General features: G+C 35.3%; 2 protein-coding genes across 4 annotated transcripts; one reads left to right on the forward strand and one right to left on the reverse strand.

The window, feature by feature from the left end:
• Positions 1 to 10,869: 10,869 nt before the first annotated feature.
• On the reverse strand, positions 10,870 to 35,414 carry LOC149550757 (uncharacterized). 3 transcript variants are annotated; one of them, XM_089786310.1, is made up of 5 exons: positions 35,066 to 35,414; positions 34,934 to 34,962; positions 34,570 to 34,839; positions 30,158 to 31,257; positions 10,870 to 13,190 (listed from the first exon to the last, which is right to left on the reverse strand). In XM_089786310.1, exons 3-5 carry the CDS (start codon positions 34,794 to 34,796, stop codon positions 11,614 to 11,616), a joined length of 2,904 nt encoding a protein of 967 aa, XP_089642436.1. In that variant the 5' UTR covers positions 34,797 to 34,839; positions 34,934 to 34,962; positions 35,066 to 35,414; the 3' UTR covers positions 10,870 to 11,613. The 3 variants fall into 3 exon arrangements, with proteins under 3 accessions (XP_089642436.1, XP_089642435.1, XP_089642434.1); XM_089786309.1 differs by having other exon boundaries at positions 34,917 to 34,962; XM_089786308.1 differs by lacking the exon at positions 34,934 to 34,962.
• Positions 19,633 to 21,167, forward strand: LOC149550758 (uncharacterized). Its single transcript, XM_089786311.1, has 4 exons — positions 19,633 to 19,975; positions 20,087 to 20,211; positions 20,306 to 20,582; positions 20,690 to 21,167. The coding sequence occupies exons 1-4, from the start codon at positions 19,754 to 19,756 to the stop codon at positions 21,074 to 21,076; spliced, it is 1,011 nt and encodes a 336-aa protein (XP_089642437.1). The 5' UTR covers positions 19,633 to 19,753; the 3' UTR covers positions 21,077 to 21,167.
• Positions 35,415 to 72,089: the final 36,675 nt, after the last annotated feature.

A 72,089-nucleotide genomic window follows, 5' to 3' on the forward strand; every position in this document is an offset into this window, starting at 1 on the left:
TGGTGGTCTATTTTGGCTATCAAAGTCAGAAGTTCTTTTTTGCACTCCGAGAGACATATTTTGAGACATTTTATTTTCCAAATTCTGCTCCAGGCACATCGCATTCAGTTCTTTTCTTTTCTTTATTCTGATGGATACGTTGGTTGTTTTAGGTCTAGGGATCAATTTTGTTGTTTCATATTTTTTTCATGGGTTGTACTATCTATTGTACCAGCCTTACGTCTCTTATGATCTTTGTTGACATCCTTTTGTAGTATTTTTGCAAACGCACTGAGATAAAGTGTCACTCTATTGCATTTCAAAATCTTGGACATTTTTTTGTTTTGTTGTACTCACACTACATTATAAAGTGCCTTGCGAGGTTTTATGTTGGCCATATTCGCCATCTTCCTTTGTCAAGTGAGTGTTCCTTCCACGAAATTAGCCTCATGATGTGTCAATGACATGTGCCTATATAGGTGTTTGTACTTCTTTTGCACTCTCGATGCTCCTAGTTCTTCTTTCTGCATGAGATATTGCATTTAGTTTGAGTGTTTATGTCTTACCTCTCAGCATTAGAGAGGGGTTATGTTGGTTCTATTGCTTTCTTGATTTGATGGAGTGAGTTGTGTATTCAATATTTGATCCTATGTACTAGGCGATTGTAGTGGTTGGATACCTATGCATTTCGGTGAGATAGATCATTTACCATATAAACATTCTTTCATTCCTATTTTTGGAAGCTATGAAGATACCTTCCATCTTCGATTGATTAGCTCTTCAGACTTAGTCTTCTCTACCTAGTCATGTTCTATACAGTGGAGGTTCTTTAGATCAACAGTTTGGTAGTGTTTGCAGCTTCATGCTTCAATGGTGTTCTTCACAATCATCTTTTGTTCCTATCTTCTGGAACATTTTTTTTCCATCTCTTTTTGGAGTAGGGTTTTTCCCATCTGATTTTCTCTATTTCTCCTCTTTTCAGAGATTTAGTTGTGCTTGGGTACCTCATTAGGCCTTGTTGTCAGGACCCAATTTGCTTTCAACAGTAGTTTCTAGGTTTTTATCTACTCCCTAAGTTTATCTTAAGGGGGGGTGTTAGAGCAATAAGATTTTGCCTTATTAATTAAATCATTTTGATTTAATTATTAAGTCACTTATTATCTCTAGTTTACTTAAGCTAAACTTTAGGTATATAATAATTAATTATTATCATGCAATCTAGGTTTTACTTGTTAGGGTTTTGATCTCCTTTTATAAGGATTGATCTCTTTGTAATTTATTTTTCATTCACTTTTGATAATAGCAATTTCTCTTTTTTCTCATCAAGAATGTGTCATCTATGGATCTGGCAATTCCAGCCTCCATAGCTTTTCCTTCTCTATTTCTATGACAGGTAATTCTTGGGAGCTGTGGGGTTGATCTTTCATCAACTTCAACACATATAACGTTTAGGGTTAGGTTTTGGATTAGGTTAAGGATTTAGGATTATGCATTAGTCAGTTTTTAGTTAGAGTGTACATATTATGATTAGAGTTATTGTGACTCTAGTTCTAAGATTTGATTATGGTTAGGGTTCAAACTAGGATACACTTATATAGTTCAATGTTGTTATGGTTGAAGCACAATTTGTGGTAGACCTAAGGATGGAATAGGGCTACTTACAACTAAAGGAAAATATTATTTTTAGATATAGGGTCAAGAAGTGAATTATCGTTACGATGCAAGATTATGGTTAGAGTTTGGTTATTAAATTGAAGTGTTAATTTATACATACAATTTGCATTGTAGCTGAATTAAGGATAGAATATTCATGCTAATGATTTAATATATTAGGGTTAAAGAAACATTGAATCATAAACACGTACATAACTATAAAGTGTAGGTTTAAGTATATGATTTAAGTAAATTCTAACCCTTAACTTTGGTTAGTGTTTAATATGTACTACATAAAATTAAATTACAATGAAACAAAATAAAATAAAATACTTGGATGAGTGAAAAATCAAGTGGGCTCCCATTTCCAAGCTCAAATCAGGCTCCCATCTCCAAAGTTACTATTAGCAACAACAATGCCAACAAAATGGGTTTTATGTTTTTTTTTTAAATCGAGCACCTAATTTTTGAAATATGATTTGGGTGCTCGATCCATATTCAAAAATTGGGAGCTCGATTTTTCAATACGGATCAGGACCTGAACTCTAATGGGTACTCTGTTCTTAAATATCGGGTGCCTGTTTCTGAAGAAGTCTCATTCCGCAAAATGGACTTTCGCAGAATCGAGACTCATCTTTTTTCACTTACCCCTAAGTTAAGTCTCAAAAGGCAAAAACACATGCGTCCATACTATATTGCCTAGGTGCAAGATGACTACAAGGTCATGGTCAATAAGCAACATCTAGTGAAGTTCAAGATTGGAAGCTACTAGGATGGGGTACTATGTGATATCATACCTATGGACATATGTCATATGTCATTGGGCATGCTATGGCACTCTAATAGGCATGTTGTACAAGATGGTCATGCAAATGTCTATAGTCTAAAAAAAGATGGAGTGAAATATGTGTTGAATCCATTGAAGGATAAAGATAAAAAGGTATGTAGTTCTTCCAGAGTTTGTTTTGTTGATGGAAAGAAGTTCATAGAGGGTATGAGGCATGTGCATATGGGTTTTTCTATAATTTCAAAAGATGGTAAAGAAGAAGTAGAAGAGGTGCTTGTAGAAGTGATTGATTTATTGAAGGAGTTTCCAAATATTGTATCTGATAATGTGTCTAATGGATTACCACCTGTGAGGAAGATCAGTCTCTAGATGGACTTGATTCCAGGAGCTAGTTTACCAAATAAGGCAGTGCATGGAATGACACCAACAGAAAGTGAATAATTGAACACACAAGTACATGAGTTGTTGCAGAAGGGGTTTATTCGAGAGAGTCTGAGTCCATTTGTTTTACCAGCACTATTTGCACCAAAGAATATTTGAGAATGGAGGATGTGTACAAATTCTCGAGCTATCAATAAGATCACAATCAAGTATAGATTTGCATTGCCTAGGATGGATGATATTATTAGATTGTTTAAGCGGAGTTGCGTATTTCATACAGATAGATTTGAAGAGTGGATACCATTATATTCAGATTTAAAACTTAGGAGATGAATGGAAGATTGCCTTCAAGATAAGGGAAGGATTGTATGAGTTGTTATTCATGCCTTTTAGGCTAACCAATGCATCGAGCACTTTCGTGTGGCTCATGAATGACATAGTGAAAGAGTTTCTAGGTAAGTTTCTCACCCTCTACCTAAATAATATTTTAATTTTTAGTAAGATATTGGAGGAGAAAATGATGCACATTCATAAGGTGTTTGAGAAGTTGAAGAAAAGTTGTTGATTAATATGGAGAAGTGTAGTTTTGTGAAGAAAGAAATAGTGTATCTAGGACTTGTAGTTTCAATAGAAGGTCTAAAGATGGACCCTAAGAATGTGAAGGCTATCCTTGAATGGCCTACTCTAAGGAGTGCTACTAAAGTAAGATCTTTTCATGGACTAGCTAGCTTTTACAAAAATAATTATCAGAAGTTTTAACAGTATTTGTGGACCCTTCATTGAAACAATGAGAAGGGATAGGAAAGAATTTAAGTGGATTGTACGAGCATGAGAGTTTTTATCTTTCGAAATAGAAAGTTATAGAATATCTTATTTTAGCATTTTTCATATTTTAACAGGGTTTTTCAAGTAGATATGATGCTAGTGGTATTGCAATAGGAGTTATTTTGAGCCAAGAAGGTAGACTTCTTGCTTATTTCAACGAGAAGTTGAATGATGCCAAAAGAAAGTATTTTGTCTATGATCAAGAATTTTATGCTATAGTTTCAACATTGAAGAAGTGGATACACTATCTTCTTCCTAAAGAATTTGTTTCATATAGCAATCATCAAGCTTTGCAATATTTGAATAGTCAAAAAAAATGAACCAGAGTCGTTCGAAATAGATTGAGTTTTTGCAAAGTTAAACATTTATTTTGAAATACAGGACTGGGAAGTTGAATAGGGTTGTAGATGCTCTTAAGAAGAGACAGCTTTTGTTGATAGAGATGCAGGTTGAGGTGGTTGGGTTTAAGGAACTCACAAGTTTGTATCCAAGAGATCTTGATTTTGGTGAAGCTTGGAAAGATTGTCCAAAACATGATACACGTGACAAGACAAGGTGGTTGGATTTCATAATTCAGGAATGTATGTTATTCAAAGGATGTTTGTTGTGCATGCCAAAAACTATGAGATAGAATTTCATCAAGTAGAAACATAGTGGTGGATTAGTTACATATTCTGGTAGAGATAAAAACATTACTTTGGTTAATGAGAATTATTACTGACCACAGTTGTAGCAAGTTGTCAAAAAGTTTGTTCAGATTTGCAGAGTATGCCAGATGGAAAAATGAGTGAATCATAATACAGGGTTGTATCAATCATTACTTGTACCATAGAAGTTGTGGGAGGATGTCAGTGTGGATTTCATTCTTGGCTTACTGAGGACTCAATGCGGCCATGATTCTAATTTCGCAGTGGTTGACAGGTTTTTAAAGATGGCATATTTCATTCCCTCCACAAAGATTAGTGATGTTCAAGTGCAAGAGTGATTTTTTAGGGAAATGGTGAGACTACATGGTTTGTCGAAGAGCATAGTTTTTTTTATCAAGATGTCAAGATTCTTGGTTATTTCTAGTGCACATTGAGGAAGAAGTTGAAGATGGATTTGAAGTTCAGCTCATCATATCATCCACAGACTGATGGGCAGACAAAGGTGTTGAATCGGGGTTTGGGGAACCTAATGCAACGCTTGGTTGGAGATAAGCTAAAAGAATGGAATTTGATTTTACCACAAGCAAAATTTGCATATAATAATTATGACAATAGAAGTATGGGTAAACCACCATTTCAAATTGTATATCGGAGCAATCCTAGAAATGCTTCTGAATTGAAGAAGTTGGGTAAAGGAGAGATAAGTAATGTTGTAACTGAGGATTTTGTAGAACATTTAAAGAACATACATGAGGATGTGAGGGAGCATATTACCAAGATGAATACACAATACAAGGCTAAGGTAGATGAGAAAAGGAGATATAAGGAGTTTCATATTGGAGGTAAAGTCATGGTTCATTTGAAGGAGGAGAGATTTCCAATAGGTAGATATAATAAGCTGAAAATAAAGAAGTTTGAACCATGCAAGATACTGAAAAAGCATGATTTTGGAAATGCCTATGAAGTAGAGTTGCCTATTGAACTGAATATTTTGCCAATATTCAACTCTAACAAATTATTATGTAGGATGTATTGAAGATGAGATCACAAAATCTTAGTGGAGTATTCTGGCAATGACTTCATCTAGAAAGGAGATTGAGGACATAGTGAATAGTTGTGTTAGCAGAAGTACATGGAACAGAACATATGAAGAGTATTTGGTCAAATGAAAAGGGAGGCTAGAAGATTCATCATGGATGGCAAGGGAAGAGGTTAACCGTCTTGATTTTCCTCCATCTATCTAAGACGTGATAAGGTCACTTCTCAATTTATTGTTGGTGTCTAATGCAAGAGCATCTGGGTGCAAGGGCATTCTTACATCACCCAAAAATATTTATGTTTCCATTTTTGTGTTATCAATAAGGGCTATTCTAGTGCAAAGTTGCTATTTGTGGAAGCTTGCTAATTTTAGTAAGTTGGTCATGTGAGCTCAGATTGCTCTAACTTCATATGTGGAGGTTCATCTTAGATATATTAGCCTGTCAAACGACCTTCATTCTCATATCATATGTATTAGAGAAGTTATTTCAAATTTTTTATATGAATTTTAGTTATCCAAACTTCAGGCTCAGCAATGAAGGCCTAAATGGCTCTAAAACAAGGTCAAACCTTGGCTATTGGATGCTTGAACCATTTGCCAATGTAAAATAGAAGTTGTCATTTTCGAAAAGGGGTTATAATAACCAATCTGGTAAATGGTTTATTAGTTGCGGTCTCTAGAAGTTGGGTCATCCGAAAATGTAATTTATAAATTGCCTTCAATTGAATCTATGTAATAAAGTGTAATGAAATAATATAATATGAGATTGGTCTGCCTCAAGAGTTAGGGTTGAGTGTCTAGAACCTTTTGGGTAGTGGAAAATTCCTATATAAGGAAGACCCGTAGGTTATCTGAGGCAATTATGGGTGATAGTCGCAACTCTGTCTTGGAGATTGTTGAAAGGAAGGTGCCCATATGGGCCTGCATATTATAACTCTAAATTTTGTAATTCACACTAGTGGAGATAACAAGAAGCTCATATTTTGTTCTCTCAAATTGTTGTTGTTTATGTATTTATGTTGTGTGTTTGTGGTATTAAGGGGAGCACCCTTCATTGGTTATCTTATGCAAGTTATTAATTGTGTCACCTTAATGCGCAATTGCCATTTTGTGAAAAGTTTATTTTTTCCTTCTTGGTAATTGTATTGTCTGACCAGTTAATGAAATATTTAAGCATAGATGATTTTCAATGAATTGAGTATTTTAAATTCTGTCTTTGAACCAAGTATCAACCATAGTTGTTCATCTTCTCACTTAAGTTGGTAAATCACATTATTGTGACTTTTAAATTTCTAGTTAAGGTTTAGTTTCATTATCAAAAAAATCCCATTCAATTTCCTTCACCCTTTTTTTGAGAAACTAGTATTTTTAGTGTGATAACCAACTAAGAGTCAACCTTCCAAATTTTAAGTTACCCACAACTTGGAGTGTTTCAATGTGTCCTTGAGCTATCAAGTTTTTTTAAACTTGATAAGAGTACAATTTCAAGATCTAAGAATTACAATGGAGGAAATGTGACCATACAAAAGGAGAACTAGGTTTCATTGAGAGCCAATTTTACAAAATACATTCAAAGACCTCCAACTAGATAAACTAATGGAAATATCTAATTACAAGTTTCTAATTATAGAAATGCAAAGTGTGGATGACAAAGAATTTTCAATCCGAGTTTGCAAAATCTTGGCCAAGGATGGTATAATCACCAAGGGCGACAACATGGTGCACAAATGTCTAAGTGACACATTGTAGTCATGTGCAATTGGTGAACAAAGTCATGCAAAGATCTTGAAAACCCAACTCAAGCTTCCTAGTAACTTGTGAAATCCAAATGTAATAACAAAGGTAAAATAATGAGACAAGAAGATCTAAATGATTAAATGAGAAATACAATAGCTAACCACAAGAAAAGAGATATGTGATTGAATATCCAATGAATCTTCACACACATAAACATGGAAAACATGGGGGGTTATTAAAGAACGAACTTCAATCAATTTTCAACTTCAATGTTTCCACATTGATAGTAGCTAAAAGAAAATTAAAAGACAAATATACATAAAAATTATTTATTTAATAGACAAGGGATGTGATGAATCCCAAAATGCTCAAAGACATATTACAAATACTATTATTATAGCTTGAGATAGTTGTAGGAAATTGTACAGAGATCTGCATGCTAGCCAAAGAGAGTTGTCAAGATTGTAGTGAGAGACGAGAACCCAAGAGAACCCAAGAGATTTCAATTGAACCTTAAAGAGTGAAAACCCAAAGTTTTATGTAGTGAAAGATATATTCTTATAAATTGAGAAGAGGGAAAGAAAAGGATGTCCACTCATTTTAGAATATTTTGAGTTGTTTCAACTAAACTAGGATGTTCACAAGTGGCAAAATCTTCAAAAATAACTTTTGAACGACAAAATTTTATGTCTCCAATATGTTAAATGATGATGGATAACATAGTGTGATCCGAAACATTGATGCGAAAAAAAGTTAACACAATTGAATCTAGAAACAATGGAAAATGATCTCATGAATTGTGGAAATCTACTTGCTCACAACTTCCTAGCTCTCAAGACCAATTTTTCACGCATCTCATATGCCCGATCAAATTTAATTTAAAAAAATGTTAGTGTTAATAATACCAAATCTTTAAAATTCCTTTTTGTATGTAAATAGTTTTTATTTTTATTTTGAAAAGCAAAACATAAAAAAGACATTTCAATTATACATCATTGATGAAACATAAAAATAGAACAATTATTAAAATGAGAACAAATAATTAGGAATCATTGGGATTTATATATAAATTAGAGAGTCTATTTGACAAGAAGGACGTATCAATCCACCACTAATGAAAGATGAGGGTGATAGTTTATGTGTCGATTACAGTGTGTTTGACAAAAGATGCGAAGTCGAAGACTATAACCACTCATAGTTAAGCATATAAAAAGGCTATAGATAAGTACAATCAATTTTAAAGGAACATCTCACGTGCAAGAATAGGAATCATTCGCAGCTAAACTATACTATTACTTTAATATTGTTTATTTGTTTGTAAATATCTACCAACAAACTCTCTACGATGTACCAATGCATTTAGCTCAAGGTCACATTCAATGCATTTGGACATATTATTGGTGAAATGGCTTCTAGTGATCATTAGTTTCTCTTTTGGCCAAAGGATTTTTTTGATTTTGTCGCCGGGATGCGTCAAATCGTATGCCTTATCCTCCAAGGCTAAGCATCTCTTTCCAAATAAATATTTATGAATAAGTTTGTTTGTACCATTAATCAATTATAATCAACCATATTCACGAAAGGGACACAAGGTAACTCCTCAAGTCACTCAGACAATGCCCCAAAGCATAAGAGCAATCACAAGTAGAGTCTTAAAAGCAAATTACCGATCACACAGGCAGAGCCCAGGAAGAAAATAAACAAAAAATTAAACCACGTTAAGTGGAAAAGCAACACTCAATGGCAGTGGAGGGATGTCCTCGTCATCCTTCTTTCCCATATATCAGCAGAGTCTAGGGTGTCATCCAAGAGAAACCACACCTTATTAACAAGGGCCTCATCTTTATCTTCAAGAATAGGTGAAATTATCAAAGCCAACCTGGAAAACCACTTGGAAGAGTAAAATCAACCACCAAATTGGCAGCAGGTGTCCTGGGATATTGGGATCTGAGGAGTGCCGAGCAAAACTTCGGCCACACCAGTGGACACAAGGTGGGCTAGCCACAAGAGAGGAAATGGTCCAAAGGGACTCTGGCAACTGTACAAGAGGCATTTGATTATTACAAATATACAGTAAAACACAAATATCAATAGAGCTTTAGATCAATGGATATTTGGATATTTAACCTAATCAAAAGACTGGACTTGGCATGTCTCAAATATGACTTGTAGTCCATATAATTTAAACTAGGCAAATTTTTAAAACCTTAAATATATATGGAAAGAATCATAAAGCATGCAAGAAGTAGATTCTCTTTCATTTATGAATCAAAAAACAAATTCCATTCACATAATTCTGTCATGTGATTGTAAATTATATATCAATATTGATATTTTACAAATTTCGGTGGTAAGAAACATAGCCACAAAATATTTTTTGTTTTACTCTTTTTTGACAAGAGCAAGTATTCAGGGCAATGCTCCCATCACAAGGGTCTACGAATAGAGCCCCCAGCAGATTGAAGGGACAGCACCCTCCATGACATCCAAATGCAATGTCCCAAGCTAGTAATAATACAAGGCAGGGCGCACAGCAGGTCAAGGGGCAGAAGCCCCATAATCAATCCTAAATAGAGGCCTACAAACCCTTCATGTTGCATTCCATTTTTAACATGTTTATCACTTATAAAGCATATACAACCATTATTTAACTAGGCCAGGTGAGTTTTCGTGACAAAACCACCAATTTTTGGCAAGTTTATGGGAAAAATTACCCCAATATATGGGTGGGGGTCTAGGAATAGAGCCCCCAGCAGATTGAAGGGGCAGCACCCTCCACGACATCCAAATGCAATGTCCCAAGCTTGTAATAATACAAGGCAGGGTGCACAGCAAGTTTAGGGGCAGAAGCTCCATAATCAATCCTATATTGAGGCCTACAAACCCTTCATGTTGCATTCCATTTTTTACATGTTTATCACTTATAAAGCATAAACAACAATTATTTAAATAGGCCAGGTGAGTTTTCGTGACAAAACCACCAATTTTGGCAAGTTTATGGGCACAATTACCCCAACATATGGGTGGCGAGTCACTGGTCTAGTAACTCGGCAAGGTCAATTTGCTTGCAAGTACTCACTTCCAAATATTCCTGGTGGATGGTCTACAAGAACCCAAAGACACTGAAGATAACCAACTGGCCATATTTGTGTCCAGATGTTTCACTTAAATAATCCTAAGAAAATCTCAAAAGCATTAACAGATATATTTTGTTGGCTCCAAACATTTCAATATTATAAAATGCAATTATTGTTCAGGAATTTTATCATCTGGCTCTCAGTTGACATTACTGTATGGCAGCAAACAATGCATCCTACTCGTTGCAAGTTGGATGCTTATTCTGAATCCATAGAGTGGGCATAATATATACCATCACACAATTGTTCATGTTTGTGGCTGATAATAATCCAGTGTGTTTGATATATTACATATACTTTTACACCATTGCTAATAATAACCCATAGCTATGATATTCATTATGGATATTTTTACACCATTGTTCATGGTTGTGGCTGATAATAATCTGTAGGCATGTGTATGGCACACATTAGCTACTACTACATGAGTGATCTTGGTTGTGGTTGATGATATCAAAATCCACAGCTGCATATAACGCATCTTTATATGCTGTTTAACATGGAGCTCCTTCAGATTTCCACAAGTGAAGCAATCTTGCATTGAAAATCTCATGAGTTTTGATATGTATGTACAAAAACATTAGCATCCTCCGAAGAGGAACTTGAGGCAGAGTGAGAAACACGAAGCACAAAACTTGCATATTTACAAAAAAAATCAATCAACATTTTTTTCGTCATCAGCTCTAAAGCAATGTGAATCTTCCATCATCAAATATATTTAACTATTTTGCGAGCCATATCTACATGTGTACAAAGATGAATTTCTTCAGCATAAAAAGTTTGTGTTAATCTCCTTTACATATCAAAATATTACATGTTAGTAAATTAGCCTGCATATCTTGCACAAAGTTAGGCAGCCAATGCCCAACTAGTCATTTCGAATGCTGCTCATATAGTTGGAACTTGGAATGAGTTGAATAAAGTAACATATGGCTCCAATTAGATCACTTTGAAGGTAATAGATGGATATAAATGCTTAAGTCTGCCACGAAATCAAATATATCAATAAATAACAGAGGAACAGAAGCAGAGACCTGTATACAAAGTAGACAATGAATACCACCCTCATCATTTTAATTTTTGAGTTTTTTCATCTTCAACCATGCAGAAACACTTTCAAGGCAATCTCCATTGTGTTATCACCATTATCATTCATATTTGTTTGTGTCTATCCAAAAGTCCAAACTGCCCTCTGGAAATAAGACGGTAGCCCTGAATGCATCACTCAGCACCTTCAAAGCCTTTGAAGCCTCTCCATATGTAGGTAATTTGCTGCCAATTTTATGCTGGCAGTATAATGCAAAAGCACATGCATACTAGAAGTACAAAAGGAACAAATGTATTTCACCAAGTTCCTTCTATTGGAGTTGAAATGCAGACCACAAGCAGTATTTCAATTGGGAAGTGCTGTATCTTGACTTAATCTTATCATCTTGAACCACTGGATGATAAACCGCAGTTTCCAGCTTTCAGAGAAATCCCAACTGCTTCTTTTATCCTGCTAAATACAAGTTTCAATGGAATGCAAGTGACTGGGGGTGCTTCTGCCAATTTTAATGGCTGTGACTCACCATGCAGGTATTTCAATTCATGTTCCACATCTATTGAAGACAATGTCCTTGTCTTTTTAGATGATAGACCAATTCGTTTCAGAAACTTCTTGGATGACTTCTTGTCTAATGATGGTAAGCGCCTGTGCAAAGAATTCTTCCTTATATACCGACTTTTATCATTAATACCTGCATAACCTGCCTTCACAGAAAGCAGTACATTTTGGTTTTCTGAAGGTTGGCATAAACTATAGTTCACATTACACTGCTTCCTTGAGGGGCAACCTCGAGGTATGCGTTGCATTTCAGTTCTCCTCCCAGTTCTCCATGGTGGTTGGACTGTTCTTTTCCCTAGTCCCCCATCACCGTAGGTTAGAGAATCAACAATTGCCTCATTGAGAAGACTATCATTCGCAATATAAGCATCACTGTAACCATAATCCAAGCTCTCAACAGTGACAGGATGTCCCACGATTGCTTTCCCATTTAATCTGCTCATTAAAGAAACCAAAGGCACATGTTCCCCTTGGTAAGTTGCTTTTGCTTCCACAGGCACGTCAAATAGCATTCTTCTACTCAAATCTGATGCACGCATTCCTACTTTAGTAATTCTCACTGCATCAGACACTGTGAATTGTGTTTCTCCAACAGACTTGAGTGTCTCAAATATCATCCCTGAAGATGTCCCAGAATCTAAACCTTCTAAATGCATCCTCTGCTGCACCCTTTCTTGGCTCCCTGTTTGTGCCAACCACTTAGATTTGAATATTTTCTCATCTGAGAGTGAGGATTCTATTCTAGTACTCATTTCCTCTGATGGTGACATGCCCTGAGAGTTACCATTTGAAAAGGAACCAGCCGTCCCTTCAGGAATATATTGGTCAATCTCTGCTTGACAGTGTAAATCATCTTCTTCATCCTTGACTTTTGATACTGGATTCCCCAGACTGATGTGCCTTTGATTGTCAGGAAACGTTTTTTTTCTTTGTCTACAAACATCATGAAGAAGGTCGTCTGAAAAAAAATGGTTATTCAACTCTTCCTCCTGTTTTACTGATGACACAAGTTTACCATAGCTGCCCCCAATACCTTTCTTGGTTCCAAGTTCCTTATTCAAAATAAACTTATCTTCAAATGGGATTCCATACATAGGTGCGGAACATGTATCCCCTGTCTCAACTGCACTTCCCCAATTTGAGCTTTCACAGTGTTTCTTATTTAATGGCCTTGCATTACGCTTCCCTTTTGACTGCCATTTAGACACACGTTGATCAGGGATACCATGCATGTTCTGCTCAACAGAATCAGACTGACACAAATAGCTGGAAAAGCCAGTCTCGTCAAGTCCTTCGTTGCTTGTTACACTTAATTGACCTTCAATAGGTAGACCAGGTTGCCTGCCCACCATAGCAGAACAGAACCTCCTTGATGTTGAGCTTGAAAGTACGGTAACATCTGCAATTCAAGAAATGAAGAAATCAGCAAGTATGCCTTACTTGAACTTTGATGAAAATTCAAAACAACATTGTGAATTTATGGAAATAAAAAATCAGACATCTAATATGAAAAAACACAATCTTTGAAAACAGTTAGCCACTGATGCATAAAACTCGAAGCAACAACAGTGGCAACCTATGTTACGTAAAAGTTTTAACACAAAATGTTTGGATTCAACCATTCCTGATTTTTAGGGCTAGCTTCAAGTCTAAAACCACTGTCACAAGTAAATTTTTAAGCATAAAAAGGAATTTTCCAACATTTTCGGGCTACAAAATCACATTAGTTTCCAGAGTAAACTCCAAAACTTTTGGCTAAAAATGTCCTCATGTTGATTATGAGGGATCATCTTTACATATAAGTTTAATCAGGTTACTCACATAAATAAAGTTTCCTGTTTAATGATCCTACTCTTACCTGTATGGGGAGCACATAAAATTCCAAGACTTGACACTATTTACTTATCACTACTTATTATTTGCACTCAGTAGGTGATCTGCATTTTGTGTCTGTTTGTGCATTGCATGACTGGCAACTTAGCATATTGGCCAAACCCGTGTAGTCTGCTTTAAAGCTGCCATTTCAAGTTTTTTTCATTTGGTAAGACTTTTGTCTTACTCTTCACAGTTCATAGCATGATCTTTTTCACCATCTAGCACTCTGTTAGACTAATATATATCCTGGTACATTGACTTCTATAATTAAAGCTGTACACCAGACTGATAAAAGCAAGGAAGAAGATTTTAATAAAATAGAGACCAAATATATGTTTAACTTTTTCTTCTGCTGCATGAAAGAAGATGTCAGGGTTTTTGCTTTATTCGAACTGGAGAAATCAAAAGCCAAGAATGGCTTGATGATCGACTGATATGGTAATGACAAACAAATATGCAATTGGTAGGCAAGGATCTTCATCAGGAGGTCCATTTGATGTTGTATAGACGACAAAATCCTTCTCCAGAGATTTATAATCTTTTATGTTAAATTATGTCAAATGGAGGAACAAGCCCTTGTTCTTGTTTTGCAGGTGTTGTATAGGGTGCGTCCCTTAAATAAGCAGTATCACCCAGTCTTAATAATGCATCCTAAACATTATAAGGGGGCAAAGGTGGGAAAACAATTTCAATCTCCTGTCTCCATATGATTTGGGGAAGTAACCTTTGAGGCCTAACTACCACCACACTCTATTCCATAGATAAGTTGTCTTAAGTTAGAAATAATGTTGAACTAGTATTCAGGTGTTAAAATAGGAAAGTCTATATTTCTTGAAGTGGTCTTTCAGCTGAAGCAAGTGTAAATTTAAATTTAATTTGAGAAATAAGAAAACTTGTGACCAGAGTCACATTTGTATTTGTACCACAACTGACTATGATGAATGTGAATACACATCTATTGATCGTAGTATCATACAGATCTGCTAGGTATTTATAAGCCTATTATGCAAATTGGATAAATCACTAGTCTGACCTCTTAAGAGTTAGCCTTTTGCAATAGATTTTAGCGAAAAAAAAGTTACAGTCAAATCTTCAAATAAAACATAATTTATAAGATCTTAGTTATTACTGCCATATGCTTCCTTATTCTTAATACAAATACCAAAGGACAGTTATCATTGGGATAGGTGGTTTTGTGCTTATTACCCTAATTGGATCAATAACCAGTCTTCCCTCTTTGAGTTGACCCTTTTGCAAAGGGTTTTCGTGAGATATAATTTGACAATCCAATCTTCAAAGAACACAAAAGTGTATGGATATTGCTAGCCATATGTTGCCTTGCATCTTCATACAAATACCAAAGGGCAGGTAACACTGGGAACTAAAAGGATGATACTATAGATCGTAGTATCATCCCCATATCCAGAACTGTTTATTGTAGCTACCTATTCTGTGCAGTCAATACACCTAGCTAACTCCATTCTAAACACTGATTTCCATGAATCCATTACGTTCCACTCATACGCAGAAGTGTCAAGGTATTCTAATTTCTGAAGACACATAATCTTCCATAGGAGATGTTGTTGCAAGAAATTATGAGTTGTTTAATTGCATTCTCAACAATAAGTTGTCTTGAGCTTGATCGTAATTCTTCAGTGTAACACGGGGACTCGCACCCACCTCCCAAACCTTGAAGTACCCGTCCCCAAGACATCCCCTCACCGGGTACTTGCGCACCCAAGTACCCCCACCTCCGCCATTCCACAACCATGCTTCCACTGGAATGGAAACTTGGATTTTTATTTGAATTTTGTTTTTTGAATGTTACTATTGGGTATGTAATATGTTACTATGTTGAATGTTCAATTGTTCTAGTGCATGTTGCAATTTTGATATGTTCAAGTATTTTAATTTGGTATGTTCTACTAAAACATCATTTCATAACAAGCATTTCAAGTTCTATATGTATACTTTTCAACACCCGTCCCTGCTCCATCCTCCCCTTGCCACCATCCCCTGGCCATCCCCCCACTGTCCCGAGAATGAGGCCCATTTTCTCCCCATCCCGGAAACTCGTCCCGACGTCCCCCTGTCCCAACGTGTTGTTCTTGACACAATGAACCCAAGCCATCGAGTGCTTCCCACAAAATTTGTCATATAGATGGAAAAACAAATCAAATTATGTATCAAGTTTGACAAGCATTTTACTCTTGATTGTAGGAGCTGAAGAATAGTTCATACCCTAGAATTACCTGCAAAACAAAAAAGATAACATTCCACAAAAAACCATGGCAAGAAATGTGCTTGCTTGATATTAGGATCTATCTAATAATCTTCTGATATATGATACGAAGTGTAATGGAAGCCTTACTTATAATAGGCAAGGAAAGGGGATAGGATTAGACAAGATCATGACGTGTCTTACTAACTATAGCATGAGATGGATAGGACCTACTAAGTGCATTAGTTAGTAAAGACACCTAATTCACATCAACACCCCCCATAAGTGCAACTTAGGGAAGAAAAAATCAATACAAATGATGCAAAGATGGGTCCCAAGTCCAACTATATGGCCATATTCCGTACCCATATATAACTGATCTCTCACAAACAGAGCCAAGGAGAAAAAACACATCGTCTAGGAATGTGACTAACTATCAATATCTCCATTCATCTTCCCAGATTTTAGTCCAAAAAATATGAGAACATTCAAAATGAAGTTAAGAATTCAAGATGTCATCATCTGTTAAATTATATGTAGCAGTCAAAGATCTTCGCTTTGCATTTTCCGAGTCCAGCTCTCTGCACTTTCTGATCGTGTTCAATCATGTTTCTGTTCGTGGTCATTACTTACTACTTGAGCAGCTTCGGCGGATATTTGTGGTTGTTCTAAATGGCATCAGCAGTTTATCCTTCTTCAGCTGTATCTCCACGTGTGATGTCTCTTTTACTGGGATTCCACATCACTTATATTATTTTCCTATGTTCATAACCGTCGGCTATGTTCTCTCACCTGCTTCGTCGAACGGCTCTATATTTTTATTCTTCCCGTCAGCCATAGAGTAACGGTTCAGCTTTGATGAATAACATATTCAATTATGTAAGGCATCTTCATATTCTATTGTCACGTGCACTTAAAACACCTGCCTGCAACTGTTTTTCTTAACGTCTTTCATCTTCTCATGGCAAGTGTGATTTGGTAGCAGGCTCTTTTCAGTTGCAGCGTCTGTTTATCAAAATGGACAAATGAGTATTTAAGAGCATCGTATGAGTTGTTTCCTTCACCTGTTCATGCTTGAGGAGTTTCAGTTTTTGTCTGATCATCATCATATTTCTGTGTGTGGTAACCTGCAAGGATTGTTCTATCATCTGTCTGCGTCTTATGTCTCACTGTCTTCTGATTATAATTATCTCCAGTTTTCTGTGTTGGTTCAGGCATGAATCATCTATAGCAATTTTTGTAAAGAACAGAATCAGTAGTATTCTGAGATGAATTGTGTTGATATAATCCTTTATTCAGACTGTGTAATGAGAAGATCATCTATCCTCAGTTTGTGAGAAGATAATTATTTCTTAAGTCTTGTATTCATTCTATTCAAAATAAATAAAATGCACATTTTGGAGGACTGGGTTGTTTCCCTCGTAGAGGAGGGTTTTTTCCAGGGTAATCTTTCTTGTTGTCTCATTAAAGTTTTATTTTTCTTTCTCCTTCTGGCTCAAAATTTAACAACATCAACATGCACACAGCATAGCAATAAGTTCTAGGACATAATTCATTTATCATTTCCAAGCAAATTTCCTATTAGAGGTACATGGAGCGTATAACAAGACCATACAAGTGCAGCAACAGATGAAGTCAACATAGACGTTCAATAATGCCTTCTCTCTATTGTTTATAGTTTCCCCCGTTCAAGATTAATAGAGAATGATGGAATAGAAAACACATGATGACTAAGACAATTCTCCAAACTTACAATAACAGCAACCTTCAATAGCAAATAGAAACTCCCATAAATGAAATATTTCCAAAAAAACAGAACCTCTATAGGGGTTAGGATGTCCAAATAATACATGCATTATAGGGCCTCGGTGCCATGTCATCATTGCATCCAAAAGGCCCAAAACCCATATTTAGTATTTTCATACAAAATTTGCTTAGTTACCGGATTCGCCTGGAAAAGGCCGGATCCAGGCTCGGGTCCGATTCGGATCCGGATCCACGTATGGATCCGTGAGGATCCGGGCAGGATTCGTAATCCTGCCTGTGGATCCGTAAGGATCCGCGGGCTGCGGATCCTTACGGATCCACAGGCAGGATTACGAATCCTGCCCGGATCCTCGAGGATCCACGCGCGGATCCGCGGCAATGACAGGAGGAGTATGCAAAAACGTGGGCCCATTATGATTTTTTAATGTTTTTTTTTTGCCCTAAAGGCCCTAAACCCTAAAAACGACCCTCTAAATCACAATGCAAGTTCATTTGCTCTCTATTTTGCTCTCTATTTTGCTCTCTCATTTTGCTCTCTCATACTTGCTAGTTTGAAATGAAGTGCTTGGATTCGAAGGAGATCGGTTGTGGAGCTTCAAATACCTTGCAAGAAGTGTTTAAGGTATGCATTTCAACCATATTTTTGAATTCTTTCATAGATTATTGATTTATTTTTAGTTTTCCAAATTTTCAAGTTTTTGTGCGAGTGTGAAGCATGGTTTTCTTTCACTTTTTCTAGATTGCAAGAATAGAACAATGAGTAGTCAAGGCTCAGTGGGTGGGGGTTGGGCTGCATCACCAAGCTTCAAAATTGATAAGGGGTCTCCTTTATGGAGACACACAACAAGAGTTGCACAATGTCCTGGGGGTGGGGCATACATATGGAAATGTAATTTTTGCAACATACAACATAGAAGCTCCTATTCCCGAGTGAAACTACATTTTTTGGGCCCTGCGGGTGAAGGAATTCACATGTGTCAAGGTAGTGATAAGAAGGGATTACCAGCTGCACAAATAGCAGCATTAGCAAAAGAGCAAGATGATGCTGATAGAGCAGTTGCAAAAGCAAAACCTGGTGCTTCCCAAAAAACAAATATACCAACACCATCATTTGATCAAACAAACACAAGAACACATCCTTTTTTGCCTATGCCAACTACAAATGATGAAGATGAAGACCCATCTCCACTCACCCGCAAGAGAGGCCCACTAGATAGGGCATTCCAAATTGAAAAGAGAGACATTGCTGATCACAAAATTGGACGTTGTTTAATTGCAAATGGTGTTTCATTTAATTTTGCTAGATCACCTTATTTTAGGGAGATGGTGGAAGCAATAAATGATGCACCCCATGGTTACAAACCGCCTGGTTATGAGAAGTTGCGCACTACCATATTACATGATGAGAGGAAAAATGTAGAGGCTCAACTTCAACCAATAAGAGATTTTTGGGTTCAATCGGGTGTGTCTATTATTTCGGATGGTTGGAAAGATTGTAGAAACCGTCCATTGATCAATGTTATTGCTGTATGCCCTAAGGGGGCAATGTTCTTGAAGGCAGTTGATTGTGAAGGGCAAGTGAAAGATGCAGAATTTATTTCACGCATTCTCATTGATGCCATAGAGTCAGTGGGTCCTGATAATGTTGTTCAAGTGGTCACGGACAATGCAAAAGTTTGCAGGGCTGCAGGGATAATTGTAGAGTCTAGATATGATCATATCTTTTGGACACCATGCACCATCCACTCTCTCAATTTAGTGATGAAAGCAATTGGCACCGAAATAGATTGGGTGAAAAGGATATATGAGGAAGCTGAAGAGATTCAAATGTTTGTGACAAATCACCACATGTCACAAGCAATTTTTAGGAGTTTCTTGGACTTGGAGTTATTGAAGGTAAATTTTTATATTTAATATATAATTGAATATTATTGGATTCCACAATTATTTATTTTTGTTGTTGTTTACATTAACATGTTTTAATTTTTAAATGTTTTACTAACTTGAGTTTAACATGTTCTTAGGTTGCTGAAACCCGCTTTGCCTCTCACACAATCGTCTTGAGACGACTTGTGAAGGTAAAAGAAGCATTGAAGCATATGGTCATTAGCCCCCAATGGGGCATTTGGAAGAATTCCAATACAGCAAGGGCTTTAAATGTGAGAAGAATGATACTAGATGAGGATTGGTGGGGTCTTGTGAGTTATGTGTTGGAAATCACCGATCCAATAATGGCAATGCTTCGCTTCACAGATAGTGATGAGCCATGCCTTGGGGATATTTATGATTCCATGGATAGTATGCTGGAAAAAATTAAAATGGTAAGTTTTACGCTCTTTTACAACAATTTTTTATTTGAGAGATATCTAGATTCTAAAGTTTAAATTGACATATTCACTAATTATAATTATTATTCATATTTCATATCTTAGGTCATACAGAGGAGGGAGAATGATCCTGAGGACACCCTTTACAAGAAGGTGGAAAAAATTGTTCATCATCGATGGAACAAGATGACCACACCTTTGCACCTCCTTGCATATGCTCTATCCCCGAGGTACTGTAGTTCTTATCAAATGTTTGTGCTTATTTTATCCAATGTTTGTGCTATTGATATTTGATAGTGTTCAATTGTCTTTTGTTATCCCCAGGTACTATAGTGCAGATGTACTTCGCCTTCCAGGTAGAGTGCCACCATTTAGAGATGCAGAGGTTGCAGATGGGTATAAGAGGGCACTAGCTAAGATATTCCAAGATCCAGAGATTGGGGCAATTGTGAGGAGTGAATTTGCTGCTTTCAACTCAGGTGAGGATTTTGACCCTATTGCCATAGCAGACCAAAGCAGGATGGGTGCCATCAAATGGTGGTACCTTCATGGGCAAGCCTTCACGTACCTCCAACCTCTTGCCATAAAGGTCCTATCCCAAGTAAGTTTGTAAAATTAAGCTTAAGGTTAACATTCTCAATTCCTTGAATTTATTATTTAATTTATTTATCTTGATTGTTGTATTGATAATTTTTAATTTCTCTTTAGGTTGCCAGCTCTTCTGCCGCTGAGCGGAATTGGAGTACTTACTCCTTTATCCACTCAATCAAACGCAACCGGTTGGCTCCAAAAAAATCAGAAGACCTTGTGTTCATTCACAACAATTTGCGCTTGTTGTCACGGAAGGATCCTAAGTACAAGAAGGGGCCCGAAAAGCTTTGGGATGTAGCACCCGAGACTCCTGATTTAGATATGACCATCCGAGATCTTGCTAGATCCACTTTGATTGATGTGGATGATGAGGAGGAGGATTATGAGTTAACAATCCCCTCTACTACTAGTGGTTTGGGTTCCTCTACTAATACAGATGCAGCACTTGCCGCTCACCAGTACCCCTCTGATGCGGATTTTCTTGAAAATCCATTTGATGATTAAATTAAAAACTTTAGTGTTGACTCTTGACTCTTTTATGAGTAAATCATGTTATAAACTTTAAGTTTAATGATCTATATTTTGAATGTTACAAGCTTTCACTTTCAGTAATTCAATGTGAATGTGTTGATTTTCTTTATAATCGTGAAAATAGATTAATTATCAATGTCATTGATCAAGTATACTAGATTCATACTATGAAATGATTTAGTTTTAGAATTATGTATATTTCTCTTATTTTTTAGTATATATATATATATATATATATATATATATATATATATATATATATATATATATATATATATATATATGCACGAATCCTCCACGAATCATAATTGGGAAAAAAAAAAATCCCGAATCCACGGATCCGATTCACGTGCCCGAATCGGATTCGTGTCACGAATCGGCAACTAAGAAAATTTGTCAATTTATTATTTAGATGTGGGGCATTTCTATGGCAAAAAAAAGGTTCCTAGAGAAAGCTTTAAGGCCCCATATACAGTGTAGTCAATTTTTCAAGGCAAAATTTTCAGGAAACATAAAAAGAAAAGAATTAACGTCAGGCCACTATTACTAGCCTCTTGCAGCTAGTACTGACCAACTATCGTAGTGGCTAGTAACTTACCTGATAAGTGACCAATGGCCAACACAACACCACCCAAGTGGCTGACACCTTACTATCCTTGGTCCACTACCAAAGGACCAGCCAGTGGTCATCGAGGCCCTATGCCCCTCTCTGTTGAACTTTTGAAATCTATATGCCAACTTCAAAAAGCTCAATCTTGACCATATGGAAGTTTTTTCATTAAAAAATAGTATTTTAGTATGCTCTTCACAATGGTGATATTAGATTTCTAATTTAAGACACTAGGTTAGTATGCTCTCTAGTTCATTTTATATTGAACCCGAGTTGTAGAATTTGAGCCCTATAAAAGTCCCATATTTTGGTGTATTTCCATTGTAAAGTACATGAATATTAAACGGCCCCTCATTGTACTCAGTGCGTGGTTATGTCCAAGTTGTAGCAGGTGAGTGTACTTGTGCAGTCTTCTTTTCAGCACACTTCTTTCTACATTTCTGGGTTTTTAGCATCATGGATAAAAGTTCAGTTCCTTTTTCACACCATAAAAATATATTATGTGGAAATCACAAACGGTAATCTGCTTAAAAATAGTTGCTTTGCACAGAATAATAATGGGATTAGAACTTGAACTAGCTCTGCTTGCCAGAAAAATGTATAGCAAATGTGATGGACCCTATGGAACAATGTGTTTGAATGTATAATTTGAACTCCTCTTTCATATTGATTCTGCGAATTCACCAAGTGAAATCTAGAGTAAATTGGGAATCAAGATTCTATAAGAAGTCATTAATTGAAAAATGAGCTCATTAATCTGAGCCCACACTATTGTAATCAAGACTGCTTAACTGAATTAAAAATCACTAAGATCACAGTTAAATCGGTGTAAAATTGAAAGGAAAAATGAACAATTGATCCTCAGTATTCTATCAAACTTGCTAGAAGTTATTCAGTATTTGTTTCAACTGTTCATACCACCTTCAGAAGAGTTCGCATCTCTCAAGACAAAGAATATGATAAGCTAATCCAAATGGACACAAAAATCTCAAGTCACAAGCCCTACTGCCAACCAAGGCACAAAGGAAAAAAAAGGAATAAGTAATAAGAAAAAGAAACAGAAAAAGAAAAATAACAATGACAAAGAAGATTAAAAACCAGCTGTCTTGTAAAAAAGTTATAACCATTGATGATTCTTCTTCAAAAAGCTCTAAGAAAGAGAAGTCTGCTTATTTAAAACACCTGGTCAAAACAGAAAAAAATAATATTTGAAGGAAAAGATGGTCACTTGACACACATTCTTAAAAAAATAGTACCAATATTTGAAAGTTCTAAGTCAGAAAAGAAAAGATTACAGGGAGTTTACGAAAAGAAAAGATTACAGGGGGTTTACCAAGCCAAAAGATAAAAGCAAAGAGAAAGAAAAGGCCATAGCTCCCATAAAAGTTGTCACACGACCATCTACTGGGGTTCTTAATTCAAGTACTTCCCACCACATGGTTCATCTCAAGATCAGTTTGCATCTTTGAAGCGTTGTTCTATGCTTAAATTGTGATGGGTGATGACACTCTTGTTGAATAGGTTCTATTGATGTGGGTATGGCACATTTTAAGATGTTTTTCTGTGCCCTTCATTGTCAACTTATCTTGCATAAGGCTATCAAAATCACAAACACAGGTTGAAGAAAGCCGGTTACAACTTATCTTAGCTACCACTATTTGCAACAGCTCAACCAACAAAGCATCACTAAAGGGTTGTATCCTTCAATTCGTTTTCCAAATCATGCTTTCCAAGGTTCCATTTTTGGTAAGCAAAAACTAAAGAAGATAGGCAAAGGGAAGAGCGTGGAAAGTTTCACAAATGTTGGAGTTGGTTTGTGCAGGTTTGGCTAGTCCATTTAAACTCCTAACCTTCAACAAGGGCAGCTATGTTTTGACATTCATTTAAGAATATATAATTTGGCATATTTTCTTAGACAAAAGTCAAGGTTCAAAATTTTATAGAAAAAACACCATCAATGTTTTGTGTGGTGATAGTCATGATGAATATGTCAACCAATTTTTGAGCAATTTAGCTCTTCAAGACGAATTGATTTGCAACATTCAATTCTCTAGAATCCTCAAAAGAATGGTGTTGCAACATGAAAAAAAAGTGTTTGTGAACGAAATGGAAACTTGTATGCATCACCCCAAATTTCTTGCACCACAATACTGGGCAAAGGCCATTTATTATACCTGTTATATCCAAATTCCTTGTACCACAATAATGGGCAAAAGCCATTAATTATACTTGTTATATTCAAAATTTTATAGAAAAACAACATCAATGTTTTGCGTGGTGATGGTCATGATGAATATGTCAACCAATTTTGAGCAATTTAGCACTTCAAGAGGAATTGATTTGCAACATTAAATTCTCTAGAATCATCAAAAGAATGGTGTTGCAACACGAAAAAAAGTATCTGTGAATGAAATGGAAAATTGTATGGATTACCCCCAAATTTCTTGCACCACAATATTGGACAAAGGCCATTAATTATACTTGCTATATCCTAAATTGCATCCCTCATCAACCTTTGATAGGAATCACTCCTTTTGAAGCTTGAAGAAGTCAAAAAGCATCAATTAAACAGTTCAAACTTTTTGGTCCTCCCAAATGGGCATATTCATACAAAGAAGCGTGCAAGAAGCACTTGCATATTTGGGCAACGTCTATACAGCCACGAAAATGCACTTCCATACGAAGGAGAGGACTGGACTTAATTTTTTAAGAAGTTAGAAAAAGCGATGTAAAGGAAGTGCATTTTCGTGGCTATATAGCCACGGGCGCATATTTGTAGGGTGTTCAATTTGTGTTATCGATTGATTTACCCTACTACACAAAATCTATTCATTGGGAAAAGTGTTAATTTTGAAAAGGGCTCTTTGAGTTCCAATCTAGTCACTTCTCCGCAATTTGCTTTGACATTGGAATCACTTGGGTTATGTGACAAATTTTTTGAAGATTCAAATCTACCTAGCCAGATTATTGATAGTGAGGAGTCTTCTTTTTCCAGATTAACTGTTGAAAGTGATGTTAAGGATTCACTTGTTTCCTTTCCTTGTCATCATTTAAAGGTTAACAATTCTTCTCCAGATTCTCCACAAGTTGAGTCCACTTTGAGCTCAAGAAATACTGCAAGTTGGATCAGGTTGGGAATCCATCAAACATGAAGTGAATATTTTCATTATTTCAAGTTTCTCTACATCTACATTGATAAAGCCTTTGATGAACCATTTCAAGCGGCTTTTGGTATCCTTGAGTAGGAAACGCCTCTGTAGGAGTGTGGTTCCTTAATTAGGAACCAATTTGGGGTCTTGTCCAAATGGGTTATTGTGCAAAATTTGACAGAAATTTGGTTTTCTGTACAATTAGTTGTGATGGGTTTTTTCTGTACAATTTGTGAAGGTTTTTTCCTAGGTTCATGGTGTTGTTTACTTTGAGACATTTGCACCTATAGCCAAGATGACCTCCATCCAGCTCACACTTCCTATCGCAATAGCACATCAATAGGAGTATCGCCAAATGGAAGAAAACTTGTTATATACAAATTCAACAAAAAATGGGTTTTTCTACACAATTAGTTGCAAAAGGCTTTTCCTAGGTTCCTAATGTTGTTTACTTAGAGATCTTTGCACCTATAGGTTTTTCCTAGGTTCCTAATTTGTTTACTTTGAGACCTTTGCACCTATAGCCAAGATGAACTCCATCAAGCTCACACTTTCTATCACAATAGCACATCAATGGGAGGTTCACCAAATGAACATGAAAAAGAATTGACAGAGATCTGAAAGAGGAGATATACATGGAGCGGCCACAAAGTTTTATGGACACTTATTTAATGGATTCCTTCTTTCTCAGACTAGGGTTCTCTTATTGCCATTCAGGTCTTATACATATTGCAGCAGGACAATTCACTCTGAGTTCTCTATGTTGATGAACCGTTGCAGCAATATAGCAACTATATGTGACAACTTTTTTATGATTGACTTGAGCATATTCCACTCTTTTATTGAGATTGAGACATCTTAGTTTACTTTTCAGATCACCACCACATATTCCAAGTATTTTCTAGATCTACTCTCAAGGTTTCACATGACTGAATGCAAGCATGCTTCAACTCCTTTTCTTTCTAGAGTCAAACTTAAGACTCAATGTTCTTCACCCTTCATTGATAATCTGCACCAATAGCTTGTTGGGAGCCTCAGCACATGAGACTCAACATTCCGTGCTATAAGCATGGTCTCTCAATTCATGCAAGAGCCCAATGAGTTGCACTATAACTAGCCAAGCATGTTCTCTACTATGATCAAGGTACAAATAGTTTTAAGACTCGCTACACAACAGATAATGCTATCAACCTAGTTGGCTACACAGATTCAAATTGGTTAGGGAATTCTCAAGATCACAAGTCCAGTTCGATTACAACTTTTCTCTTGGTTTAGGTCTTATGATTGTTGCTACTAATAGCTTCTCATGATCAGAAGTCATATTTTGTGACAGGCAAAAGTAATATTTAGATCTAAGAAAACCCAAGCCATCATTAGAAACCAAGCATATTAAGGTCCACAAAACCCAATTCAAGGACAGATGATCCATCTCCACCATTGTCTAATTGTCAAGCACGTAGCCAATATTTTGTACAAACCCTTCACAAAAAACAAGTATCTTCATTTGCAAGCTTTGTTAGGGGTGCAAGAGGGGCTTCACCTTTTAAGGGAGCTACCTAGTCCATCCTTACTCTAAGGGCCTAATCTCACTGTAAGGAGGACTATAATCTCTCCTCTTACAGGAGCTTCTTCTCTTTGATGAGGATTTTTGTATACAGGTACCTCATTAGGCTTCATCTGTTGAGACCCATCTAATCATCCACATAATCAGGGTGGACTTGCTTTACTTGTGGAAACTTCTTTTCCTTTCATCTAAGTGCCTCCCCCACAATAAACCTATGCATAGCTAATAGAGAAATCCCTAGTGATGAGTTTTTTTCTTATCAAGCATTTCTAAATGATAACATTTCTAAACAATTTCCATTGTGTTCAAATGAATAAAATTATTCTAGTTATCTACCAGTACTCGAATCAGACTATTACAGGTAAATATTTTTCTTGCCTTACCAAATGAGAAAAAACTCGTTGACATGCCCAGGCTCTTCTAAGCATCTTTGACTATGCATTGGCCATTTAGATACTACTCAACTTGTGACATGATTAAAGTCAATGTTTAGATTGCCTCAGACTCTAAATTACAACCAAACAGATGCTGTCCCCTGTGATGTTTAGATTGCTTCAGACTCTAAATTACAACCAAACAGATGCTGTCCCCTGTGATGAGAGAACCTTTCCCAGAAGCCAATATGGCAGCAAAACATCCCTGTACTGTTCCACCATCACTGCTGGACATCTCCCTCAAGGAGCAGACATTTCTACTGCATTCCTCAAATGGGAACTAGGACATCCCAAAGACACTCGGGAAAGTCAACTGTATCCATGAATGTCCAAGAAATTTGCAGCCCCATATCCAGCATTTTTAAATAAAAAATAAAAAGGGATTTTTGTAAAAACTTGAACCACTAACCCTAATCCTAATACTCTAGTGAACCCCACCCACACCTTAAACACTCACAAATAGCTACAAAAATTGCATAGCCCTTGTAATTCAGACTGGCCAGATTCTTCAGCTTCACTCTTAATTCAGTAGAGAATGAAAGATTTGCCTAGACATACTGAAATGTAGCACTCGGTATCAGAGAAAGCATCATTACAAATTATGAAAATGGGATGTTCCATGAAGGTTCATGTTGTGCCAAAGACTATTATTTGAGCCCAGTGGCAAGGGCTCTGTCCCTTGTCCCCAACCTGTACCACAACCCAGGGTGCTGCTCCCAGAACCTGAAAGGTACACTGTCCCTAAACTTCACCCCTACCCAGCCATCATTCCTCCACCATTCCCAAATCAAGGTCCTTGATCCCCCCATCCCAAAACTCGTTTTCCCATATTAAGACAGGATCATAGGTTTTCTTATTAATAAATATGAGAAAATAAATAAATAAAATTGTACATGTATTATAGTAGTTTCCATGAAATAAATTGTTCAGCATGAAGTTGATTACAGTTTACACATTGCACCAAACTGTTTGCACAGCTTCCAGTTAATGGTTTATAATCCCCCCCCCCCACACCAACAAACATGTGCTCAATTGGCTAAAGATTATATGTTGATTCAAAGAGCTTACATTCTAATTATCTTTAAACGAGAATAATGAGGCAAATAATAGAATACCTAATTATTTTTAAGTTGCTTACAGTTTACACATCGCACCAAACTGTTTGCACGGCTTCCAGGTAAGGTTTATAATTACCCTCCACCAACAAACATGTGCTCCATTGGCTAAAGATTATATGTTGATTCAAAAACCTTAAATTCTAATTATCTTTAAAAGAGAATAATGAGGAAAATAATAGAATAAAAAGCTCCGAAAAAATGCATTTATCATCTACATAGCATCTTTAATTAGCATATTAGATGAGGCTTCCCGATGAAGGCTTGGAAACTATCTTAGATCAACTAACCTACAAGGATAGCATAGAATACACACAAAATGCTTGGCCACAGCTTTGGTCTTTAGACTGCCACAGAGGAAAGACTCCAGAAGATATAACTTCAGACATGATATTGGTGGGAACAAATCTTTTACAGAAAATTTACATTGAAATAGCCATTTTTCTCATCCTACCAAATCCTTCCAAACTTTCCAGATATAATGAATCTCAAGAGCCATAACTGGATTGGTGAACCCAACAAGCGGTACTCCCAATTTTAGAAAGATGGATTACAGCCCACTAGGCAAGGGTGACAAACTAACCCCAATAGTTATGTGGCCGTTTACAAAAAGATGAACTGGAGAGACTACCCTCCAGTGTCGCTACTATAGAAATTCCTAAAGAGGTCATATAAGCAAATGGAAAATGCAAAGTGAGATGACATACAAAAAATAACACAAGATGTAGAAATTACAACCGACTTGGCAAAATCTTGGACTGGCAAAAAATTTAGAAACTCTGACAAAACTTGGCAAATCAAAAAATATAAAACATATTTTTTAATAAAATATATGGTTGCTGTCATTCCTAAATCCAATTCAAGTGTGTAAAAATCATTGTTTCTGCAGCCACTCTAATGCAGGTTTATATCTGTAAAAAATAATCAGACAGTATTCACACTAATTCATGTACTAAACAATCAGTACCAGCAAGAAAACAACAGTACTCAGCATAAACTAGAATTTGACATTCATCCACAGATAAAGAAGGGAGGTAAGTAATCTGCCATGGAATGAATGCTCCAACAATGAACTAGAACGATCAACATTTGTCCACACATAAAGAAGCGAAGAAAGTACTCAATATATAATGAACATTAGCAGGTATATGGATTTAACTTTCAATTGGAATACAATCACCAAGGTCCAAAAAAGAGCAAGCAAGAATAAATTAGGGTCAAACCAAGGTTAATCTCGCAAACAGGTAACATGCACCAATAGACTTGGGAAGTGACGAGTACGAACATAAAACACCCATGCATTAAAATTACAACCAAGATACCCTAGTGAATATCCATTAGGCCCACGAATATTCCTGCGCATACAGATTTACAAGTGTCCCTCCAAATCAATTATGTCCCAAAATACCCTGTGAAATGTGAAGCAAAAATATAAAGTACATCTGTACTCCAGTTCCTCAATTTTATCAATATACTTTTAAGACTCATATATATGCACATTAACATATTGATATAATGGGCCATAAATCCTAAGGCCTCTCAACACTTGCCTTATTCTCACCATGGCTTCATCTCCCTGTGAAATATGAAGTACCAATTTAAAGTACATCTGTATTCCATTTCCTCAAATGTATCAACAAGCTTATAAAACTCATAGATATGTACATTAATATATGATGGGCAATATATCCTAACACCTGTCAACACTTTGCCTCATTCTCACCATGGTTTCATCTCCAAGAAAATTTAATGTGATCAATTAGTCAATAGGCTTGAAGAATTCTAGAAAAATAGTATCTTGCCAAATAATGTGGCAAACTTGGGCAGAATTGATCAATGGTCTGAAAACCTTTCTAAAAATGGATGCATATCTCACATATTTGTCTTTTAATGTAAAACATTTTGTCTAATGCTTAAGCAACTTGCTCTTAAGTAGAAATCATTTCCAGCAAACTGGCATTCGTATAGTGGAAGCTTTGGTCAATTCACTGCCAGTATCAAATCAAGAGAAGTGCAAGTAACGTAACATATTATTAAAAGACAGTTATATGAACTCCATTTTTAGACCACTATCAAGTGCAAATCTGTTATTTACATCATAACAAAATTCTGCTACGAATATGGGAAAAAGAAATGAACTGGTCAAAATAGCCTAAAATAAAGGAATTTACAAAAGCTCTACCTGTAAGGCCATTTTCCTCCATAGGATAGCCAGGATGCAAATAGCTTTTGTCAAAATAATTAACATCCATATGCTCTGATAAATTAGAGCATGCATTTTCAGTGACCAAAGAAACAGAATGAATGCCTTCATTTATGGCTTCATAGACATGTGGATAAGTCTGCAATGAGGTATCTTTCTCCAAAGAGGTTCCTGTATACTCTGAACTATTTCGGGGCAGTGTTGATAAGCTTGATTTAACTGGCTTTGACTGCAAAAGACCAGTTTCACTCTCCGTGGTTCCTTTATGAGCTGATTCAATTACACTGTAATTGTAATCAGAAAAACTGGGAACTGGTAATTTTGCACTGCTCTCTAGAACCTTTGTAAGAGGACGACGCCGATCACGTCTTTTTGCAAAGCTCTCTTGCACAGGTCCCACTTCAACTTTTTTCTTTTTTAATGTTAAAGAAGAACCTTTACTACTGTCCACAGGGCTCCCATAACCTATGCTATGACCAATATAAGATGGACTACGAACAACATTCTCAGAAAGGATTGCTCTTGGAATACCTTCACATGTTGCAGGCAAATAAGGCTGCTTTTTCTTGGGAACAATCTTCAATCCAAAGTCTTGTAGACCTCTCATTCGAGTTGTTCCCTGGATACCATCATCTTCGGTGTCTGCCTCACTTGTTCGTTTCACCTCCTGAACATCAACTGGTCCTGGAGCACTTACTGAATCTGTTTGCTGAAATGATACAGCTGAATGTGAGGCATCCAAAGGTGAATCACGATCCAAAATGACACTGTAATCACCAAGTTTCTGCTCATTTTTACCTATGGGTGAGTCAGGAACACAGACTTGTGCCTGTTTTGCCTTACTACTGTGCTTCTTTTCATCAGAGCACGGCTCTTCCAGACAAGTGGATTGTTGTTTTTGCATTAGCTGTTTTTTTTCAAGCTCAAGAGCATGAAGAATAGCATCTTCTCGACGGGCATACTTCACTACCTTTTTTGCCGGAAGGTTTGCATAAGCTTTTGCTCTCTCTATACAATCATCATACTCACCACATCGGAAGGCTTTAACACGTTTGGATTTTTCAATGTTGTACCAGTCCCTGAAATACAAAGTTATAAAAAGTTATAAGCTGAGAGAACTACAAATTATAATGTGGTTCATCTGGTCACCAAAACTTTACAACTGCATTGCTCCAGAAAAGCCAACAAAATCCCATCTACAACAAATAAAGAAGTTCTAATGCAATAAATTGTTAAGAGAAAGAGATTATTCAATTTATGTAATCATTAAAATAAAAGTAAAAAGGCATTGGAAGCAACGTCATACACAGAAGGGAATATTCCAAAACTTTACAACTGCATTGCTCCAGAAAAGCCAACAAAATCCCATCTACAACAAATAAAGAAGTTCTAATGCAATAAATTGTTAAGAGAAAGAGATTATTCAATTTATGTAATCATTAAAATAAAAGTAAAAAGGCACTGGAAGCAACGTCATACACAGAAGGGAATATTCAAAAGGATATCTAAGAATGACTATGTAGCATTTAATCAAACAAATCCATTTATATTGTCTGAACCAATTCTGATGTGCAGAACACTACTGTGCAGACCCAGTGGAGATTGTAACGAGGGATTAACCACTCTCAACTATTGCTAAAGAGGATGCAGATCAGAATATAAAAAAATTAGTTTGATGTAAATTAGAACTTAAATTTTGTTCCTAATGCTATACTTTGACCATCTCAAATGTTTGCTAGGTTAGAATCCTCAAAAAGCATGAGCAGATAGAACACTGATTAAAAGAAAATTATTGTACAACTGACCTAACGCCAACTTGCCACGATACAATTTCTTTCAACAGTGTTCAGTAATGTTTAAAAAAATGACAAAAGCTTGGAACAAGACAGACTAATATTATTAAGAATAAGCACAAAGTTATTTGATAACTTCATGTTTTCTACATTCAGATAATAAGAATTGATAAGGATATACTCCTTATCATGCCCAATTATATTGTTAACCCATATCGAACTTTCCTGATGCATGTGTCATCAATATCAAGTTAGCACCCACAAAGATGTGTTTCCTCACCTTCTCCAGCCTCTAAGACCTGTTTATTCACTGTCTTGTTCTTAGCCTCTACCTTCAAACCAACTGGATTTCAAAGTGTTCAAATAATTGTGTAATGTTTCTATAATGGTCACTGAGAAATTTTTCGTTTCATAGTTAGATCTTATTTATAATGTTGTTTTTCTATCTTTTATTTATGTTTTAGAAACTCTGCATGTAAGCTCCATTGATGGAGCTTTCCCCTTTGTTTGGTATTGAACATCAATCAATTATCATTTCACGAATTACTCAAATGAAACAGAAACAAAACAGTGCAAGCAAAATCTACTGGATACCCAAGCTGAGAAGATTCTTCCAATAATCAAGGATTAATCAAGATCACCACATGTAGACAAACTTCATAATTTGGTAGACTCAATGGTAAAAAGATTATAATAATAAAAATCCCATAAGCTTATATGCTGTTTTTTTAATTTATCAAAACACGCTATGACATGATGCCCAATAAGTTTACAAAATAGTCAACAGATGAAAATAAGATGTACCACATGCTGAAACAACTTGACATACTTCTAAAGTTAGCATTCTATGTGAACAGTTGAGTTCAGGCCAAATTCTTTCAAAAGAGTAAATCCTTATGTCAACCTGATAATGTGAATCATGCAAGAGACTGATTAGTAGATGAGCCGGTATATCCAATTATTAGTGACTTCAATCAATAAATACCGATGTGCAACTGATAAAATAATTCTTAAAACTGTTGTATCCAGAAAAAATTATTGTATTCCTGCAATCCATTAGTGTTCAATAATGCTTGGTTGAAACTGTGTGATAGTTTTAGGAATCAACATTTTCAATCCTTATCTAATCCTGATGACGGTTCATCAAATATGATTCAAAAATGGCGATGCAAAAAACAACGACATAGTTAGAGTCAGTTACAGTCACATGGATTATTGTTCAATGTTGTATCCATTCAACAATAGAGTCTTTTGTTACTTTGTTCCATTCCAAGAATGCTACAACTGGATATTGTGTGACCATATGTTTAAAATAATGAACTGTGAAATTTCTCTATTATAAGCTCTACCATAAATTACTTCCATAGTCTTCTTTGCATCATAGCTAACAATACCTTGTCTAGATAATTTGTATTTCAATCTTGTGTAGGGATATGTCAACTTCCATAAAATTATTGCATGTTTATAATGTTTTTATTCTGCATATATTTAACAAATATAAAATTATTCTAGGCAATCCTCGTATGCTGAATGAACTGAATTGATCTCTGTATTCCATTAAGAAAGACTGACACATATTGACAATTGATGAAAGCAAGATTTTGGTAGGATGAAAGTAAGATTATGGCATCTGTAAAAACAAAGTGAGCGAGCACACTATGACGACACATGAACACAGTCGAATCCCCTGAAACATCCAAAAGCCTTTAACAAGCTTCCTAGTCATCTGACAAAAAGAATCATGCTTCCAAACATGATGTCAAATTTTCAAAGAAAACTACGAAATCACCTTGTAGGCCTCAAATCCATCACCACAAATGACAGGCATATAATCTTCACAAATTTGGAAGTATCAGAAGTAAATGTTTTGGTCTAAAATTATGAACAATCTTAAGGTTTTGTTGGTATCCAAGTAATGCTCTCTCAGTTATCTCTGTTATTTTCTCGTTAATCAAGTCTTCAAAAAGAAGTTTCAAATTTCAATACATTGTTAAATTGCCTCCATTCTGTTTTTAATACTTTTATTCCCTCTAAATGAAAAATATATATATAATGCCCCACATACCCGTCTTCAACTGTTTAATCTGTACTTGATCCCAATCTCAAGCTGAGAATAGCTGTTAAAAAAATGCTACCTTATTCTTCATCATTGTCTCCTTTTTCTTCTTATTTTTCTTGATATCTTAGCAACAAGTCAAGTTAATTTGCATTACGAAACCAATAATGAGGATGTCCATTTCATTACACAAACATATAATTGAATACTTAAGATATGGTTTTACTCGTTTGCTATTAGACATTTGAGATATATCAGGAAACAACCATGTTCAATACACTTTATTTTAACAATGTTTTCAGTCCAACTTCTAAACAACTCTTCAGAGATAAATTGGCCGTAGCATATGACAAGTTTGTTGATCCTATTCTATTTCCTTCGCATTGCACCATAATGCGATATAGACAAGTAGACTTAGATTTAAGTGCTATCCGGTCAAAACAGGAAGGATTTATCCACCCAACTAAAAAGACATTTGCAGTACAGAAATTGGATATGTAATTAGGGAGGGAAAAAAAGACTGAGAGATCAATGATACTTACACACTAGCATCCTCCCTTCCCAGGAGCTTGACAGGAGTTCCTGATCTAGGAGACAGCAAGTGAGTCTCAGAGAGCTCATCTGCACCTAATATCCTTCCAGGCCACCAGGAGCCATTTCTCCTCCTCACCCAAACAATAGTACCAACTACTGTATCAATCTTAGGAGTCTGACTTGATGCTCCTGCTGTGACTGATTCTTCTTCCATCGCAACAAAACAGCAGCTCATACACTCAACGAATCATACACAATCATCGTATGTCTCTCTTTGCCTGTAAGTAGAAATAAACAATAAAAATAAAGAAACTCAGTTAAATCAACAAGCTGTAAAAAAGGAGAAGAAAAAAACCTAAAACCATCCCCCACCCAAAAATCCATGGCTGAATCATTCGCACCTAGATGAAAAGCACGGACATTGAAATCAACGCATCTCAATAAAGTTTCATTACAACAACAACAAAAAAACTAGTAAAATAATTTAAAAAGAGAACTGAAAACCTGATTTTCAAAATAGAGGTTTATGTTTCTGTTGCCTGCATGATTTCTATAGAGGATGCTTTGAAAAGAGTACGGGCTTCGAAAACTTTGTTTCTCTTCTTATTTGAGGGTTTTTTGACCTGAATTTCTTTTGCTTACATCACAATTTTCAGATCTGAGAACATCCAATTAGCCCCCGCAAAATGGGTTCATTTTTTTTAAGAATACTGATTGAGATTAACAAGTAAATTAAATTAAGGAACAAAAGTTTTGTTAAATTCCCTGCCCTTGTTCTTCTGCGTTCGTAAACTGGGGTTAAGGAAACCCTCCCCTGGTCACATCATCGAGTTGAGGAAACTCCTGATTTAGCATCATATGGCTTAAACATTTTCGTTAACGTTTCTTTATTTTTATTTTTATTGTTTAAGTGGGGATTTTATATCAGATGTTGCCTTCCTTTTGTCCCATCTACCCATTTATTGATTTATTTATTTTATTTTTTATATGTAGAGCTACAAAATTGATATAAAATTATGCTACCAAGTAGTTGCATTGAATGTGCACTTACAAAGTATTTAGCTAAAATATTTGTATTATATTTTAAATTAAATGATAAGTGGAATAGAATCGTATTGTAAGCATGTTTGGTTACAAGCATAGGAATACAAAATTAGAATGGAAAATGGGCATGGGAATGGGAATGGGGAATGGGAATGGGGAACGGGAATGGAAAATGACAATCCCAGTCCTATTTGGTTCACCTAAAAAAGGATACAAAAGTCAAGTTGGACCCACAAACCATTCGTACATCGGCGTTGATTGCTTTAGTTCACCAAAAGGAGATAGAGAAAATATTTGGGCCATTTCTATGACTTTCAAGTACTTCCACTTGAACATGTGGAAGGCATAAGCCCTACACATCAGCTTTGCGCCAAAGAAGTAGCAAATTGTGATGAAATTTATCATCTTGTTGTCCAACTGTGACAGTGGAATTGGTAGTTTTAGGCGTATCAGACAAACATTTTCAAGTACTGAGAACAACCCATGAAAGAGATTCGGAGTATTTTATTCCTCGTTAGCAGAGATCTTCAAATACATGTGTGTTTGGACAACAGAAGACTAGTATCCATTGATCAAATTGCCAAATAGATACCACTAAGAATTCGGTGGATGAAACCTACGCAATTGTTATTGTTTCTATAAATATCCACACAATCTTGTAATGTTTTGGGTGCTTGTCTTGTAAATTTCAATGTTTCAAAACTAACAGAGTCCAGCTAAAGAACAAGGCACATAGTTCCATTCCTATTCTCCATCAATAAAAGGTATTTTTGGGAATGGACCTATGCTCATTTTGGGGCTAAAATGGGAATATGTATTCCTATTCTCAATTCCCATTCTATGCACCAAATCAAGAATAGAATCGAATATTCTAATTTTCAATTCTAGTTGTATTCCAGCAACCAAATGGGCCCTAAAAGTTGATGTAGGAGCTCCCAAATAAAAGAAGTATTCTTGCAACTATGTGGGAGGAGGAGGAGAGTCGTGATTGGGGATCACCTAACCATTTGAAAAATCATCATCATGAGAAATGGAAAATCATCATCATGAGAAATGGGCTTCCAACTTCTTCTTTTTTATGTATGTACATACATAAATACACATGCACACATGCACATACATGTATCATGTATTTTAGAGAATGATTGTTGTCTCACTAAGTGTTTTTGTCTCCTCTTGAACGTAGTGAGACATCTTCCTCCTTATATGTGCAATACATGAAAATAGAAAGTGATTTACCAATCTATACATTGCCTCCCTTTTTACCAATGACATATTTTGTCAACCCAACTCTTTTTGTGCACTTCTAATTTTTGGTAGTTATGTCATCTTTACATATAATTTGCTATTTTTCTTAAGTTAAATTGCATGTCTCTTTCAAATCTTAAATTTACATTGGATCTATCTTTATTTCATTCTCTTGTGCATGAGTATTATTACTTTGATTCTTGCTTATCGTAATTTGGTTAAGACAAGTTGTAGACTTATGGGTTCCTTTTATCCCGAGTCCTCTATTTTACATTGAAATCTTGATGAGGCCCAGCATGACTACTAATGATGTTCCTAGTATTATTGAGAATAGATAATCTCACTCTTCTCATAATGAGGTGAGGTTGTAAGTGTTCCTCTTATGCAAGTCCAAAACTTTTCCATGACTTTGAGAATTTCTAGCAATGGTTAGGACAATTAAATTTCCATATGAGCTCATATATGATGTAGAGGGTTTTAGGAAGATGATTAATAATAATGAACATGGTGTTGATATCTTGTGTAGTATCTCTTGTCTCGTTGATAACAACATCAAGCCTCTTAGACGTTGTGCTTAAGAGCTAGGTTATGTTCCACCTGCTATTAGTGGAAATCTCTATGTCTATTTCTACCTTTTATTCCTAGTGTGTCCACCCATTATAACCATTTCCATTCAAAATCTCAACCCTACACATGTTAGCATACCTAATCCTATTGGTCTCACTATTTATTCAAGTGTTTCATGTGTTTCTTTACCTTCATCCATGCCCAATTACAATAGTGCTCCTTTTTCATACTCTACCATTTATTTTCTTTCTCATAATGCTTCAAACATATCTTCTACCACTCTTTCTATTGGTTCTACTATTTATATTGGTTCTACTATTAGTAGCTTGGCCTGAACTATGTCTTCATTGAAACAACAAATTGCTTTCATGACGAATTCAAGTTCAACATTCCTACTTGTGGCAGTGTTAGTCCATTGTCCTTAGATATCATATATGTTGTTATTTCACAATACATGGAGATTCCTCACTTAGATACTTAAAGTGGTAAATGTTATTCTTGACCATGGCAGACCCCTTTAAACATTATATAGTGATTTCTCTCGTGATCACGAGTCCATAGCTAAGTTGCTTTCGAGATTAATTCTTGCAATGATATTGTTTATGGACTCCTTATTCTATTAACTCCTTTCAAAGCTTGGTGGCACTTTCATTGAACAATTCAAAAATAATATTGGTCTAAATATTATTTTTTACAAATTTAATACATTGTAAAAAAAGAAAAATTTATTGATTTCATTGGTAGATTTAACCATTTGCATGCTTAGATTTCTTATCTTGTGATTCATGTTGATGTGCAATGCAACTTCTAATTTACAAAAGGACATCATAGGTAAGATCAATAATTCATCCAGATGGTGGCAACTATTAGAGTAATTAGATATTTCCTAATTAACTCTACTTTGCTTAAGCTAAACTTTAGGCATCTAATAATTAATTCTTTTATTAATTATTATGATGCAACCTAGGTTAGACATTTTTAAGGTTTCAAGCTCCTTTATAAGGATGATCTCTCTTTGCAATTATTAACCAATTCACTTTTGATAATAGCAATCTCTCTTTTTGCTCATCAAGAATGCCTCATCTATTGATCTTGTTGGTGTAAATAAGTATTCACTATTTACACTTACTTAAGTTTACTTAGGTTAATGCATATTTTTTATTTTTTATTTATTAGCCACCTAGGAGTATGTGCACTCTTATGAGTTGTAATGTTGACAACACAAGAGTCTGCACCTCTTTTATGCACATGGTGTCTACAACAAAAGAGTTAGCACACTAATTAAGCACATGGTGTCTACAACCTTGTCATTCTTATCCACTCATCTAGAATGTTGGATAAGGGATGTGCTTAGTTGTCATGATGCTTATCTTATCTCCTAGTTCTTTTTAGAGACGTTCTAGGTGCTTCTTGAGAGGCCTTTATATACTGGCACTCCTCGTGTGTTTGTACATCATATACTGAATAGAGCAATGTATTAGGACATACTCTGATTAATTGATCATATCCATTTTTGGTCTACAACTGTGCTTGTGTTTGAGTTCTTAGTTCCTGAGTAAATTTTTCCCTAAGGAAAATTCTTACATGGTATTAGAGCTATACCAAATTCTTACAAATTTAAGGATTTCTAGTCTCCATAGCTTTTGCTTCTCTCTTCCTATGATAAGTGTTTGCATGTAGGTCATTCTTGGGAGTTGTGGGGTTGATCTTTCATCAATTTCAACATGGTATCATAGCTCCAAATCTTCATGCCCATGTTTTGTTTATGAGAAGTTTGGCTTGGCTTTCATATCTATGTTTTTTTCTTTCAGAGGGTTTCATTTTTTAGAGTTATTTTATATTGAATTTGAGGGGTCATTGATTTTTGGTATAATTTGACTCAAATGGACATCAACGTTGAGCTTAGAGCACCCAAAAACCTTTATTTTCATATAAAATTTATCCAATTTGGACACACTTCGAATTTGAGGCAAAAACAAAATATTGCTCCTAGATTTGGCACACTTCCTGAGGCATCAATTTTGTGATTTTGACATGTAATTCAAGATTTTTTGGCAAGGAAATAAGGATTTTTTTCCTCGCAAATTGATATGTTGGCACAAAAATTAAGATTTTGTGGTGTGCAAATAGGGCCTTTTGGCACGCAAATTAAGATTTTTGACACATGGGTTAAGATTTTTGGGTGTGTGAATTGAGATTTTGCATACAAATCAAGACAATTTTGTTATGAAACTGGTACACTTCCTGAGCTAATTTTTGGTGCTTGCGAGAATGCTTTTTGATGCATTTTGCACGGATCCCAAGGCGATAAACAAATTCTTTGGCCTTCCAACACTTTTTTGACCTACATGTGGTTTTTTAGTCGTAACTTGCTCATCCAAACTTCATTTATTGCAAACGAGATATTGTCGAAAAGTTGGTTCCAAGCCTATCATGAAGGTACAATTTATTTAAAAATTTTATGTTGTTTGGTTTCCATTTTATGCAGTTAAAATAAAAGGTTCTATTTTTCACTCTGAGAGACATATGTTGAGGCATTTTATTTTCCAGATTCTGCTCTAGGCACATTCTATTCAATCTTTTGCATTTTTGCATTTTGGTGGATATCTTGGTTGTTTAAGGTCTGGGAATTGATTTTCTTGCTTCAAATGATTCATCATGACTTGTACTATCTTTTGTATTAGTCTTATGTCTCTTCTAGTCTATTTAGACACCATTTGTATGCATTCTTGCAAATGCACTAAGATAAAGAGCCATACTCCATCTGTATTTTTGTTTCACTAGCTTTGCATTGTTTTGCCCTCTGATTCGAGTAGTGTCATCTGAGGACACTCATATAAACTAGTGTATTCTCAGGATTCACTATATCTTGTGCTTTATTGTACATGCAATACTCATGATTATAGTGTCATAGGGGTTGATGTTTTTCCTTTGTTTGTCATCTTCCTTTGTCCAGTGAGTTTCCCTTCTATGACGTTAGCCTGATGTTGTGTTTGAGATTGATCACCTCAGTACACACATGTACTCTTTTGTGCATCTTGATCGTGGTTCCTTGACATGGAGTTCTTTTGGCCCACTTTTCTAGTTGTTTGTCACCTCACCCTTGTCTACATTAGGGGGGTTCTTTTATTATTTCGCATGCTTCCTTAATTTGATGGAGTGAGCTATGTATTAAGTATTTGTTCCTAGGTACTATGCGGATGCAATGTCTAGGTATCTATGCATTTCAGTGAGATGGGTCATTTACCATATAGGCACTCTTCTTTTCATTCCTACTTTGGTTGCAGCCTTCCATGTTCGATTGATCAACTCTTCAGGCTTTGGTGTTTTATGCCATATGTACTTTTGAGTTTAGTTGTTTTCCTTTGTGTACCTCCTGATTCGATGCAAATTATTGTCTTCTCTACCTAGTCAGGTTCTATTTCAGTGAAAGTTCTTCAGATCAACAATTACTTTTGACAGAGCTTTGCAGCTTCTACATGTTTCAGTGGTGTTCTTAATGACCATCTTTTGTTCCTATCTTCTAGGACATTCCCTAGTTTAGAGGCTTATTCAGTCCTTCACCAGTTTCTTTCAGCATGTTTTTCCATCTCTTTTTGGAGTAGAGTTTTTCCCATGTGGTTTTCTCTATTTCTCCTCTTTTCAGAGATTTGGTTGTGCTTGGGTACCTCGTCAGGGCTTTGTTGTTGGCAGTTTTTAGCTAGTTGCTAAGTTTATCTTAAGGTGGGGGTGTTAGAGTAATTAGATATTTCCTAATTAACTCTAGTTTTCTTAAGCTAAAAATTAGGTGTAATGCCCCGCCCAGAGATCCTTGGAAACAAGGATGAAATACAAGCCAAGAATTATTTTTTAAAAGTATGAATGCACATGACATCATACAGGGATCACAAAGATCGCAATGGAAGACTTCACCACAATCCCGGCAACCAACGAATCTCCAAATGCCACTACCAAACTAACACACACAAACAAAGCCAACAAAGACCACGCACATGATGAGGGCTCGAAGAACCGACCACACATCAAAAAAACACCTAGCTGGGGTAAAATGCAGAATCCTAAAATTTGGCTAAGCCTAAAATCTTGAAGCCCTGAAAATTGGCTAAGTCTGGATTTCTAAAGCCCTAAAATTTCTTAGAATCTTCAACTTATCTTTGAAAGGTCTGAAACCTATCTCAAAATATTCATCGCTTATATTAAAATACATCTTAAGTGTATATACGTTAACTTATACTTAAACGATATATTTTAAACCCCAAGAGGCTGACTACAAAAACACACACAACAAAAATCAACAAGCAACACCAAGGGATTGAAGAACACCTAAGAGGGTACCCCGAACCATCCCTGAAAAGTTCGGATCAGACCGAAAAGTGCCCACTATCCACCCGCGCAGGTTTCATAAAAATCGTGCGACACTTTATCAGCACTATGCGATACTTTACTAGTATCGCACGACATTTCTCCAAAAGGAGGGCGACACAATCAAGGGTTGGGTGATACTTCTCCAAAGGGTGTGCGATATTAGAAGTGTATCGTACGACATTTCTTTTGAGGGTGTGTGATACTTTAAAGTATTGTACGACATTCCTCAAATGGGCGTGCGACACTATATTGTATCACACCATGCTAAAACATGGTCGCCTAAGGAAAAGCAAGAAAACTTTAAGGACAAACAACAAGCTAAAACATAGATTAAAAAACCTCCACTCCGGGGAGTATCGGATCCACATCTCAAGGCAAAAACACTCGACAAACTGAAAGACGAAAAGTTAAAATCTAACCATCTAAATCATACATCAAAGGTAAAGAACATAAGGAACATCACAGAGAACTGAACAAACAAACTAAGTACGCGGTTCCTCCCTGCCGTCAATGGCATCATAAGACCATCATGGATCCTAGCCATCCCCCGCGCATAACATCCCAAGCCACCGACCAAATTGTCAGTACTATCATAATAGGGACATCACTACTAAAACATTCAACAATAAAAGCATAAGGAATCTAACATGCTAGTAGAAAAGCATAAGATAATCCTACAATAGATAACATCACCTATCACATGCTAAACATCAATAAGCAATAGATATGCTACTACAACAATTCACATCATCTAATCATATGCTAAACATCATAATATGGGAATGCGTCAAGTAAACTAACATCATCTAAACATGATATCCAAGCATTCCAATGAAATCATAAATCACAAGAAAGCATACTCCGGAACTCGAAGCATCAAATGAAAACATCTAGCAACGGTCGCACTAGGACAAGATCATCTTTGTACACCGGTCCCTAGCAGTGGTGAAGGTAGCTACACCTCCCAACCATGTGGCACCCGTAGGTCCACACCCACCATGCTAATGGAGATAATGATCCAACCACACACACACGCAAAACAAACATCCATGGCTAACACTCACGCTAAGCAATATGATGGTTGAAACCAAGAACCTAAGACAATGCAAGGAGTACAGGTCCTGGTCAGACACTCGATAGGCTACTAAGTAGGGGTTGATATCATGGAGAGTCGCTTGGCATGAACAAGCCCAAGCTCAGATCGTGTGTCCTCAAACTTAAACGGGTGCTCACACATTTTATTATCTTAAGATTTTATTACCAATCACACATTGTTTTAGTTATCACTTATATAAAGCTTCCTCTACCAACCCATGGCGCCATGAATGCCAGGTTGCGAGATAGAAGCCCCCTCCATATGCTACCCTACCCTACCCATGCTCATCCTATGACAAGTGCCCATGGGCATGCATATTCCCATCCCAAACTAAATGATCATAACTTTCGAAAGAACCACGAAAGAACGAGCCTCGCAAGTCACCCAACAAATGTACGTGAACATACTCGTGTGTGGCGCACCACCATCACGAAGATCATAACACAAGGACAGGATGAGAACACAATGCAAAACAAAACACCCAACCAAAAGCAACTAAAGAGGATGGATTCTACGTGAATCCCAAAGCCAATAAAACCATTCATCATAAAATCACTCAATCGGCCTCAATCCAAGACTATGGATTCTACAAGAATCTCAATGATGCAACAAGACCAAACATCAAGAACTCACTCAACCGGCCTCAATCTAAGAGTATGGATTCTACACGAATCCCAACAATGCAACAAGACCAAACATCATGAACTCACTCAACCGGCCTAAATCTGAGAGTATGGATTCTACACGAATCCTAGTGCTCATGAAACAAAAGTAATGGTCTAAAAGAAACAATAACACCAGGTATAAAATCACTCAACTGAACACAACATCGGGAGTACGGACGCAACACGCATCCCAATCCAACATAAAAGTGCAATAGTGGTATGACTGATATCCAAACAGATCATCCAGGTCCATGACCCACATTGTGTCAAGAAAACTCGAGAAAATAAGGCAGCACGCAAAATGAGGCAAAAAATCTCAAATTTTGGAAAATTTGCAAAATTAAAACCCATTTGACCTTTGGGCACAAAAACTCCAAAAATCCAAAAATAATCAAATTCGGACACCGTATGCAAAAACGGCCAGCATAACGACGTAAAACTCCAAACCCTCATCCCGAAAAATAGGGAAATGTTCGTAACCACCCAACCGGGTAGAACTAGCATACAGAAACGGAGGGGAACACTAGTTCTCAGCCTCCAAACAAACAACTACCAAAAATAGAAGTAGAAATGGAGCAGAAACAATAAAACGAGAAAGCCCTACCTCATAGCCAAAGGGCAAAACGAGAATCTAAACCAAAAAATAAAATGCTCGCAAAAGTGGCCAAAAATCACGGCAATCCAAGGTTTCCCCAAGTTGGATCCAACGAGCTCAACCTTGTGACAATCCCACGCCCATAGCTCCCACAACGAACAAAACAGTAAATCCTCGTGAAGAGGATTTTGGGTTTTACTCTCAAACTTTCTAATTCAAAAGTGAGAAGTGAGCAATTAACTTCCTTTTTGGATATTTATTCACTTTTCAAGTGAATAATCGATTAGGGCAATTAACTAGCCAACCTAGTTAAACCTTGAATCGACCCAAACGAAAATAGGCTATTCTTATAAATAGGAATTCATCTATGGAAAAGCTGCCATAAATTAAAATAAATCAATTAAAAAGCCCGAAAACCCAAAAACACAAAAATCTCCTTAACAACTTTCGCGACAATGCGAACCTCTAAATGCATAGATACGCTTACTGGTCTAAGTCACATAATGCAAATGAGTTCAGATTTAATAATCACTAAAAGGTTTAAATTAAACATTTAATTAAGGATACGTCGACTATACAAGGATGACATTGGTAAAATATGAAAGGCTGAATCACTAACTCCATGTGCCACTGCCAGGGATATAAATCCTGCACACTAAACAACACGATCAAGTGCAATTGCATATAATAACATAGCCAAAGCAATAAATGCATTAAATCACCTAATTTAACCATTTATTTAATTATGTTAAAATAATCTATTTACATCACTCACGTTTGCATAAAGCATAACAACACATGAATGAAGTAAATAACCATAGCATTAAATCCATCTCATAACATAATTAGAGGTATGTCCAAATACCAGATAACCAGATATAATCATAAAACACACTGTCATCTCAAAATGGCATCATCATGCAATATGATCAACTGAACAACATAGTAGTCTAAAACCTATGATACTGAAATCAAAGTATAACATCTGACCCTCAGGTCATCTCAAATGTAAAACATCACATAAGTACAGATATCTCACAGATCAAAATATAACAAGGTAAATGTCTGCAACACATAACCAAAGAATCCAACAAGAACAACCCATTTTAATTACTTGAGCATTTAATAATGATTGATTAAACAACATTAAAAAGGCACTTAAAACACATAAGCGAACACAGTCATAAACATGACTACCCACTGCTACAGGAACCTAGTCTAGTGTAGCATGGTAATATTACACAATGCAATCTCTACACACATCTCAGGGTAATCACAGAAAAACCTCATGATACCACATCGATCCTGGTAAGCACTGGCACAAACCTCAGTGAACCATAAATCAAATCATAATCTCATAAATCAGTCAAAGCATAAACAAAGCAATTGATATAGAAACATAAATCCAAACACCTCCACGGTGTAGACCACTCATGGTCACCACTCATGGTCACAATCATGATCCAACACAACAAAGATCAACAAGGTTGCATCCATCAAGATGACTTATAGAAGTCAAATGGGAGAGGCACTACATTAGGCATCTAATAATTAACTCTTTTATTACTTATTATGATGCAACCTAGGTTAGACCTTTTTAGGGTTTTGATCTCCTTTATAAGGACGATCTCTCTTTGTAATTATTAACCAATTCACTTTTGATAATAACAATCTCTATTTTTTCTTGTCAAGAATGTCTCATCTATGGATTTGGGGATTCCATCCTCCATAGCTTTTGCTTCTCTCTTTCTGCGATAGGTGTTTGCGTGCAGGTGATTCTTGGGAGCTGTGGGGTGATTTTTCATCAACTTCAATAGCAACAACATCCAAAGGTGTGACTCATTTGTCATCTATTATTAGACCTTCTTGTAACTTTTCTTGGATTTTTGAATCTTTGCATAAGGTGGTGTTGGAGTCGATTAATGCTAAACTAATTACTCTTTTCCTTTTAAACTAATTGGCAAATCCAAACATTTGCCTAAATCCTTTAATCATAAAGCTTTTTGTCAATACCATCATCAACTTGGTCATGTTACTAAAAGATGTTTTCATCTATAAATTATAATTCAAGGCCTCATTGATTCTAATACTATATCTATTGAGGGTGTTAATGGCCAAGAAAACAAATTTGTGGTACCTCCCAACCAAAACTTGCAAATCTATACCAACCCTACTACTAAGCCCACCTAATCATTTCCTTCTTACACCCAAATGTTGGCTAGGATTATAAGAGTGTTAAGGCAAATGATATTCTTGATCTAACTAAGAACTTAATATTTTCATTAGTTTTTATCCTAGCGACATGATCAAATCACTTGATGGTCCCCTTTATATTATTGCAAAGGTTAATGATCTCTATTCTGATGGTGCCCTTACCAAACCTAGTTACATGGTGAATGGGATAATTGAAGAATTTCTTTATAAAATATAATTTCAACATGATTCCTATGACGATTTTTATTTTGTGTTCTAAACTTGCAATGGTTTCACCTCTCCTACACGTGGTTCTATTTCATTTCCTATAGAAGTTGGTGGTAAAAATTTAGATGTCACCTTTGTTTTCATCTCAAGTTCTAATAAATTTTAAGTTAAACATGGCTTTCCTTGGCTTATTTTGATGAAATGTATATCCTCTCATGTCCAAATGTGTTTGAAGTTTCCCAGCAATAAAAAAAATTCTAACTATTGTTCATAGTCCCTATCAGTCTTTAGTGTTTAGAGAGCCTATTGACTTTGATTTCTTTGTCCTTGTATGCCTCAACCAACTCATTACCACAAATATAATATCTTTCAATCCTATCAAAAATATAATTCCAAAAGATTTACAATCCTGAGAATGTTTTTATCTACTCTTTGAGGACTTGGACTTCTCCCTACACTGTCTACACCTCCTATATATGCTCAGTTTCTTACTTCTGTATCCTACAAACATTAATCCGATAGTCTCTCCCAACCTAATGAGGTTCATTTTGTCCTTTCTCCTAAATAATAAGAGGGCCCATTGTTGATTGATCATGTAATAAACCAAATTTCTAGCAAAATCAAGTATAGTCATGCTCATGATTACTACTATAAACAATGTTCCCAAAACCTTTCTATATCCAAAACACTTATCAATTCTTTGATTCCCTTTGACAAGCCCATACTTGAACAAAAGGAAGGATCTATTTCGAAAATGATGAAATCAATAAAACATAATAATAATTCTATTTGTATCTTAGATTCTATTGTAATTAATTTGGATGAAGAAGATGATCTTTGACGTTGATGCTTTTGATATCATTGTTGCAACTAATGATGATATCCATGATACTGATTCTAACGACATGTATGATCATATTAATGTTAATCATAATTTACAAGCTATGTTTTCACAACAATTTTCTCTTAGTCCTAGTGATGCACAAAGTGACCCATCTTTACAATATTGTCCTTGTTTGGAATTGACTATTGTCCCATATGGTGTGCTTGATGTTGCTCCTCTTGCATGTTGTCCATCTTATCTAAACACTATAGACTAATACTAAGGGAGATAGTTGATATGTTGGACTATCTTCTCTTGTGCGACAAACTCTTTATTTCAGTATAATGTGATATTTTCTATCAAAGCAAATTTCTCTCCTATGATAGCTAAGTAGAGTAATCCTTGATCGAGTAAGAAGATCCTTTCATCCATCTACATTTATCTCTCCTTCATTGAAAATAATTATCAAATGTTTTTGCATTTGAGATCAAGGAATGGTGTTCATAGATCCATGCATTTACAAGGGCATCCTTGTATCCTATTCTACAAATCAAGGTCAACTCCTTGTTTCCAAGTACATTCAAGTATCTTCATGGATATGAGTGATTTTATTTTCGTGCATAAGAGTTTATGGAAGGTGAATATATCATTTAACTTTATACGTACTTTCCTTTATGCAATTTCAATTCAGTTTTAATGTTGATTCATAAATGACGGTTTGACCTAGGAAACCAATGTAGAGGTTAGGATTCAATTTTCCAAACATATAAGCATATCTCGCAATGATAGGCTCATACCTTTCTCACAAACACAACACAAGCAATCATATTATGAGTTCCACTCTCAAGTTATAATCATTGGCACTTATAAACTCTAAATAAACAAGGGTTCATCAAATTTTGGTTTCCAAACAACACTTGCCTATCGCTCTCCATAGTCTCCAGAGTTTTCCTTCACAAGGTTTGTATGCTTTATAGGGCTACAAATACTACTTAAGAGCTCAAAACTTCATAGTGCTAAAAAAAATTTGGGAACATCTTGCTATCATCAAAAGAAACATTTGAAAACCCTATGGAACAATCCAAACCGCTGGTTATTCCAACTTGTATGCTTTCCATATAAATTAGGCCTAGAATCTAATGGTCCTCTACAACTAATCTTTTGATCATAAAAAGTGACCCCTTGGTCTTAACCAGAATACAAAATCTAATTTGAATACCCATTTTTATGTCATATAACATTCCTCAAATTATCCCTATGTTACATTGGAATAAAATCCTCAACTCTTGATGGTTATGTTGGATTGGACCTCATGAAGACGATTAGGAGAACATGTATTTTGAGTATAAAGTTAAATGTAGAAATGATAATTAAAATTTATATATAGTTTTAGATACCCATTTGGGCCTCCTAAAACATATGTCAAAATGGGTTATGGCTTATTTTCACGAATTACGGTAAAATTGTAATGTTCTTGTGTAGACTGTTGGACATTTACAAAACTATGCTTGCACCAAAATAGCCATAAAATCCAAAAATCTTAATAAAAATATAAGAAACAAAAAAGGAAATGAAGTAGACTTAGTTATGTTTATTTTAAATTACTTTCATTACCAAACCATTCTTGAATCTTCTACACCAAATTAAATAATCAAAATAAACAATCAGACTATAACATAGCAAAAACTCATAACATGCAATGTAGAATTTGTCAAAATAATGGATTTTTTATTCAATCATTTTCCAATCTTCTCCAACTCATGGATTCATGTTTACAATATCTTCTTCTATATTTCCAAGTATTTCCTCACTATCATTTCAAATTCCTCCTACCCTTTACCTTTCAACCATTCAACTTTCCCTATAACTCTTCATAATCCACATTTTTACATTTTACACAATTTGTAAAATGACTCAAAGTTAATTCTATTTAGTAGGTAAGTGGGGACACTTTAAATGAGGTTGTAGGTCTCTGCTTTTCTGGGCCACTACGCCTTTCAAATATGTGTGGGAGGGAAAGAGGGGAATTTCCAAATATGATTCCACTTATGAATCAAATTAGATTAGTTAGGACCCAAAGGAATTAGGGTGATAATACTAAATTCAAATTATAAAGGGGAATGCAATACAAGGAAATAATCTCTTTGGCCCTTGGTGGGATAATGCAAATGTGAAATTGAACCAATTGCTTACAAAATGTAAATCTAGATTCTATGTGAAGACAATTAGCCTAATCAAGATATAAATATAGGGTAAAAATATGAAAGGAAAAAAATTGAAATACTCATCTTGAAATGAATTGAGGAAGATGTATTTTAGCTCCAAAACTTGCAGATATTAATAGTTTATTAATATCCATTAGTGAATCTCAGAATAAAATGATGAAAGGAGCAAAACCCATAAATCTCCTCAAAAAATAGAGACTAAAGGACTAGGTCGACTAATGTAGGAGCATCTTGCATGGAAATTTTTCTTTAAAAAAAAAAAATTGTGGAGGAGAGAGAAAGTGACGAAAATAGATAGAAAAATATTTTTGAAAGGGAAAAAGGAGAAAAAAAAAAGGAATTTCTATTTTCAAGGTGCATAGGTGGCGTAATAGAAAAATAAAATTAAAAAAGGTTGTCATTCCATTTATTGAGGTGTGTAGGTGGAATTCTAGAAGGTTGTGGATAAATCATGCATTGGGTGGTAAGTGCCTATTTAAGCAAGGCATATGAGCATTTCTAATCAAGCTTTGGAAGGTCAAGCTTCAAGGTGTGAAAGCTCTTAAGGTGTAGCTCTTCAAGTAGAAGTTCTTGGGTGGAAGCTTTGGAGGTGAAGGCTCTTAGTTGGGAAGTTCTTCTTGGTGAAGCTCTTGGTGTGAAGACTCTTCTTGTGGAAATTCTTATTTGGGAGTTCTCTTATGTTGAAGAATTTGTAAACTTCTTTTTGAAGAAGTCATATCTATGATATCATCTTGTGATTGTTGTAAGGATTTTCAAGTATAATAAAATTGTTTGGGAAGGATTTTGTCTCTCTTTGTCTCCATATTGTTGCATTTTTGGTTATGAGTTGGTAGGGGAGGTGTGCCCTTCATCAAGTGGTATTAAAGTGGGAGTTCTTGAGCGTGTGGACAGATCACCGAATGTGAGGCAGTTTGCACTAGGACCTTGGGAGGACATGCAGATTGATCGATGGATGCAGAGATGGAAGACTAAACTTTTCGGGGCATGATCATTTGTGGATGCATATCCATGGTCCTAGACTTGTGATGTGGTTCTTGATTGTTCGTGCGAGGTGGCAGGCTGAGATCTAACTTGCAAACAATTTGAGGTTGTCACAAGGAGCGTGGGAAGGATTTGTTATAGAGGGTTTATGAAGATCTTGTGAGATGGCTACAAGAGGATTGGACCCTAAGATGATTGCAAATATCCATGATATAGTTGAGAGAATTTTTTCTAAAATGTCTGCTCGGTTGGAAGCTAGTTTGGCTAATCGAGCTAAGAAGGAGGTTGCTCTATTTGAAACTAGTTTAGTTGATCAAGATAAGGACAAGATGAGGAAGGCATTCCATAGATGTTTGTGGAGCTGGAGTCTACTGATTTGGAAGAAAGTTGTTTGGATGATTAAGAGACTTGTTCAAGAGAGAAGATGGCATTGCAAGGTTGAGGTGGAAGAAGTTGGTTTTGTTGATCAGATTGTGGAGTTTGATACAGAACTTGTAGAGTAGCTGGAGGTTATTGCCGAAGATATTCCTAACCTTGTTGATGTTGGGATGGAGATTGGTTTTCATGATCAGTTGGTTGAGTCTGACATGAAGATTGCAAAGCACTCAGTCGTGGATGATCCAATTGTTGGTGGTGGCTTGTATGTTGCAGAGCATCTTGTTGTGAGCAATAAGACTACTAGTGTTGTGAGTATGGAATGTGGAGATCTACATGTTGCAGCTGATGCGGTGTTTGTTATTGCTGGTATGGATTCACCAGTTGCTAATGTGGATGAGGGATTGTTATTGAAGCATTATGTTTAGTTTGTTCTTGGGAGCGAGCGTGATGATTGGATGATTGAGATTCTAGCATTTGATAGAATGATGCAGATGTGGATGATTTGCATGTTGGTTTTCTTGTCCCTGTTGAGGTGGAAACCTATGGTGAAGATGGTTGTAGATCTTTCTTTTTGGCATCAAAGTGTGGGACACACTTTTCTATCTACTGGGGGAGTCTAATGTAGGAGCATCTTGCATGAGAATTTTTTATTTTTTTTAAAAAATTGTGGAGGAGAGAGAAAGTGACAAAAATAGAAAGAAAAATAATTTAAAAAAGGAAATAGGAGAAAAGAAAAAAAAAAGAATTTCTATTTTCAAGGTGCATAGGTGGCGTAATAGAAAAATAAAATAAAATAAGGTTGTCATTCCATTTATCGAGGTGTGTAGGTGGAATTCTAGAAGGTTGTAGATAAATCATGCATTGGGTGGTAAGTGTCTATTTAAGCAAGACATATGAACATTTCTAATCAAGCTTTGGAAGGTCAAGCTTCAAGGTGTGAAAGCTCTTAAGGTGTAGCTCTTCAAGCAGAAGTTCTTGGGTGGAAGCTTTGGAGGTGAAGGCTCTTAGTTGGGAAGTTCTTCTTGGTGAAGCTTTTGGTGTAAAGACTCTCCTTGTGGAAATTCTTATTTGGGAGTTCTCTTATGTTGAAGAATTTGTAAACTTCTTTTTGAAGAAGTCATATCTATGATATCATCTTGTAGATGTTGTAAGGATTTTCAAGTATAATAAAATTGTCATTTTGTCTCTCTTTGTCTCCATATTGTTGCATTTTTGGTTATGAGTTGGTAGGGGAGGTGTGCCCATCATCATCAATTTGGGAAGACATCCTACAACTAGGTTGACATAGTCTAGTGACTTGAAACTGTCTTCTCCAGGAAGCTCCCAAAAAGTAGGTTCCAGATTTGTAAACCTTTCTTTGATATCCTACAAATCAACACATAAAAGAAGGGTTTTAGGGGTTTTGTTGGGGGAGGGCCCTAGGTTAAGGAATTAACACTAAATAATAAATGTAAATGTAAAGGAAACAAGATAAATATAAATATTTACCTTTCTTTGAAAGAATAATCCTTGTCAATAAGGATTTTGCCTCCTTGTATGTTGTAGATCTTGAATTCAGTATGAAGGATGTAGGTGTTAGGATAAAACCATGAACATAAATAACAATTACATGCAAATGTAATCAATAACAAAAAATAATAGATCACATAGAAGAGAACACAAGACACCAAAATTTAATGTGGTTCACCCAATCCCTGGGCTATGTCCACCAAAAAACAAGTCCAATATTATTACGATCCAATGATTACAACCTGATTACAATCTGTAACCTATTACAGCTCTATACCGCCACAAGAAACAATTTTCGCATCACCCACAATGAAACAATCCCTAACCCTAAGCCCTTTTATACAAGTATTTTGTCACTTTAGAGTTAAAATTAGTTACAACATGTTAGCCATAAAATGTCAATATAGCAGCCTCAAAAAAAATTCTCAAGGGCTTCACCCCCAAACCCCACTAAGGAATTATGGAGTATGTACAATACTTCCCTGATCAGTTACCACAATCTAATAGTAGGATATCTCCATAATTGCAATGGATCTACAATAGCTATATCTTAGATCAATGGATGTAAATGTGCATCCATGAAGAATATGATGAATGCCTCAATCTATATATCCTCTTTGATGTCTAATAATGATCTGGATCTTGAAGAGGAAATGCCCACAAGGAATCCTTGAATGCATGAAGAAAATTCGCTTACTTGTTGGAATGCTCGAACTCCTTGTCTTTCATGATTGATTTTTTGAGAATGAGATGTCATGAATGAGTTGAGATATTAAAATGAATCCCCCAAACCTCCTTATATATGTGTTTTTGGGAGAGAAAATAACCCAACACTAGTAGAATTTGCCTCTATTTTCCACGAAAATTGGTCAAATTTTCTACCCAATTTGGTCGAATGATCGACAAATGGCCTTGTTGGTATTTTTTTCGTCAAACTTTCAATGAATCCTTGTCGAGGTCCACCTTTCCACGCAATTCATCATTGAAATAGGTACCAACATTTGGCCATTTTGGTCATTGAAAATTTGACCATTGTTGGTCGAAACAGGTGCCTTATCCAACCATGATGCCAAACTAGTGACGGTATCCTAGTCAGTCCTGCTTGGTCATTTCATCAAAATTTTGACAAAGGTTGGTCAAGCTTTTGACCAAATTTGGTTAAGGTTGATAAATCAACATTTATATTTTACCATATGTGGTTGTTGAACCTGATGCAGAGCCACACCTTGGAAAGCTCAGGAGGAATACTCACTCAACTGAGTTACTTCAAGGGGCACGTACATCAATCAGCCAGGATCAAACTCGAACCAAACTAAATGCAAATCTTCACATGCACACCAAGATCTTTAACCCGGAATGTCCTTCCAAATCAAATTGTTAAGGCTGAGACTCAAAGAAAATGTATTCCATCTCCGTGCCGCCTACACTTCAATGTGATCAGACTCGGCAAAGGTTTGCATGAAGAATAAAATGGAGTGATAGAACATGCAGAAGATCCACCAGAAAATAGATTGTAAAAGAATGTTATAACGTCTCATACTAATCCTCCTACAACATCATTCAGAAATCTGCACCTTTCTGCTTTCGCACGGACTCACCACAATCTTTCCTCACCTTTCGTATTCCTGTCTTAGAAAATCGGGTGCAACTGAATCATAAATGCCATGCTTGAAACAACAATCTCAAAAACTATATATCTCTGCTGAAAAACATCAAAAACACCATAGAAAATTGAAACTTTGCATAATGGAAATCATTTCATATTTGCCAGATGGAAACCGAAAAATCTCAGCGGTTTTTCGAGAGTTTTGAGAAAAAAAAATGACAACTTCAATGAGACTTGCACAAGAAAACCAAAACACATTTCATACTAAAAACTGAACCATGCACCAGGAAAATCAGAAGAAACGTTCTATTCTCTCCAAAATTCGATCTTCCAAAGCTGAAGAGACACACGAAAAAATTGCAACTTTCCTATTTTACTCAAACTCGAATGAATCTCTTACATAGCCGAATGGCTTATTTAAAACTGACTCTCCTTTTCTAATAAAAGGATGAGAAACGTTTTTTCGTCTTCTACCCCAAGAAAAGGATAAGAATCCGAAAATCGCCTACTACCTATTATTGGAATCTGATAATCATGCAGTAGGCCACATGTTTTTTTTCCGTCTTCTATCCAAGAAAAGGATAAGAATCCAAAACTGCCTACTACCTATTATTGGAATCTGACAATCATTAAAACTATTCTAATTTAAAGAATCTACACTCGGTCCTAGGTGGCTATATCTGGAGAGCTCATCGAACTGCTACTCTAGGTATGCCACCACATGTAGGACATTTATTGAAAACATTAAATACATACAAAACATAAACATTTCTTATTCTATTTTCCATTCTACTACTGCAACATACTCCCCTGTAGAAAGAATCTCAAGTCCACTTGAGATGAGATGCTGTAGTGATAAACCGTGCTTGTTGCTTTGTTCCTCGTCCATCTGAATATATTTTGTTGCAGGGATGTTCTTCCATATTACTGGATACTGAATATATTGTCTCCTTAGAGTCTTTTTAGAACTACTTGCAAAAATAAATGTTAGAAAAGAAAAACCTTTTTTCATCTTTAGTTTAAGCTTATATTCATCTTCCAGTTGCAATCCTGCATTTTCTTGTCTTTGACTCCGTTGGATTTGTCTTTCCTTCATCTTAATCTTTGGTTTGTCTTTGTTTCGTAATATAAAAACTATTTGCTGTTGATCATTCATTTCCAGTAACAACTTTATCCCATGTAAGATTTTTACTACTACATACATTTGTGATTCCACCAAATACACTTTCCAATTAAATTGCTCTTTGTTGTCCTCACAAACATACCACATCTTCGTACATAGAGAATATGCCAAAAATTGATCCCGTTTGTAACCCTTAACCAACTTTTCTATAGTCTCTTCTTTTGGAACCAAATTAGATTTCTCAATCTGAGTTTCTTCAACCTTGTCATAAACACAATCAGAATTTGTTACCTTCTCATAAACCCATTCAATCTCAGCTTCTGTTTTCATAACCTCATTAGATATCTCTTCTTTAAAAACTTTGTCATTCTGAGTCTCTATACTACCGCCATTCCTTTTCCATTCTTCCATGATGGCTGCAAAATCTTCCCATAAATCAGATTCTTCTTTAGAACTTGTTGTTTTAGCTTTATCTTCATGCCATTCCTCTTGACATTTCACTACACTGTGTGATTTTAGGGCTTCATCATTTGCCTCCAATCTTTCTTTCATATGAGTACTTTCCAGCATTGTACTCTTCTCTGTTTTCAAAGGACACATTATTGTTCCAACCATAACTTTATCATACTGAAATCCCATAGGACTTTCCTCTTTATTCTTCTCATCAACATTTACTTGCTGCACTCCTTCTTTCTGCATTTTATCTTCTCTCAACTTAGCTTCATTCTCTTCACGTTTCTTTCTCAAACTTTTTATTTCCTCTTCTATCTTGTTTACCTCTTCTCTTTGTTTTCTCATTTCTTTTTCCTCTCTTTTCTTCTTTTCTATCACTTCCACCTTTAAGTTTGAAGATTCCATCTTTGAATTTTCTTCCTTAGTCTGATTTTCAGCATCCTTCTGTAATTTATCTTTGAGTATAGGAACCAGTGTAAATAGTGGATACGTCTTCCCTTTTTCCTCTTTCAAGAATTCTTTCTTACCTATCATCATAACTTTTGCGTCTGCGGCTTTTGATTCTTCTTGACTTGGCTCAACTAAAGGTATCAGTAAAAGAATGTTATAACGTCTCATACTAATCCTCCTGCAACATCATTCAAAAATCTGCACCTTTCTGCTTTCGCACGGACTCACCACAATCTTTCCTCACCTTTCGTATTCCTGTCTTAGAAAATTGGGTGCAACTGAATCATAAATGCCATGCTTGAAACAACAATCTCAAAAACCGTATATCTCTGCTGAAAAACATCAAAAACACCATAGAAAACTGAAACTTTGCATAATGGAAATCATTTCATATTTGCTAGATGGAAACCGAAAAATCTCAACGGTGTTTGGAGAGTTTTGAGAAAAAAAAAACGACGACTTCAATGAGACTTGCACAAGAAAACCAAAACACATTTCATACTAAAAACTGAACCATGCACCAGGAAAATTAAAAGAAACGTTCTATTCTCTCCAAAATTTGATCTTCCAAAGCTGAAGAGACACACGAAAAAATTGCAACTTTTCTATTTTACTCAAACTCGAATGAATCTCTTACATAGCCGAATGGCTTATTTAAAACTGACTCTCCTTTTCTAATAAACTGTATAAGATCCACCAGAAAATAGACTGTAAAAGAATGTTATAACGTCTCATACTAATCCTCCTGCAACATCATTCAGAAATCTGCACCTTTCTACTTTCGCACGGACTCACCACAATCTTTCCTCACCTTTCGTATTCCTGTCTTAGAAAATCGGGTGCAACTGAATCATAAATACCATGCTTGAAACAACAATCTAAAAAATTGTATATCTCTGCTGAAAAACATCAAAAACACCATAGAAAACCGAAACTTTGCATAATGGAAATCATTTCATATTTGCCAGACCACACCTTGGAAAACTCAGGAGGAATCAGTCACTCAACTAAGTTGCTTCAAGGGGCATCTACACCCTTCAGGATCACACACTAAAATCAGATTCAAAACAAAACTTTGAAAATAAATCCCCCGAAATTTCTTCTTGCTACCTCTGAATAGACCTGCACTCAGACATGAATAACTTTTGAACCAAAAAAGATTTACTCAATCCAACCGTTGAGATTTGGCATAACTAAGTTTCAAACAACATATAATTTTTTTAGAGAAATCCAACGGTTCAAACTTGAGATATTGACCACGCATCAGAGTACATTTTTCTGCAAAGCATTGCTTCTTGCTGTCTCTAGATAGACCCGTGAACAGACATGTATAACTTTTGAACCAGATCAAAACTCTTTGATCGCTCTGGTGAAGATGGGCGTAATTAGGCCTATAATAACATATCCAAAGCTCATGAAAATCCAACGGTGCATTTTGGAGATATTACCCACGCACTGAGACTAATTTCTGCAAACATACCGAATTCGACCCAAAACTAAAACTTTTTAATCTTTTGCAAACTATCAACTTGTTTCCAGTGAGAAGATAAGAAAAATCCGTTCAAAACTCAGACCATTGAAAACTTGCACAAAGAAAAAATGAAAAAAACATTCCATATCTCTCCAAATTCGATTCGTTCTCTTACATAGTCGACTGGCTTTTTTTAAAACTGACTCTCCTTTTCTAATAAAAGGATGAGAAACGTTTTTTCGTCTTCTACCCCAAGAAAAGGATAAGAATCCAAAAACTGCCTACTACCTATTATTGGAATCTGACAATCATGCAATAGGCCACATGTTTTTTTTCTGTCTTCTATCCAAGAAAAGGATAAGAATCCGAAACTGCCTACTACCTATTATTGGAATCTGACAATCATTAAAACTATTCTAATTTAAAGAATCTGCACCCGGTCCTAGGTGGCTATATCTGGAGAGCTCATCGAATTGCTACTCTAGGTATGCCACCACATGTAGGACGTTTATTGAAAACATTAAATACATACAAAACATAAACATTTCTTATTCTATTTTCCGTTCTGCTACTGCAGCAGAACCTTCCACCAATGTTGGTCGAAAAGGGTGGCTCATCCGACCAGGATGCCAAATTGATGATAGTGACCTTGTTGATGAGTTGGTCAGAATTTTGAATACTTCTGGTCAAAATTTTGACTACACTTTGTTAGATTTCAACCAAAATTGGTCAAAATTTTAATGAATATAGAAGGTTTAAAAAAAAAACACCTGAAGATAAATATCCAGAGTAATCACCAACGACATCCTAGTCGGTGATTAGTTTGGATATTTAACTTTAGGTGTTACTTTGCATTCTTAATACCAAATCCATGAGAAGACAGTCCATGTATGATTGTGGAACAACCTGGGGCTAGCGAGACAATCAAATGCCTTAAGAAGGCATAGCTGCAAGTCAATTCTTACCAAGTGTTGAGGACCACAAAAGAATTCAAAACCAATATGGATGAGAATAACCAATTTTTCTAAGAAGACAAAGTGAATTCCATAGATCAAAAACATTTACAGGTGATACAATGCTATTGAAGAATGTTGATAGCCTTGAAGGCCATAAGAAGGTAGTAAGTTGGTAAAATTGCAAGAACATAGTAGAGATAAGGAAACAAATTTTCTACTTTGCATGTTAGGTTTCTACATAAGTGCTTGTGTTTTTCTCTCATTTGTTATTGTATTTTTATTCAATTGTATATATAATATTTCTATTTCATGCTTAATGTACTATTCCAGTCACCTCATGGAGCATAGAAACCAAGTAGGATGCATGCAATAACCACCACAAAAAATTTCAAAAAATGTGTTTGTTGCAAAATCTTTTTCAAATAAAGTGTTTTTTTATGCTTACTTCCAGTTTGCATTCATGACAAGATAACAAGCAAATGACATGATATTTTGCATAAAAACATTGAGGGCAAATTGTTGATTATGATATGTCTTCATTCAATTTTCATAAGATAAATTCATACATTATAATGAAACTTGAATTAGAGATCTAGTATAACTCCAAACAAAACTTAGAGTGCTCAGTTATGGTCGCATGTAACCTTCAAGCATAAGTAACAAGGGCAATTCATATGAATTTCCTTCTAGAATCTAAAATCATACAAGCCTTCTCTAGCATTGATAGAATGTTTATCAGCAGTACGACGCACCCAAGATGGAAGGCACAAAATTGACTAAGTGCAGGCATCAAACCTGATACAATCTCAATAACCAAGAAAAATGTATGGTCTTTCTACAGTAGGGTGATTTAACTAGAAAACTCAATTCTTCACCAAATACTGCAACCAAGCTCTAAAAATGCACTGCTCAACAATATTTTTCAAGTTGTACCTTACCAAGTGGTTCAAGAACAAAATGATTATTAGACAGGTTACATTGTGTCAGTGTTACAACACAATTTGTGATGCCCTAATTTTTGGTTTCCCTTATGCACGCACTTCAATAATTTACACCTATTGTCACTCGAGTGTTGCTTGCACTTAGGTACCCCATACCTTGTCTTTTTTAAACTAATAGAAGGGAAAAATAAACTTAGCTCCTCCCAAAATACTACCACATTTTCCACCAATTTTGTCTTGTGATGGAGATAATGAGCAATCAAGAACAAGTCCCACACGTCCAAATTTTCTAATCAGTTCATGCTATCACAGACAGTGTTCCCTGTATCCTACTCAAATAATTTAAATTTATATGATTTTAAAATGTGTTTAATATTTAATACTCACTCATATTGTAATGACCTATACCACTTGAGTAGTACTTTCTTCCATGACCTTTTTGATAAACAATCTCAATAATATCACCAAAAACATAATCAAAATATCAAGTTGATTTTTTTTCAAAATTCTTTTTAATAGATGCAGACAAATTATGTTGACCTTATAATAAAAAGTATCAAGAGTCCATGTTGATTCCATCAATTTCATCTTCATTTCATCCCTGTAACCAAAACAATACAATTTAGCTTTTACTTATTTTTACAAGGAAAGTTAACATTATGCACATTGATTCTTATCAACAAATACACATTATATAAACTAGCATACCTAAAAAAATTATTTTATTTTTTGCAAATTACGCTGAGAGATATCTAGTTTAAAACATGTAAAGTTAAAAATATAAATAGTTCATCATAATCATCATTATTTAAATATAAGATAGTGTAAAAAGTAAACTTAAGTAAGTGTAAAAAGTAAAGTACTTATTTACACCAACAATTTGGTCTATTATATTCCAACTTCCACAAATGAGGTGTCATTATTCATAGCCTTGATGTTGTCTCTTCTTTCTCATTAAAAAGATATTTTTTCAGCAATTTGATACTTATGATTATTGTGGAGAAATTCATCAAACACTTGCTTTCGTAAACTTCTTGAATGATGAGATTTCATCTTCAGACCACAAATTGGACATGCAATTTTTTTCTTTTTTTGAAGACCTAAAAGATCATGTACTATTATCATGCACAACTTGAACATACAACAATAATGTGTAAGCACTATAATGTACCAAAAATATGTGACCTTAACAATATAACATACCACAAAAATAAGTTAGCCTAGGGGCATCATGTATTATCCATACAAAAATTGCATGGATTTGAAATTGCTTTGTCCTATTGGTATAGAGATGTCATACATAGTGACCTCATTCGATAACTTCAACAATTTATCAATAAGGGACTCAATATACATGTTCATATTTTAACCTAGTGCTTGCCTAGTTGAATGAACAAAAATATTACAAAATTATTGCGACCATTTTGATGCGGTGTTTATAAATTAATTTAGATAATTATTAAATGAAAAATTACCTAGTACAATCATTGAAAACATCATGTGCTCCCTCTTTATGGACATCAAAGGAGGAATGTTATTGTTAATAACAAAAATAGGCCACACTGAGTAAACAAATCTCATATCTCCAAATGGATTGACATCGTCTACTGCCAATGAAAGCTTTAGATTACGAGGTTCTTCTTTAAATATTGGCCACCTATCTTCTATGTCCTTAAATGCAAAACCATCCATAGGCATTCACATAATGTCATCTTGACTTCTATTGCATGCATGGTAATCCATAAATTGTGCCAAGCTAGTGTACCTGATTAATCATTCAAGATATGGAATACTGAGAATGTATCGAAGAACCTTGCGAGACACCTTTTTTGTTATTTGATCTAATTGATATCTACTAATATGACCATTAGGGCATTTTGTTGCGAAATTATGTTGTTTATGATATAGAATATGGTCATTGGGACATGCATGTATTGTTTGATACTTCATTCCAATTTGATTCATAATACTAGATAATTCTTGGTTTGAGAGAAGTAGAATGTTTGATGGTGGTAACAAAAACTCACCTACAGACCTACAACAACAAATATGATTTGTTGATATAATGAATAGTAATGGCATGCTAACATTAAAGATGACAAAAATGGCATACCTTAGCACATGTGACATTGCTACATTGGATAAATCATTCATAACCTTCAAGTTTAGCAAAAACACTATAGTAGAGAGAAGGGTTGTTTAGAAGCCTTGGTATAGAGGCTCATATGCCCTCTAAAATATAGGTATATCAAGACCATCTTCATCATCATTATCAAATGCGCTAGTACTATCATCATGATCATCCTGATCAGCTACACCAATACCATCTTCTTCAATCATGTCCTCTAGCGCATTATCAACTACGCCATTACCATCATCTTCAATTGTGTTCTATCCTAGGATCACTTCTTCCATGGGAGAATTATCCTTGGCTTGGATATTCACACCTCCAATTGGAGATCCACATCGACCAATCAACGAAAATCGTGCCCCCCTTCAATGTGACCATATTTCATATAATGAATCTAAGCTGTTGTGATTAGAATTCTTTGATTATTTAAGCCCTTACACTTTTTTCAAGGATAATTAAATTTATAAACTTTTCTTTGGAACTAAGACCACAATCTAGCAATTGTCTCCTTATTATTTTCTAGGTTCATATTGGCAGGCATGATCTTTCTTCACAGGAAAATATTCAGGCTATAAATATACAACATGTAAACATACACACATTAGTAGTATCTTATATATAATAAAAAATAATAAAATATTACAAGATTATACAAGATTTACAAATACACGCACAAATCATGCTCACAAGATTAGGCCGACCAACTTGCACATTCCTTCCCAAATCATCTACATTTCCCCTTTATTTTTGAAAATGCCTTTTTCACAATTTCCAAAGCTTACACATTTGTACATTTAGTTTCAACAAACTCCTTATAGTGATATGTTATAGTGTTTATGTAGTCTCTTGATTTCTAGTCCTCTTTCAAATCCCATTGATCAACCATGTGACTGCCAGTATCCCTTAGAATGACTACTCTAGATATTTCTATACATAAAATCATTATTATTGAAATTATGATGCCAGCGCTGCCATCTAGTGGATAGTTTTTATCTTCTGAGCACATGGAATTCCTCAAACTTGTTTACTTCCACACATTAACCAAGGGCTTGCTCTATCAATGACTACTTGGAATAGTTTGCTAACATTGTCCTCTACTCTTAAAACCTACCATCTCGGCCCACACCTAACTGCTCTGCTTTTACTCTATTGGCCCACACCTAACTAATTTACTTTCACTCTAAAGGTGTAAAATACCATGCAAGGCCATAGATGGATTAAAATATAATGTTAAAATGATAATTGTAAGACTTTGGACCTATATGAGGTGCCAAGCAAGCATGTGGTAGCGTAAAATGTCAAAAATGGAAAAAGTTGTAAATATTGTAAAGTTGTCAAAAATTTTGCTAACAACATTTTCTTATAAAATGACAATTTTGGAATGTGAAGGGTCATCAAGCTTGTACACTTGGATAGGAAGCTTCAGGAAGTTGAAAAGTCATTTTATATGGTATATATTATGAAATCCATTATAATGAAGAGGGTTAGAAGGATATGGTGTGGTTTTTGAATAAGCTAATAAGTTTTTGGTTATAGTGAAATCAGACTAGGTACTTGTATTTGACTGCAATTTTGGTACTTTCTCCCTTACCTCATGGATGTGATGGTTATTAAGCTTTATATATAGTTGAATGAAATATAGAACTAATGTTAATGTCAAAGGTGTGCCTAACATCATTGGTTTATTTTCAAGATCTCATTGCTCACTGGCTAGACAAAAAACTGTGTATATTTTCATAGTGAAGTACCACAGTGATTGTATGATCTCACTGTATTGAGTTAGGAAAGGTTTAAAGGTATTCCTTGTTGTTTGAGATTTCCCTCTCATAGATTCACACCATAACTCTAATCTTGATAAAGGATTTGGCCAATAACCTATAACATATTTGTTGTTGCATGAAATGGGAAACTTTGCAAAGTTGGTCGATTGCAAAGTCACTTTCACCATTTGCATATACAACCTTAAGCTTATATTTATTTGTTGATAGTAAAGGGTTGTTAAAATTTATTAATTTGTAGAGTAGTTCTTGTTGTCATGCATTTTGTAGAAGCTCTTGAGAATTTAACAATGACTGATCCAAGTGTTAGCACTAGATCCAAGGTTGGAATTTTTTTTGAAGAATTTGTGTAACTTCTATCAAAGACTTCTAACAATATCTCTAGAAATGATCACACATGGAAGGACATATGCTACCAGTATAGATTTTTCTTTACTAGTACTTCATTGTTCATGTATTTCTTGGATAACAGAGTGAGGGAAGTACCAATGTGCAACCCTTGGCAGATAAACTTGGAGAAATTGATTATGATTAATTTATTCATGGATGTGGACCTAGTTAGGGACCTAACAAAGTATTACTTCCCTCTAGCCAAAGTGATAAGGAAAAGGGACAAGTCCAACCTGGTGAAGATTGATAGAGTGAGTTTTATGAATGCTTTTGGAATAAGTGGAGCACCCTATATTGATATCAATTTGGAGGAGGAAATAAAGAAATATAACCTCCCCAAGACTGTGCTAAAGAGAAATTATAAAACTAAGTACGTGTCTAGACTTGGTAGAAGGATAGCCCTAATTAAAAATGATTTCAAACCACCATTTAAGTTGGACAATTTTCACAATCATATGAGATACATTTTATATGGACTAGATAAATTCCTTGGAATGAATTGTGATAAGAGTGTGACTTTAGATTTTCTAATGATGGAAATGACTATTCAACAAGATTCCACTAAGGTAGACTTCATGTATTATTCTATTGTTATGCATCTATTCTTTTTTATAGTTATAATATCATATATGATGAGTTGATTTTAATGAAAGTAAATATGGGTATAACTATGCTAGTTAAACAATGGACCAGTATTTGGGGGAGTGGCACTCATGTGTCTTCTTTCCTTAATTTAAATAATTGGATAGTTAGTCCTATCATAATTGTGTTAGGGACTGAGGAAGAGAGTATTGTTAGTTTGTGGTGACTTATTAGGAAAGTACTGTACTATTCATAGATTTGCCACTAAAGTAATGGCTATAATTCTCCAATTTATGACCGACATGTAGTAACCCTAAAGTGGTTTAATACTTGTATAAAAGGGCTTAGGGTTAGGGTTGTTTCATAGTGGTGATGCAAAATAGGTTCTTGCGGAGGTATTGAGTTGTAAGGGATTACAGATTGTAATTAGGTTGTAATCACTGGATTGTACTAATATTAGACTTGCTATTTGGTGGATGTAGCCCAGGGATTGGGTGAACCATGTTAAATCTTGGTGCCTTGTGTTCTTTTCTGTGTGATCTATTATTTTTTGTTATTGGTTATATTTGCATGTAATTGTTATTTTTTCCGTCTGTGGTTTAATCGTAACAAGCATCCCGACAAGGCTGAAGAGAATAATCAAACCATTGCATATAGATAGTAATTTTCCATATAAACATAATTGAGGGGATATCTTTATGTTTTAACATTTCCCTATTATAAGGGTTTATGCCTATCTAATGCCACCCCATATTTTCCAAAACAAATCTCGTGTAGGGTAGGTATGGTTAAAATTATTTGGAAACTTACATTAGCACAGATAAGGAATATCTATGTTCATGGAAGAATTGGGGTACCTTTCTCCCTAGGTTGTGGGTTGTAAGAGATTTTACAATAGGAAAGTGAGCATCAAATGACATGTACATGTTCCTAAGGTAGTACAAAATGTTGGCACAAAAGGATTTGTGATCCACTGGGATTCTTGCAAGAAACTTTGAAGTAAATGGCAAATGTAGCTTTTCCAAATCACGAGCCTTTGTATGAAGAATATACTATTAGGAAGTGCCTTAAAAATAGGAGGTGAAAGAAAGAAGAATGAAATGGTTTGATCTTATGAGAGTGGAGAGTGATATCAGGGAGCATGATATTAGTTTTTGTTAGGATTAAACCACAGATGGAAATAACAATTACATGCAAATATAAACACTATCAGAAAATATTAAATCACATAGAAGAGAACACAAGACACCAAGATTTAACATGGTTCACCCAAACCCTGGGCTACATCCACCAAATAGAAAGTCCAATATTATTATGATCCAGTGATTACAATATGCAATCCCTTATAACTCAATACCACTATAAGAAGCAATTTTTGCATCACACATTATATCAAAAATACCTAACCCTAAGCCATTTTATACAAGAATTTTTGCCACTTTAGGGTTACAACATGTTGGCCATATGTCAGCCATACGTTGGCCATAGCCCAAAAAAAAAAGTTCAACTTGATTACAATCTGTAATCCCTTACAGCTCAATACCACCGCAAGAAGCAATTTTCGCATCACACATTATATCAAAGATACCTAACCCTAAGCCCTTTTATACAAGTATTTTTTTCACTTTAGGGTTATAACATGTTGGCCATATGTCAACCATAGCCCAATTTAAAAAAAAAGAATTATGAAGTATGTATAGTACTTCCCTGGTCAGTCACCACAAACTAACAATTTTTGATATTTTATCTTGAGTTAAACTACCTACAAAGAATTGATAAAATGTTTGAGAATTATGTTGATTTGATAGAATTAACTCTAGTTAGAAGCCCTAGGCTAGAAGAGAGGGTTAACCCTGATGAAGATGAGTATTCCCAAAGTCCTAAGCCCATTGAGTGGGTATATTGAAGTTTTTGAGGAGGGTGGTGAAGTAGAATCATCACAAAGGCCAGCATCTAAGAGGAAAAAGATTGAGCAAGTGGCTCAAATCATTAGAGGCTCAACCAAGGCAATAATCCACAAGTTTGTATTTCAAATATATAAGAATAATATTGAGGGAAGCTCGAGTACCTCCACCATAGGAATCAGGTGAAAGCACAATGGAAATTGTTAAGGCCACCGATGATAAAATTATGCTATCTTGAATGTTTATTAAAGATGATGAATTTAAAAAAAAAACTCTTTAAATTACAATAAAGTGAATTAAATAAAGGTTTGGATATTTAGAATGAAACTAATGAGAGGAATGAGGAGTTGGTTAAAGATTTACAACAATTTGATCCCAAGAGCCATAATTTGAGTGTGGAACAAGCGAGGGACTTGGTGAAAAGAAGTGGTATGATACTTCTATTAGGGTAGGACATGAAATCCTCTTTTACAATTGACCAACTTAGAAGGCAACCAAATGACATTTTTAGGTCATTAATTGAATATAGTGATTTGGTTAGAGGGTCACATTTTGATCCTAAGAGTAAGACATTGCTAATTTGGTCACTTGCACCTGCTTCCCAAAATCCACAATTAATATATGTTTAAGGTGAGAGGAAAGGGACTAAAATGATTTTGAACATCTAGAATACTAGTACAAAGATTAGAGGAATGTTTTATATGGGTTAGGCTTTAAAACCTACCTCATAAATATTAGAGTGGGGATATTCTTAGGATGGTTAGAAACAAGCTAAGAAAATTCAATAAAGTAAATGAAGTAATTGAAATAGTATGTATGTACTATGTGCATCGAAATAATATGGCCTTATATGTACTATATAGCCATCACCTATGTCATAGGGTTCACCAAATTTTGGGCATGAGGTTCAAAAATCAACAAACCTAATTTTTCTCTAAAGAGTCATTGTTGTTTGCCAATAAATTCAATGAAATCAATTTTAGGTTTTAGAAAAATTCCTATTTTAATAAAATGGCCAATGTGAATGTCATTGTATAGAAGATACCATTCAAAAAGTTTGATTTTCTCTGCAAATAAGACACAATGAAGGTGCAATGTTGCATCAAACATGATCCGACTTGAAATCTCATGTTTGAATCTTGTGTTCACATAGTGCTCGAGGCTCATATGTGTTTGACTGATTGGGAAACTATACAAAATGGTGCTCAACAACTCTCCAACTAATATTCAACTTTGCATCATTGTTTATCAAACGATGAGTTATAGGGGTATTGTGCCCAATGATCTGGATTTGGGGCAAAAGACTATTATGACTCGTGCTTGCATTTTTTGAAGTTGTGCCTATTTAATGTCTTGGCAAAATCGTTGAACTGACCTCAAATGTTTTGTATTATTTTCTCTTTCAAATTATTTTTTGGGCTAAGAAATGTTCAATGTCTAATATAATTGACTTAAATGCATGAAATCACTAGGTCTAATTTGTTTACATACCTGTGTTGTGCTTAACCCTTTCTCACACCTGCGCGTAGCTAGAATGAAATGAAATGAGAATCAATTTTTTTTTTTTGTTTTTTGTTTTTGTTTATATCCCATAGAGATCAAAATTTTGACCTTTTCAGGACATATACAAAAAGAAAAAGAAATTATAAGCCAAAATGGCCTTTGGTCAAAAATCAAGGGCAAATGTACTAGTACAGGTTGACAAGGGAGAAAAATTAATTAATTGGAAAACTCAAGGTCTTTTGGGCCCCAAAAATTGTAACCATTGGGGAATAGGTTGACTTAGGTCAACCTAGCCCATCCCAAGTTGACCTAGTCCACTCCATGTTGACGTGGTCTAAGAGGATAGGACAAACATGCCTCACAAAAACTAGAAGATAGTGAACTGAACATGAGATATGGTCAAGAGGATATCAAAACGGTACCTAGAAGACCATGTCAAATACTAAGGGATAAAAAAGAAGAGTGAAATGGAAGAGGAGAAGATAAAAAGAGACATTGAGCATGGTTCCATCCATGTTCCTAGAGAGGAATTATGGGAAAGGGTACTAAAAGGTCTTAAAATGCAAGTGCATTCATTTTAAGATGACACATTTATCCCCCACTTTAGTGTGAGTACAAGTTGCCTCAAACTCATGGTAAAGTAGATCAAAATCAAAAGATGATCATATCACAACTTAGGGGACAAAGAAAGCACCAAGTTAGGAATAATGCATAGATTTGAAGATAAACTAGAAATCATACCAACCCATAAAGGCTAAAGCACTCTAAGCCATACTCAAAATCAATATCTTCCCCTAAGGAACTTGAGTCTTCATCGTATCCCAAAATCTCAATAAGAGACATGTCAGTAATAGGAAATAAAGAGAGAGAAGGGGGTGTGATCAAATTTCCCAATAAGTTTTCTGTTCCTTATTGTGAATCACACAAAAGAGGATATATTGAATAGTCTAGCGAGTTTGCGTGCCCAATAGTCAATCCAATGAGACAAAATAAAAAAAGCTAGGATCAAGTGGTCTAAGAAGTTTGTGTTCTCGATAGTCAATCCCACAAAGAAAAGAAAGGGGGAGGATTGAATGGCCTAGCAGGTTTGTGTTCCAGATAGTCAATCTCACATATTTTCACCTTGTGATAGCTTAACACTCCCATGATGTAGTACTCCTATGTCACGAGAGTGGTTTATGTATGCACTTGGATAGGTCAAATGGTCTAGAGAATCTTTTTGGCATGCTAGTAAATCAATCCAAGACATGTATAAATAAAGAGTAGCTAACCCTAGAAAGTTGTTTCATGCTAGTGTACTCTATATAATGTGTTTGAAAAATAAAAATAAAATATATGAAATGGATAAGGGAACCATGTATGCCCCCCCTCAAGATGGAAAAAATAATTGCTTATTTTGGAAACTTAATGAACTGATGAAGAAGGATAAATAAATTCCAACATCAATATAGTATCTACAAGCAATACCCAATCCAAACCAAAGAGGTCACAACTCTTATGAGGTCACGGAAGGGTAGGAGGCAAGAGACAACATGCAATAGGTGAAAAAGGAAATCCTTGAAAATGACAATACACTTGTATGAGACTCCAAGGTAAGTGATCTATCTACCATGAAAATCCAATTAAAAATGATGTAAGATTGAATGTCTCATGATAAACAAATAACACTCAACCAAAGGAAATAGTGGATTCATGAGAAAGTGAAAAAAAGGAAATGATTCCCTTTGCCCCCGAGTATAGATACAAAAAATAGAAAAAAAATCCATTATTGTAATTACATATCAAACCATGTATGACAATGAGTCCCTATAGAGAAGGCCAACAATGTTACATGGCGTGTAAAAACATAATAGGGACTTAAATATTATTTAAAGAAATCAAAAGTAGAAGATAGCTCATTAAAAGGAGATATGTGAATAATCTTATTATTAATGAGTTGTTGGATCTCATGATGTAAATCTTGACAATTATTAGTAGAGTGATCATGATAATGTGATACATGCAAAATGGAAGACTCATAAGTTCTTTACTATGTTTCTTTCTACGTTTAGGCCTAGTAATCACCTTAGTATGAAGAAGTTTAGGTAAGATAAGTTCTTGATTAGTAGGATAAGATATGTAAGGTGAGGATGTGGACAAAGTATGAGATTCAATATATTGTTGCACACATCTTAAATTAAGATAAAAAATGGTGTTAAAAGAGTGTCTATGCCCCTCATTTCCCAAGGGCATATTAATCACTAGATTTAATAGATTCATCATGAGTTGAAGCAGAAAAAAAGTTGATGAAGAGAGGAGTTACATTATTTCTCATGAATGGAAGATCTTTAACTCTATATTCCCCAATAAAGGTTGGTTGAAATCTAATGATCCCCAATCATCACCTAGAAGGGTACTTGTAGAGGGGAGATCATCATTGTGTTCTTGATTTTGTTGGTCTTCGACATTTAGACAACTATTTGGCTTAGTGTTCACATGAAAAGTGTACATTACATTACTATAAATAAACTTGAATTTTTGATGAAGAGTTGAAGGAACAACATACATAGCATGTAGGCAAGGTCTACAGAAAAGGAGATTGTAATTGAGAGCTCTAGGCATAACATGAATACGAGTATTCAAAACAACTAGGTCTACTTTGATAGGTAAAGTGATGGTGCCTAAAGTTTACTTAGAAATATTATCAAAGCCACAAATATAATTACTATCAGGTCTAATATGTGAAGGATCAACATTAATTTGTTTTAGCATATCCATACTACAAATTCTAGATTCATTATCAACTAGAGTTTGACGAATAAGGCTGCCACAAACTAGAACAACCACCATAAGAGTGTCATAGAGACCTTGAATCTCTTTAGGAGGTAAGTCATTGTGAGTGAACATAATTTGAGGCGGGATGAATGTAGCTTTCATGCATTATAAAATACATTGATGTTATCTTGATTAGGAGATGAAGTATGAAGAGTGGATAAAGAATTTTTTAGTGCTTTGTGGTATGTAGGATAAGTTTGAAGAAGTTCCTAAAAAGAAATCTTGGTGGGGGTATCATGTAACTGTGATATCAAGTCATAATCCAACCCAAGAATTTGAGAAAGATGAGGTGGAGGGGGGAGAATAGGGTGAGAACATGGGAGAGCAGTGGTAGTTTGAGGATTATTCCTTCTACGATAGGTGTGAGATACCATATGATAATCCAAAGAATCACTAGAGTCCCCTTTAAGAGTAATTTAAGGACAACCCTCGAGGGTAAGGAGAGGCTCATTTGATGAAGGATAAACCTTGAGAGTAATAATAGGCTTAGGAATAAGTTGAAGAATATGAACCATGTTAACTTGATAAAGTCTTTGCCTTTCCTTATTCATGACTAGAAGGGAGAGCATTAAGGAGATTGTCATTATCCTCTTTTCACAAGGAATCCTTAGGATAGGGATCATAGATGCCTACTAATGGATCATCTCTACTAGGAACATCTAATTAAGGCAAGGTCACATTGATGAAAGTATTTATAACGTCATCTTGCTCACTAAGAAGAGAATTAGGATGGTAAGAAAATGTATCAAGCATATTGTCGACTTTGACATAGTCAAAATTATAATCAAGATGTTTATCCAAAATAATATCACCATTAATAAATACATGTTGATCATCTTTAAAAGATGAGTCTCAATGAGGGAATATATTGAATCATCATCATATGCATCTAGGAAAGATAACAAGCTCATCAAAAGGAAATGCAAAAAGGAGATCTAAGTACTACAAATGAAAATAAGGTGGATTTAGATGCATTATATGAAGATGAATACCTAATGCAAAGAAGGAAAGGGAGATTAAAGGATCTAACTCTAAAATCCACAAGAAGGGGGAAATATGTGGGGTCCACCAAAAGAAGGTAAATACCCAATGTAAACAATCTATCTCCAAAAAAAGAAAAGAGGGTAAGCGGACGAGTTCGCCAAAATATTTAGGGGGAAAAGGGAGACATTTTAAATGGTGTTGTATGTCTTTGCTTATCTAGGCCACTAAGCCATTCAAATATGTGTGTGAGAGAAAGAGAGGAATTTCCAAATACGATTCCACTGATGACCCAAATTAGATTAGCCAAGACCCAAAGGAAGTAGGGCTCTAATACTAAATTCAAATTATAAAGGGGAATGCAATACAAGGAAATACTCTCTTTGGCCCTTAGTAGGATAATGTGAATATGAAATTAAACCAACTGCTTAAATAATGTAAATGTAGGTGCTATGTGAAGATAATTAGCCCAATTAAGATATAAATCTAGGGTAAAGATATGAAAGGAAACAAAATATGAAAAATTCA

This window comes from Cupressus sempervirens, chromosome 6, assembly GCF_028749045.1.
Source record: "Cupressus sempervirens isolate cs-2001-9-10 chromosome 6, ASM2874904v1, whole genome shotgun sequence".
Classification (NCBI taxonomy): domain Eukaryota; kingdom Viridiplantae; phylum Streptophyta; class Pinopsida; order Cupressales; family Cupressaceae; genus Cupressus; species Cupressus sempervirens.

Excerpts from the sequence above, each read along its gene's own strand:
- LOC149550758 (XM_089786311.1), top strand. The coding sequence starts at position 19,754 with ATGGTCATTAGCCCCCAATGGGGCATTTGGAAGAATTCCAATACAGCA. Across the intron at positions 19,976-20,086 it reads TGCTGGAAAAAATTAAAATG|GTCATACAGAGGAGGGAGAA; the intron begins GTAAGTTTTACG and ends TTCATATCTTAG. Across the intron at positions 20,583-20,689 it reads CCATAAAGGTCCTATCCCAA|GTTGCCAGCTCTTCTGCCGC; the intron begins GTAAGTTTGTAA and ends ATTTCTCTTTAG.
- LOC149550757 (XM_089786308.1), bottom strand. The coding sequence starts at position 34,796 with ATGAGCTGCTGTTTTGTTGCGATGGAAGAAGAATCAGTCACAGCAGGA. Across the intron at positions 31,258-34,569 it reads GGAAGGGAGGATGCTAGTGT|GGACTGGTACAACATTGAAA; the intron begins GTAAGTATCATT and ends TTTGTATTTCAG. Across the intron at positions 13,191-30,157 it reads GGAGGAAAATGGCCTTACAG|ATGTTACCGTACTTTCAAGC; the intron begins GTAGAGCTTTTG and ends CTTGAATTGCAG.